This window comes from Vigna umbellata, chromosome 5, assembly GCF_029865625.1.
Source record: "Vigna umbellata cultivar VRB3 chromosome 5, Vumbellata_1.0, whole genome shotgun sequence".
NCBI lineage: Eukaryota > Viridiplantae > Streptophyta > Magnoliopsida > Fabales > Fabaceae > Vigna > Vigna umbellata.
In genome coordinates, this window is record NC_142169.1 from 22227215 (window position 1) to 22296863 (window position 69649).

The 69649-nt window shown below is 32.1% G+C and overlaps 3 protein-coding genes and 2 pseudogenes across 11 annotated transcripts; 3 read left to right on the plus strand and 2 right to left on the minus strand.

The window, feature by feature from the left end:
- Positions 1-15332: 15332 nt before the first annotated feature.
- LOC124835974 (Glycosyltransferase family 61 protein) lies at positions 15333-17879 on the plus strand. Its single transcript, XM_047311025.2, has 3 exons — positions 15333-15921; positions 16021-16098; positions 16411-17879. The coding sequence occupies exons 1-3, from the start codon at positions 15696-15698 to the stop codon at positions 17700-17702; spliced, it is 1596 nt and encodes a 531-aa protein (XP_047166981.1). The 5' UTR covers positions 15333-15695; the 3' UTR covers positions 17703-17879.
- Positions 17880-20194: 2315 nt separating this feature from the next.
- Positions 20195-27866, minus strand: LOC124835972 (P-loop nucleoside triphosphate hydrolases superfamily protein with CH (Calponin Homology) domain-containing protein). Its single transcript, XM_088092224.1, has 20 exons — positions 27747-27866; positions 27540-27639; positions 27200-27357; positions 26855-27007; positions 26408-26651; positions 25864-25970; positions 25520-25591; positions 25054-25134; positions 24720-24794; positions 24123-24204; positions 23656-23751; positions 23393-23566; positions 23194-23300; positions 22809-22984; positions 22516-22680; positions 22106-22356; positions 21760-21923; positions 20989-21566; positions 20605-20819; positions 20195-20511 (listed from the first exon to the last, which is right to left on the minus strand). The coding sequence occupies exons 2-20, from the start codon at positions 27604-27606 to the stop codon at positions 20432-20434; spliced, it is 3045 nt and encodes a 1014-aa protein (XP_087948350.1). The 5' UTR covers positions 27607-27639; positions 27747-27866; the 3' UTR covers positions 20195-20431.
- A 4548-nt stretch (positions 27867-32414) lies between these two features.
- LOC124835971 (short integuments 2, mitochondrial-like) lies at positions 32415-39817 on the plus strand (annotated as a pseudogene). The gene is made up of 8 exons (XR_015786584.1): positions 32415-32648; positions 33234-33325; positions 33398-33859; positions 33939-34158; positions 34257-34327; positions 36321-36417; positions 36999-37404; positions 39486-39817. The product of XR_015786584.1 is annotated as a short integuments 2, mitochondrial-like (transcript).
- Positions 39818-48439: 8622 nt separating this feature from the next.
- Positions 48440-52770, minus strand: LOC148197936 (uncharacterized; annotated as a pseudogene).
- Positions 52771-56571: 3801 nt separating this feature from the next.
- On the plus strand, positions 56572-66024 carry LOC124847592 (short integuments 2, mitochondrial-like). 8 transcript variants are annotated; one of them, XM_088091850.1, is made up of 8 exons: positions 56572-58397; positions 58652-58765; positions 60054-60323; positions 60404-60623; positions 60726-60796; positions 62837-62933; positions 64687-64904; positions 65311-66024. In XM_088091850.1, exons 3-8 carry the CDS (start codon positions 60096-60098, stop codon positions 65560-65562), a joined length of 1086 nt encoding a protein of 361 aa, XP_087947976.1. In that variant the 5' UTR covers positions 56572-58397; positions 58652-58765; positions 60054-60095; the 3' UTR covers positions 65563-66024. The 8 variants fall into 8 exon arrangements, with proteins under 8 accessions (XP_087947976.1, XP_087947977.1, XP_087947975.1 ...); XM_088091851.1 differs by having other exon boundaries at positions 56572-56888; XM_088091849.1 differs by having other exon boundaries at positions 56572-56793.
- Positions 66025-69649: the final 3625 nt, after the last annotated feature.

Sequence of the window (69649 nt, forward strand, 5' to 3'; positions counted from 1 at the left end):
CATCCGGATTTTTGGGGATGGAAGCAGCCAAGATTTTTGGCACCATTCAAACGCGTAGGAGAATAAAATGGGATAAGGGGTTCTGCTCTGGGAGGGTTTGCTGCTGTATTTTGGTGAAGAACGTGAAGTTTGAAGTTGTTGGAGAGGAAAGAAGCTTAGTTCTGCAAGTGTTGGATTCAAAGTTTTACAAAAGGAAGTCTACAAGAGGTAAGGGGAGCTAGATCCTTTTCTCTGGATTGTATGAACCATGTATGTGTGTACTGAGATCTATAATATAGTGTTGTTGATGAACCAATTTCGTACTTAGAATGACTTTATTATGCATGAATCTGTATGCCTGGTAGTACAATTATGTTGTTGAAGAAGATCTAGGTAGAAGGGGATGAAAAGTGGGATTTTTCTGGGTTTCTGGAAAAGCCTGCAAATCTGCATAATTCTGCAGATTTGCGCGTGCGTTCAAATTGTTGGAGTGAAAATGGGACGTTCGTCCCATTGTTAAGAGCGTTCGGTTTTGTGTTCAGCGTTAGCGTTCGTCCTTCAATCTGAGAATAGCGTTCGGTCTTCTTGAAATAGTTATATTAACGTTCGGTTTTTGGTTGTTAGCGTTCGTCCTTAGTTAGAAATATATCAAACGTTCGGTTTTGTGTTATTATGTGCGCTCGTTCTGACTGAATGAACGTTCGTCCAAACAGTATTTACATGTTCGGTTTGTCTATATACGTTTCGGTTATTTGATCGTTCGTCCAAACAGTGATTATTCGGTCTTATCATATTTGATCTGTGTAGCGTTCGTTTAATCAGTTTTCTCAGTAATCTGATAGTGTTCGTCCTGGTGAGCGTTGTCCAAACAGTGTTTATTGTGCGTTCGTTCAAACAGTGATTACCTAGCAATGATTTGTCCTGAGAGTGTTCAGTTTAATAACGTTCGGTCTCTCAGTATTCGTCCGTGGAGTGTTCGATCCCAGTGTTCGGTTATTAGCGTTCGGTCTTGTTCATTGCTTGATCTAAGGTAGTGAGCGTCCGTATGAGGAGCGATTGGTGTTTGTACGTTCGTTCAATAGCGTTCGGCCTGATTGTGTTGAATCTCATAGGGTACGTCCTCATTGTGTTCAGTGAAATAGCGTTCGGCCTTAGGGTGCTCGGTTCGTAGCGTTCGGCCTAATTCTCATAGCGTCCGTTCAGATTGTGCTCGTTAGCGTTCGGCCAAGTATTCAACTATAACGTTCGGTTTTCGCGTTCGACAAATGGCATTCGGCATTCAGTTATGAGCGTTCGACCTTACCTGAGGACGTCCGTCCAAATCGTGTTCGGTCTGGTGATTGGAAAGTGACGATAGCGCTCGTCCAGATAGCGTTCGTCCAGGAGCATGCGTCCAAAGCATTTTGGGACGTTCGGCCAAATAGTGTTCGGCTCGTAAATGGTGTTCGTTCTGTAACGTTCGTTCCTTAAAGTACCCAGTGAATAGTGGTCGTCCAAATAGTATTCTACAAACTATGTTGTCTAACTTTATTTTTCTTTTAAATTGAACTATGTGTACAAATGTTTGAAATGTATACTGTGATGGGATTTATGTGAAAGCATGTGAATGCATGAGAATGTATGAAATATGATAAATTAATGCGATGATATGATTGTAAACGTAAAGATGAGATGTGTGTATTACCTTGCATAGTGTTGGGGAGTGCCAGCTGAACTATGCGAGTGTAAAGAAGAGTCGGGTGTATTTACCTTGCATAGTGTTGGGGAGTGCCAGCTGAACTATGCGAGTGTAAAGATAAATCGTATGTGTTTACCTTGCATAGTGTTGGGGAGTGCCAGCTGAACTGTGCGAGCGTAAATATGAGTTGTGACTTACTCTACATAGTGTTGGGGAGTGCCAGCTGAACTATGTAGGTGTAAGGATAAATCGTATGTGTTTACCTTGCATAGTGTTGGGGAGTGCCAGCTGAACTATGCGAGTGTAAATATGAGTTGTGACTTACTCTACATAATGTTGGGGAGTGCCAGCTGAACTATGTAGGCGTAAGGATGAGTCGTAGGAGGTTATGAAATGTGGGTTATGAGTATGCTGTAATTGTTCCTGTATATGTACCTATGTATGATGTCATGAATTAAATGTGCTAGGAGATAACATGCTTTTTATATCTAGCTCACCCTTGCATTGTTTGTGTTGTGTGCTGTTTGGGTATGTTTCTCTGGCGATGATCATCCACTTGGATGGGAGCAGACGTTGTTGAAGAGATCACTTTGGAGCAAGAGCTAGACGATACTCAGGCTGCGGAGTAGTCTTCTTAGGAATTCCTATCTGAACACGTGTAGTGTTCGAATCTGTAAACTGTTTAAGTTTAAATTTCCGTTTCTTTTATTTTGGATGACTGTAATTTTACATTTAATTACACGTCATGATCCGACTGTTCTCTTTATTGGAATGTTGACGTCTTTATTATGTAATAATTGTTATTATATAATCGGGATGTTACAGACGGCGTGCTGGTTCTATGGCTTGGTGGGTTCTGTGGCTTGGTTCTGTGGCTGTGAAAATGGAGAATATCGGTGGTTTTGTGGTGGTATGTGGCTTGGTTCTCTGGTTGTGAAGATTGGTGGGACTTGAGAGTGAAAATGCCAAAGTTACCTTCTTTGACCCGGGAGAACCCGAACAGACAATAGCAAAAAAAAAGTAATCACCTTACTAACTCAGTTCAGAAGGAATCAAAAGTCCTTAAAAAAATTAAAAAAAAACTATTGTTTCGGTTACTGTGAACCGAGACCAAAAGCCCATCCCTTTATGCCTCGGTTCTGAACCAAGGCCAAAAGCCCACCCCTTTTTCCCTCGCCTGTATATGTCTCGGTTCAAGAACCACTGTCTATGGGCGAAAATAACCGCTGTTGTTTCCCCTGACTGCACTAGTGCATGAAACATTAAATAAACTTAATTAAATTTTATTAAAAGAACTAAATTCATGCATTTCTAAAGTTGGGTGGGATCAAAGTTTCTAACAATGACTAATTCCAATTTTTACTAAAAAGTTAAGAAATCAAAAATATATTTAATATTTTTTTTAAAATTGCATTGTACTAATATTGAAGACTAACACACATTAGAAACTTTTGGTCATGAAGTGACACCTAACTCTAGCTCTTTCAAGCTACTCTAACTTATATGAAAATCCTTATTACAAGACTCAAGTAACCTCTTCTTAAACCTATGTAAAAGTTAGTTGAAACTTTTCATGACTCATCATCATGTAATACTTTCATCTATTTGATTAGTGTTATTAACGAAAACTTTAAGTTCCATTGTGTTTAAAGTAAATGTTCACACAATTACTAATTCACATATATTACTCAATTATGATTCTTTAAACTTTTTATTTCATGTCAAAATTCATCGGATAACAAATAAATACACATTATTTAATTCAAGTAAATCATGAACACAAGAAAAAAAAATCATAAATAAGGATGGTCAATTGAGAAATATCCTTTGAGAGAAGATAAATTATCTTAATTTCTTCATTGTTCAAATGTCTAACCATGTCCACATTGTTTCACACTCAAGTGACCAACTCTTACAAGAGAAGAAATTGCTACATCCTCCATCTTTTTTCTCCTCCTCTTTCATGCACTACCAACCTGAACTCCAAAACTTTCACACCACCATAAAAATCCCCAATTTCGATCCACAAGAGAGTTGCAACTTTGGCCATAAGTAAATTTATTATGCTAAAATGAGAACTCTTTAAGGCTTGTTTAGTACGAGAATTGACCTTGCTCAATGGGAACAACTTTCTTTACATTTGCAGAACCTATTAGGTATTTACAAATCAATTAAATGGTGATAATGATGTAGGGGAGATGTGGGGGGTGAGGAGGAAGCAAATGGTTGGGTGATGTAGGGGAAGAGGAAGAAGATTGAGGGGTTAAGTAGCAAAGGAGGAGGAGGAAGGAGATGAAGGGGTGGTGTGGAGAAGAAGGGAAGGAGGTCAATGGATGAAAAAAAACTTATAAAATAAAAATGAAAAAGAAAAAATTCAAGATAATGACATGTGACACCCACCAAACAACATTAACGTCAATTTAACGGAAGGACCAACATTTCACGATTTTAAACAAAATTGAAAATCAATTTGAGTAAAAAAATAATATTGAGAAGCAAATTAATATTTTCTTTATGAATCAAAGTATTAATAAAACCTTATATAAATCCAATAAAATATGTAGTTGTATACCCTTGCCTACAAATCAATATTTTTAACAAATGATTATGATCAAATTTTGTTCTCAATCCATCCTAAAAGTTTAATTTAATAAAATCATCACAAATTTAAATCCACTAATATATATCATGGAGTTTTAAATAATTAAAGTTTCAATTTATCAATTGACAATACTTACTAAAGTTCACTAACATAAAAAATTATCCCATTTATATCACCTTCTAATATGTTTGTTCTAATATAAAAAATTCACTTTAAGAAAATTGAAGAATAGTTAGATGATTTATATTTTGTAAGAATAGAATTTTTTCACTACAAAAATAAAACTATATTAATGAAAAATTTTACTTCAGATATTAATTTTTCTTCAAGATTTTTTAAATTTAATGAAAAATAATAAATTTCAATATATAATTTATTTCTATAAAGGTTAAAAGCTATATTTATGATATCAAAATTTTATTATTGTAACTAATTCAAAAGTAAATAAACATAAACATAATTCCATAAATTGTAACATCCCAAAATATAGCATTAAAATATATATATATATATATATATTTCATTGCATATTTAATAAAACAAGAATAGTTAACAAGACAAAAAAATAAAGTTTATTTGCAAGATAACACACACACACACACATATATATATATATATATATATATATATATATATATATATATATATATATATATATATATATATATATATATATATATAAACCTTTTAAACATTCTACTCATGATACACATATCACACAAAACCAACCAAACACTTTATGCATGACAATACTTTAATTGGACTATCCGGACTAGTTTAAATATCGAGCTATGAAAGTTTATGCACTTGTTGTGGTAAAATAGTTGACCTACCTTAAGCCATCATACAAGGTTAGTCCGTTGTAGTCCGTTATTACTCGCCTTAGGCTAACGTGAGGTCCCTAGACTAAGACTTCCTATTATTCTCATGACATGTCTCACCCCTCTCTACTTAAGAATGGGTGACCATTAGAATGTTAGGATGAATTCCGAGACTGAGCTTCCTCTACTCATACTTACAATACTTGAAACCAACACCATGAAGTTCTTACTTGGAACTCATTACCATACCCTTTTTCATTGATTAAACAAGTAAACATACTACTTCATATATCACCTTAAAACTCATCATAAATTATCACACAATGCATCAAAGAACCAAATAGTGCATCAGCAAACACCAGACAAACCAAAAACTAAAAACCCAAAACTAGTGCAAGGGCGCTCACCCACCCCCCTAAAAGGGTGGTCAAGCGCTAGATCCTTGGAATAGGACGTTCAAGGGGGCCTGGAGGGCGCTCAAACGAATTATTCTCTCAAAAAGCAAGAAGGCGCTTGACCTTAGGTGTGATTTCAAAACTCTAATACCTCTAATTCTGACCTTAGATACCCTATATACAAGTTCAACTACCTTCTAAGGCCTCTTAAGCACTAAGAAAAACTCATAATTCACACCTCTAACTCAAAAGGGCTATCTTAAATCCAATTACTACCTTAAACAATACCAAACTCAATCATATACTTTGAAACACTAAATTTCTGCAACTAATAGCTTCAACAAGTCCTAATGGACTTAATAACAGTTTACCAATCATCACAATTAACCCAGATCACCTAATTCAAAATATTACTTATTAAACCCCCCTAAAACTAGCCAAAACCAAGTCCAATTCAACATGCCAACTACCAAAGAATCTAACATCAGTTTTCTATCATTTTTAAAGGTTTAAACTAGTTTTAAATTACCCGAAAACAAACTTAAAAGCGCTGTTTCAAATCATATTTACTTCCTCTAGGCTTTCACCTATCACATCCTCTAAACTACATTAGAGACACCCTTAAAATTTTACTATTTTGACTAGCATACTATTCTAAACATTATATCAGTTGATTATTACCATCAACAAGTTACTAAAGACATATTAAACCATCCAAAACCACTATTCTTCTCCTTAGACCAACATATCAATAATCCCCTTCCCTAACCTCCATTCTAGACCAAAAACCTATTCTTTTCTTACCATTGATACCACTCAATACCTATAATAATTTAATAACTTCAACAATACATTCCAACCACCATTTCACTAATAAAAAACAACTGTAACACATAGCCTGACAATTATACACAAATTTCATAAATGCATACCTTATTACATAACAATTTCAAGCAATTTAACACACTAAGAGAATTATATCAGTTTACTCATACAATTCAACACATCATTCTCATTCAATAAAAGATCTTGAAAATTTTATTAAGTGGACATCAAATAATCTAGTTTCCATTACCTCACAAAGTTGTCTATTAAGCTCTAGAATCACACACTCGTTGCGTTCGACTCAAGGAACTATAAATACACCTATGAAACATCGAAAAGAGATCAAGGAGAGTCTTTAGGACCTTTGATCAACAAGGAACTCAAAGAAAATATCAAAGTACACATGCGATGGAAATCTCCATGCATGGGCTCAAGTAAATAACGAAAAGCAAAAAGGAGCTAAAACTTACTTGCTTTATTACAGAAATTGATAGGATAGAAACATAGACCTCGTTGCCGTAGTCGACTAGGCACCTTCTGATCGTCAAAGAGATGACTCAGGAGTAGAGCTTCAAAATGGGTCACAACCCGCAGGCCAACCCGGCCTACCACGGGTTCGAGCCGGGTTGGGTTTGAAAAAGTTGTATTTTTTTTATGCGGGTCAGATTTCAACCCAGCTCATTTAATCCTGGCTCATGCGGGTTGAACCCGTGGTGGACCGGGTTGAACCTATGGTGGGCCGGGTTGACCCACCAACCCACTTACCTAATTTTATTTTATTAAAATTTAATTTTAATTTTATAAAAAAATATTTATTATTATTTTTTGCTTGAAAAAATTATTTAAATTCCTTATTTTCAAAATTAATTAAACACCATGTTGGGAATGAAATCTTGGAGTGAAATTTGTTTAGATTTGAATTATAGGAAGTTTGTAATTTTTTTTTATTTAAAAAAATTCAGTGAGCGAACCCGTTTACCCACCAACCCGTGGTGGGTTGTGCCGGGTTCGAATTTTTCTGACTCACTAATAAATGACTCGGGTTGGGTTGACTCACTAAGTGACTAACCCGTGGTGGGTCGGGCCGGATGACCCGTTTTAATAGCTCTACTCAGGAGTTAGAACTTTTAGAGAGATAGCAGAGAATTCAAGAGAATAATGTTTAAAGAGAATACAAGTGTTTAAGATAATGAGACGAGTTTAAAAAATTCTATTTATTTTATTAACTTATTTAAATTTTATAATACTCGATCTTATTATTTTAAAACACTTATTAATTTTATTATTCTATTTTATAGGTTATTATCTATTTAGAAGAAAGTTAAGTAAACCACTTAATCCAAAACATTAATCTAAATTAAAAAGATAAATAAGATAATTAAATAATATAGAAAATTAAAGTACTGATAATATAATAAATAAAATTATTTCTTTCTTTGTCAATGTCTAAGTTGTCCAAATTCTATAAGACTAATAATTTGCATATCTCTCTTTCAATGGATGAAGACATCTTCAAAATAAAACCTCGATTCTTAGAGAAAACGACAACTTAAATTAATATAACAATAAAAAAATTAAATTATAAAAATTCAATTAAGAAATATAAAATTTTAGATATCTAATAAATAAAAAGATTAATAAAAATTGAATTAAAATATCTAAATTTATGTAAAAATTATAACTTAATTAAATCGAATATTTTTTTTCTCTCTCTTTTATATGAAGATTTTTTATTTTATTCAATTTTTTATGTCTCCTAATCTCTTTCATCATACTACTTTAAAAAATGATAAAGTATATTTACACTCTGTACAATTTCAGAAACGTAAAGAATGAAAAAATAAATAAAAGAAAAAGAAAAGTAATTAAATATTTAAAAAAAAAAAACTTGTCTTCTATTGTAAGTTTGTTCCGCCCGTAGATGACTCAATTATTAACAGGTTACTTGCATACACTAATGGCCTAATCAATTGTTTTTGATAGAAGTTACTGTTTATTCTTCGTTGATGTGATGCCTTTGACTTCCGCCATCTTTTACATGTCTCTCTTCCACTGCTACATTTTATTTATAATGTATTTGTATTTTTTAGTTATATATATATATATATTCACTATTATACTTAAATTTATATTTCTTTAACAAATGCACATACACCCACAGATGTGCATCTATCCAGACATTTATTTAAATTCATACTATCAATTTATAAATATTAACAATTTATATTATAATATAAAGATTTATAAAATAAAAACACAAATACACGGCAGTTGGTGTGCTATAATATATTTAATAGAAGAGAATAGAATAAAATAGAAGTATAATTATATTGAATGTTATTGAAATTATATAATATTTATGTAAATTAATTAGAGTAAATAAAAGAATAAACTGATTTAGTTATCATTATTTTAAGAGAGAAGAAACTATAATAATATCTAAAGATAAAAGATGATATAATAATTTATGTGTTTATGCATGTTTTCAATAAATAATAAATATTTAGTAAGAAAATAATAATAAATCACATGATAAATTACATTGTATTCAATATCTTATTTAAACGAGACTAAAATGATGAATATGAATTACATATTCAATTAATAAATATTATAAAATAAAAAAATCAAATCAAATCAAAATAGAGACAATATTCACATAATGAAGTGTTAATAAATATGATAAAAAAATATTATAAAAATAAACATACAACCTATAATAAAAAATTAACATGTTTCTTTTGTAATTAAGTAGAAATAATATAATTTTAAATAGCATGCTTTAAAATTGTTACACTATTATAAAACTTATTAAACTTAAATTTCAAATGTTATTATTAATAAAAGATTAACTTTCTCTTTTCTCAATGAATAAAAATTTATGATTTATTCAATTCCTTGTACCTAAAATTTTGAATTAAAGAGATAACATGAATATATGTTTGATCTAATATAATAAATTCATTTAATAAATTATTTTAGTTTCCGTTTTATTTATTTTTGTTTGCATAAAGTACTGTCGTTATAACTCCACAAAATAATATAAATTATATTGATTTTTTTAATTTGTATATGTGAAATATATTTAATTATTGAAATAAAAACTACCTAAGTTTAACATTATAAACATAATATAAAAAATATATTTTAGTTTACCATTTTCTTTCGTTATTAATTGTATTTGAATTTTATTAAAAGAAATTCAAAATAGTAGTTACTCTTAATAACTATTATATTATAAAAGATAAAATAATTATATTATAAGGGGTAAAACAGAAATATAAGTTGTGAACACAAAAGAAAAAATCTTTATATATACTTATAGATTAAATTACATAAATAAACAAATAAGTAAATAATAGAACTAAAAAAGTAAGTAAGTGTTTTATATTAATTGCAATAGATTAATGAAAAGAAATACCACATTATAGAAATAAAAGTAAACAATAACTTTGTGTGATTATTGAAAATAATTTCAATTTTAAATTAATTTAGATATTATTAGAACTAATTATTGAAGCCTTGTCTATTTTAAAACTTGTAGTTTGGGTCATGATTTTGTGACAGAGATTTTAGATTTAAAATCTGATAATATCTGAATAGTAATTAACTTTCAAAGATGTTACGTGAAGAAACTTGGTATAAGAATACAAATTATACGATCATATAGATAATGAAGGTGGACAAGCTTTAAAATATAAATAACTATTTTTTTATTGCTTTTGATTTTTTTTTAATCGGTCATGCAGCAAATCAATCAATATCTTATCTTAAGATGGGAAGAATAATTATGATTGGGCTTATTAGTAAAAAATTAGCATTAGTATTCATCATAATTTTGACTAACCTTGAATTTTAGTTGATGTTGATTTGACGCTGAAGTAAAGTTGTTCCGCGCATTTCAAAGACAATTTCCAAACGCAAAGGAAGAAAGGAATTTGGAAATCTCATTGGACAAGAAGGTTCAAACTACAATACTTAAAAAAAAAATGTTTGTATTTTTTTTTCAGGAACTTTTCTAATTATTTAATAAAAGAATCAATTCCTACTATGAACAAAATTTATTTTGTTTCAGCTTTATTCGATGCGTGTTGGTTGAGGTATAATATAAAAATATTATAGAAAAAGTTAGTTCCAAACAGTTTTTCTATTGTAAAATAAATTTAAATACAAACTTCATTTGTAAGAATATGATTGGTTTTAAATTTAGTTAAGGTTAAAAGTAAAAGATGTTAATTAATATAATTAAAGTAACAAATAATATTTTAAATAAAGATAATTAGATCTTTTTAAGTGCGTGATTTAATTAAATACTATATTCATTATTATATATAGATAAAAAATTACTTTATTCGCAATATTTTAATTTACTTAACTTCTTGTAATTCATTATATAAATGATTATGAAATCATATATTTTTAATATATTATAAAGAAATTTATTTCTAAATACAAAATTTATGATTGCTTTTTCTATTTTTAGAATTATTAACTATAATATATTAAATATAATGTGTGTTGTAAATTATCACTTTTTTTTAATAGAAATATCAATCAAATGTCACACACTACACCAAGAAGATCTTCTATTTACAAAACACACAACAAAAACAAAAAAGAATGGAATTTAATTTAATCCTTAACTTCTTACTTCTTTAATTGTATAATGTGATCACAATAGAGTCTTGGTTATTTTTTATAGAGACTTAATGAGCAAATTGCTTTATTCATAAATATTTCGGTTGAAAAGGATAAAAAATCGGTTGTCCTTCCTCACTCTGACCTGCTCTGATTGGTTGTTGACCATGCTCCACGTAATAGTCCAAGCTCCTTCAAGTACTCTAGGCCGACTGAGAGTTGACCTACATAAAACATTCCTACGCTCAAGTCCGATATGTTTCACAAATTTTTTTTTATTGAGTTTCGAAAATCAAACTCATTGATTAATACAATATATTCATATTTGATATGACGATCGATTCATTAATGTCATATATTTATATTTGATATCGTAATCAATCTATTAATTTCGTATATTCATGTTTGATATAGTAATCAATTCATTAATTAATCATTAATGTTTGCTAACGTACCTGGAAATTTTCCATACTTGATACGGTCGATCGACTACCTTGACTGATCGGCGCCCCTTCACGGGGTAACTATCTGCGACCCTGATTGGTACACTTCATATAGCACAATAAACTATATTTTTTATCCATTTACATTTTATCTTTAAGAACTCATCATACTATTCTTTCCAAACAAAAATTATTTTATATGCCTCTTTCATCTTGCCTTCCAACTCTTATGTAGAATCACATTAGTCTTCAGGTACTCACGTTTTAACCATATTAATGTCTCTACTTTGAACTATCTTATCTCATGATCTTCAACTCTTATTTGTCTAACATCATAACATAAATCTAGTTTGAACTTCATTGATTTCTAAAACAAGAACTCGATTTTATATGTATTTTTTCAATTGATATACATGAAATATATTATTCAGTTTGACCAGATGAAGTGGTAAAACAATCTCATAACCAACCTATCTTCTTATGAATATGATATAGTATAATATAATAAAGTTAAGATCAAACTTTTAGGGTTTAGATTATATCAAAATATGATATGATATGATATAATAAATTTCTATATTATATCACTCACCCCATACTTATAGTAGAAAAAAACCTCCAAAATACATGGTTACTCATTACAAACTGTAAGAGTCTCGTAAACATTGACAAGTTATCATATAGTTTTATATTTGTCATATCTTCTTAAGTCTATTGCAATAATTTGGGTCACACCAAAACATTTTTAAGTATCTCAATTCTATTGTAAATTTGACTAATGGCAAGATCTTGTCTCAACTCTCCAACCTTGTGTTTGGATGATGAATTCAACAATTTCAAGAAATTGAAATACATATTACTTGAATTACTTGTAATTGAATTTTTTTTATTTCTTAAATAATTTATTTGGTTGGAGTAATTAAAATATTTTAGATTTAAATTTTCTTGTTTCACTAAAAAATTTTATTTTTATTTTAAGTCAAACTCAACTCTACCATCGAGCGTAAGTTGAATTAACTCGACTTGACCCTACCTTGACCAACTCGATTCAATCTTGTACTTTTTCCAACTCAGCTTGACCTTCAACCTTGGTTGATTCGGCTTGAGCTTCGCTCCTAGTTTGCTCAGCATGACCTTTGATCCCAGTCGACTTAGCTTAACCTTTGGTTTATGAAAAGTTTGCTTGGGCTTATGTCGAATTGGCTCGACCTTCAATTATGCCAAATTGGCATGAACCAACATGCCTTAACCTTATGGGTGACTTGGGTCGACTTTTGGCTCAGGTCCATATAGCTCAACCATCGATCCAGACCTAGTCGACTAGTCGACTGAACTTTGGCTTTGATCGAAGGTCGAATCAAGTCAATTCAGGCTTATAGTCGAGTCGAGTTGCTCAGGCTAGATGTCAAGATGATTTGGTCAAACCTGAAGTTCAATGTAAGTCAACTTGTTGAACTTGTGCACTTTTTTCATCCTAACCAATGAAAAATTTCACAACTTATGAAATTTCAATTTTTTTTTTGTGAATTTCAAATTCTATTATTTTAGTTATTTGAAATGTCTTCTTAAAAATACTTAAATTCAATTTTCTTATTATTTTTCCTTCTAAACAAGTTAATTTACTTAAAAAAAGTTCAAATTCTTCAAATAAATATATTACTCTCTTAAATGGTCTCATGTTGTTACATACATTATCTTTATTTTATATTTATCTTTTATCCTTAGTTAGTTTGTTATTATTTCTTATTTGTATTTTGGGCTTAACCCATATTTCTTTTATTATAAATAGAGAACCCTATGTGTATATTCAACACAAAAGAATTAATATCATACATAATTTTCACTATATTCTGGTTCCATTGTCACTACATCTGTTGTTGCCAATGGTGGCGCCATCTACTATTCGGCGCCAGCGCCGTCATCTACTGTTATTTTCTACCGCTGTCACTATCGGAGTTCAAGTTTTGACCGACAATCACATGATTTTGATTGTCTCGGTTAGGCAACCACCATGTCATTAACGATGCATTCATCGAAACTCTTCGCGCTTTCAGCGTCTTTTGAAATTATGAATTTGTTCCCTTTTTCGTCGTGCATGGTGGCATGTCTAGTAGCAATTCAGAGCGTCGAGGTCACTCGTTTTCCACTTTTAGGTTCATCATGCATTGTCGCACGTCCTGTATCCTCTCAGGCATGTATTTAGAGCATCGAGGTTACCCTTTTTCCTTTTTCAAGTGCCTTGATTGGATAATCTTAGATTTTTTTAAGATTTCTCTCTCCTATTCATCCATGGTTTCTCTTCTGACCTCTCTTTGATCATCGTTGCATTTGACCCATTCATATGTGTTTTTTTCCCATGGAAAAGATGATTTTTGTTAGTTTATTTATAGTTGTGGTGATTCTCCAACAATTACCTCTTTATCCATTAGTAACATTCCTCAATGGCGATTTACAAGAAGAGATATACATGGAGCAACCTCCCAGATTTGTTGCTCAAGGGGAGTCTTCTGAGTTGATATTTCGTCTTCTATGTTGTTTTTCAAATCATTAGCAATTTGGTGTCACTCGAGTGCAAAAACAGATATTTTCACATGGATTATATTAGTAACAAGTTTGGTACATACGATTTGTATGCACTAGTTTGAGGGGAGTGTTAGATATATTATCTTTATTTTATATTATCTTTTATCTTTTAGTCTGTTATTATTTCTTATTTGTATTTTGAGCTTAATCCATATTTTTTCTATTATAAATAAAAGATCCTATGTATATATTCAACACAAAAGAATTAATCTCATTCATAATTTTCACTATATTCAACCCATGCAAACACAACACAAAGGTTTAATATACATGTTCTTAAAAAATCTTCTAAAAATTAAATTATTCTCTTTAATTTTCCATTTGTCTAATGATAAGTTAAATTAAGTCTTAATTTGATCTTTATAATATCCTACAGTGTCTACAAAAAAACTAAAAGAGAATGTAGGATTTTTGTCATATATTATTCTAACAACTATTACTCCATACAATCTAAGTATCTCTTTGATAAACAAATGTGTTTATCTTTACATAGAAATCTTCAATTTTACTAATATGAGATAAATACTCTTTGTGAAATATCCCCGATGATTCATACAACATTAAGTTTTTATATTGTTCGTTACACATGGGTAACATAATTTATATAGATGATGTTATCTCGATTAGAATAGATATATCTAATTGTTATAAGATGTTACCTTGACTATGGTACTTTAACTTTAAGTTCTCTTAAGTTAAACATGATAATACGTTGATAAGTTTTAAGTGAGTTTGTTTTGTATTTTCTTGAATATAAGTTTAATTTGTTTCATTTTTGTCTTTCTTTTCAATAAATTATTTCATAAAAGATTATTATTGAACTATGAAACGCTAGCTTAATTGAAATGTTATTATTTAAAATGAAACCTACCATAACTTTAATTGAAAAAAATATAAAATCTTATATTATTAAATAATTAAAAACTATAATTAATAATAAATTTATTGACTTTTATTTAATTATTTTATCACATTAAATGATATAATTTCAGTAACGCATTTTATTTAATACTAACTTAATTTTAATTATTTTTTAGTAGTTATATATATGATGCATAAGTCTCGCGCATGTTAATTTCATGATCGTCCTCAATTAACTCTCTTGATTCCATTTAAAAAATTGTAGTTGAGACCTTGTTTTAGAGGATGAAATTATATCCACGGAACCAACCAGGCACCTTTATGAAACCATAGAAATTTGATTTAAACTTACGTTTATTAATTGACTGTGTAAATTTAACTATATCCGAGAAGAAGCCTCCTAGGTAACGGCGTGTTCTTATTCAGACGCGGCTGACGAAGTTGACTGTTGCCTGCCAGATTAGCTCCTACCACAGCCAGCCAAAACCAGCCTCTCACTTTCCTTACCAAATCAAACATTTCATCTTTCTTTCTTTCTTTCTAACTCGTTTTTCCACCCACAATCCTTCCTTTTCACGCCTCTCTTCTCTTTCCTTTTATTCCTTTCTTTCATTCCCTCCCTCTCTCTTCCTCATACCATCAAAACCAAACCACCTTTTTCTTCATCTTCATCTTCTCTCTCAACAAACAAACAGATACCATTTGCCTAACACACTGTTTTTCTTTTGCCTTCTTCATCTTCCCACTTTTTCTGTTCTTGTTTTGTGTTGTTGTGCACCCATTTCAACTTTTTAAGTTTTTCCCTCTCTCTCAACTTCTTCATACCACCAAACGACAGAATAAAGACTGTAGCTTTGCTTTGACAACATCATGGTACACTATCACCGCTCCCATCAACCCAGAAAGCCTAATGCAGACTCCACCAGAGATGAAGACTCTCACACCATCATCACCTTGGATTGCTCAACCTCTTCCTACTACATCAAGAGAACCAGGCCAAAGCTCTTGTCTTTTCTCCTTCTCATCACCTTCCTCTCTTGCTGCTACGTCTTCGCTCCTCTTTTCCTTCCCACCTCCTTTTCTTTCTCTCACTTGTGTAAGCAACCACCCAGCTTAATCTCTCAAGGTTTTCCCTTCTTTTTTTTGGCTCTGTTGTTGGTTTCTCTTTGTGCTGATCCTCTTTTCTTCTTTTCAGACTCTCCCGCGATTCCAAGTCATGGGAACTCGGATGGGGTTGATGTAAATGATTCTACTTGCTCTTCTGTTTCTGCTGGTGAGTAATATTCCTGTTCTCTGTCCTTCTAACTAGTCCTTCTTTTTGTTTGCTTGTGGTGTTTGTTTGTATTTTTACGTTGATGACCAAACATAATCATTGAAAAAGGGTAGTCCCCTGGATTTTACTTGGTTTAGTTTATGGCTAACTAAATTCACCTGACCAAGTAATGGAATTTGTGTGTTTTACTGAAAAAGTTCGTGTTCATGATTGATTTTTTTAATGATAAATTTTGGAAATTTATGCTTGTTTTGTTGTTTTCGTGTTATTTTCTCCGAATAATTTTTTTTTTGTTCTCTTTTGGTAACGCAGGAACTATTTGCTGTGATAGAAGTGGTTTTCGTTCTGATGTGTGTGTGATGAAAGGTGATGTAAGAACACACTCTGCTTCATCTTCGATATTACTCTACAATCGGAGGAGCAGTGATAATGTTTCTGTTGGAGAGGAACTCCAACACGAAAAGATCAAGCCATATACTCGAAAATGGGAGACAAGTGTTATGAAGACCATTGATGAATTGAACCTTATCTCAAAGAAGGTAAATGATGTTGGTGGTTGCGATGTCCAACACGATGTTCCAGCAGTGTTCTTCTCTAATGGGGGCTACACTGGCAATGTTTATCACGAATTCAATGATGGAATCATACCCTTGTACATTACTTCACAGCATTTCAAGAAGAAGGTCGTGTTTGTGATTCTTGAATATCATAGTTGGTGGATCATGAAGTACGGGGACATTCTTTCTCGGCTGTCTGATTTTCCACCAATTGATTTTAGAGGAGACAATAGAACTCATTGCTTTCCAGAAGCCATAGTTGGTCTCAGAATCCATGATGAGCTAACTGTGGATTCTGCATTGATGAAGGGTAACAAGAGCATCGTTGATTTTAGAAACCTTTTGGACCAAGCTTATTGGCCTAGGATCAGGGGTTTGATTCAAAAGGAGGAAAGAAAAGCACAAGAGCAATCAAGAGAACAACAAATCTCTTCATCTCAATCATCAGAAACCTCTGAACAACAGTATATTGAGCAACAAGTGCAAGAAAATCCAATGAAAAAGCCAAAGTTGGTTATTCTTTCTAGAAGTGGGTCAAGAGCCATAACCAATGAGAATTTGTTGGTGAAGATGGCGAAGGAAATTGGGTTTATGGTGAAAGTCTTAAAACCAGACAGCACAACAGAAATGGCCAAGATTTATAGGACTCTTAATGCAAGTGATGTCATGATTGGTGTTCATGGAGCAGCAATGACTCATTTTATGTTTTTGAGACCTGGCTCTGTGTTTATACAAGTTGTTCCTCTTGGAACTACATGGGCAGCAGAAACTTATTACGGAGAACCTGCAAGGAAGCTTGGCTTGAAATACATTGGTTATGAAATTCATCCTAAAGAGAGCACATTATATGAGAAATATGATAAAAATGATCCTATTCTAAGAGACCCTACAAGCATTAACAAGAAGGGGTGGGAATACACAAAAAAGATCTATCTTGACAGCCAAAATGTCATATTAGACCTCGGAAGATTCAGAAAAAGGTTGCATCGAGCTTATGAGAATACACTCTCCAAATCAAAACTCAATCTTCAGCACCAACCATTGTGAATTTCAATCAACCATATTCATTCTTTAATGTGTAAAGTGGTTTTGTTTTTTCTAAAAGATTGATCATACTTATCAAGGCAACCTGCAAAGTTCATAGTGCGACCTGTTGTATACAGCAAACATATAGAAATGTATACCGAGATGTGTAAGTAAAAGCTATAATTTGTGATTCCCTCACTTTTGTGTGAAAAAAGTTTATCTAAACATTGGTCACTTCACATTCAATCATCCAATGGTGGTTTTAAATGTTAATGTTGACTATACCAAAATTTCTAGGGTGAGAATCTTTTGGTGTTAATACTCTGGGCTATCTGGGTTTCAAGTATTTTTTTATCACATATAATCAAGTCTTAAGATGTACTTTTTTCTTGTGATTTATAAAATTCAAACATGTCATGTTCCAAAGTTAAAATCTTTTGGAGATAACATATAGAAAAAGAGCAAAGGGGAATCCAAGAAAGCTAATAACAGCAGTGCAAAGCTGCCACCTATTTGATATAGAGTTAACATCCAACCCTGCCACGTACGGATGGAACCTAAACTTGGACAAAAAATAGTGTTTTTTTTTTCTTAATTTCTAAGGCTAATTACCTGACACGTTGGTTCATGAAGAGAATATGTAATAATGTGTATCTAATGATACAAAGTTGAAGGTGACAATGCTTGAAGTGTTACAGAAGTGCATCACAGATATATGTTGTACCAGTAACAAGGAACTATGTTGTTCTTGAAATAGTTGTGTATGGTGGTAACGTTATACCCTACGTAGTTGCATTTGAGCACGTGATGATTCTTCTGTTGTTGCAGTCATTATTGGATCTCAGCATGGAAACTCCATTGTGGACATGTGACATGTTGAGTAGATTCAGTGGGGACCACTAACGGTAATAAACTATGCTGGGGCAGCTCAAAACATGCATTGTTTGTTGCTACACTATTGTTATAAAAAATACACATTTTGTACTATAATTTGTATTGAAATAACTAATATATGGATTTGCAGGTTTAACTATGTCTTTCAGTCAGGTGATTTGGAACAGATTTTAGTTGAATGATTTGTAATTTCACTGATTTTTCTCAGTATTTACTGAGGCAAAGTATGATGAAGGTTTTAATCACAATTGTAGGGTTTTTTACCAATTTTTTTTAATGTTTTTCCTGAGAGAAATTATTATAGACAAAAGCAGTGATACAAAAGTCCATTAATAGAGTCTAACTTGTTTTACTCATTTTATCTTGTTTTCAATATTCATTAATAGATATATGAAAAGTTATATAAAAAAGTTAAATCAAATTAAAAGAAAACTGTGGACTAACATACTATTTTCTTTCCCATCCATAGTACACAATTTAAATAGATTTAAGTTTATGGTCAACCTATTTTATAAATTAATAATCATATTTTAAAAATAAAAGTATTAAAAAATATTTTATTAGAATATATCAATGTGTTATAATTTATATATTAAATGATGATATATCTAAAATGAAAATGAGTTTTATTAATATTTTAAACTTTAAAAATATATATTTTTATTTAAAATTATTTGAATTATTATTTAACCTTTTACCTTTTTGAACGAAAATAATTCCTTGACTTAATATTAAAATCTGAACAAGAATGTGTCGGGATGAATGAGAGACAAATATATTATTGTAGTAAAAATAAATGATAAAATTTAACTCACTTCACGGTAAACTATTATGACTTGAAAGTCACATAATTTTTTTTATTAAAAATTATGTCATACTCGCTTACAAATTTGTTCATGTGACTTTGGAGTGAATATCCCCCATGCATCATTCTAAAAAATTATTCTTTTCAAATAAACATAGATGGTCATTTATATTAAATTGTTTGTTTTACAACTTTACTTATCCACTCAATTTGTTGAACTATAGTAAAATTGGAAGACATACATACATACATATATAATAAAAATATTCAATTTTTATATACACTTTTTCTAAAAAAAGTATTAAATGATTACAAGGATAATTATGAAATTATGAATGAATTGATGTAAATGGGAACTATTCTAATACCTTTTCCTATGAAATTATGGTGAGAGAATCCCATTGTAATTAATAACACAATTCTAATATTTTATGAAAGAAAAAAGGATATTTGGATATAATGCAATTTCATAAAGTACTTAATATAATGCAATTTCATAAAGGATTTTACTCCTGTGTTTCTCTGTCTCTAATCCTATCTTTTCCTATTTCATTGGGAAAAATTAGGTTGTTCATGGTCCATTTTTTTAGTTTTCTATCTTCTAGAGGGAAAATGACTCAACTTGTCATGTTATCACATGATAGTCCTCTCTACTCCAAGACTCCACCCATGTGGGCAACTGGAATTGGGCTCCAAACTACTTACAAAACTTTCCCACCATACTATGATGTCTTAAAATTATTACCATTTACGTTCATAAACAGTGTTCTGAGTCATTGATGTGTTCAAGACCACCATTTGTTGCTAGAGTAAAGAAGAACTCTTAAGACATGCACGAGCTTAAAAAAATTTCGATTTCATTTTTTGAGTTTCTTGATTTTTTGTAATTACAAGAAAGACCCTTTGGAAAAAGACTTAAATACTTGGAGACATTTTTTACAGTGATGTTAACTTGATCATGAAACCAAAACTCTCCCACCAAAGTGGAGCTTGTTCTAAACTATGTCAGAAAAGTTGGTATGCTTCAAGTCGAAGCAGCACTGTCACTGATCTACAGCCACCGTTTTGAAGTCTTGGTGTCTGAATGAGGATTTGGAGGAGGAGTTCTAGCATTTCTCTCCTTGTCGTCGTCTTCATATATGACACAAAACTATTGTCTTAGTATTATGAATAACAGCGTCATGGATCTCAATGTAAAATAGCAGTTCTATAGGTTTAACTTACATGCTGCTACTGGCTTTCCTCCAAGTGAAGATCTACGTGAGTTGTTTGGCAGTGGTGCTTGAATCCCTGTTAGAGATTGTCTTCTCTTCGTTTTCTCAACAGCTGAAATTGGTGATTTTACATTATTTGTATAGCCAGTGCCCCTGATGGGTGATTTTACATTATTTCTATGGCCAGTACCCTTGATGGGTGACTTCACTTCAACTTGTTGGCTCCTGCATATTTTCATAGATTAAGGTCACATATGGATAATCTTCATAAACACTTCCAGAAAAGAAAAATAAGAAACTAAAAGAATTAAACTTATCCATAAGTTAAGATCAATTTATATACACTTGACTTCTTATAGAAAACTTCTCATATAAGTTAACAGTTATAACACACCTCTTATCAGGGCCATTGATCAGTTTCCCAATTGTTCTCAAGGATCTTCTTATTTGGGATCCTTTGCCATTTGTGCTACCCATCACCTTAGAGGCATGTGCATCATTTCCATCCCGAACAGGTGGTTCAGGTGTTTGAGGCAGTTTAATAGGATGAACTTGCATGCCATCATTTAATTTTATCAATCTCGTTTGATAGGAAATGCTTGTAGGACTTCGAGGGGTTTTGGCATGCAACTCTGACTTGGAATTGCCACTGCTGAACTGGCCATTTAGTTTGGACACGGCCTCTACATCCTGCATTGGGCGATATTTCTGCATAGATACAGGCTCATACTGTAGACCATCTTTCTTGATAGATTTTGGACCTTCCAAACTTAATCTTCTGGAACGAGGTAACAAAAGTGGTGATTTAACTCCACTTTTATCCTCTCGACTCACAGATTTATCGGGGCAGTTCTCAATGCTAAGTCTCCGAGAGGGCAATGGAGTTTTCTCTGATGGAGTGTATGGCTCTCTATTCCTTTGGAACATTCTCTGAGCGTCCTTGGTTGCCAATGCAATCTTAAGGTTCTCAACCTATTCATGTAAAATAAAGGAAAACTCAACCACTTTGACTTCATTTGATTTTAGAACAGAGTGACTCTCAACACTTAAACTCTTTCATATTTCAATGATACTAGTGAGGGTCTAATTCTCAGGCTTAAGAAAAGTTAGGTCAAAGCATGCATAGAAGTTAGAAAAAAATTGTGCCACAAAGTTACATTCTAACCTGTTCTTTAAGTTGCATAACCTCACTGCTTTCTTTGTTCAAACGGGCTGCCCCCAGTTCCACAGTGGAAACCCTCTGAGCAAACTTTAAAGTACTCACTGTTTCACCAAAGGAATCTGCTTCCGGACTCACATGAGCAAACATCAATGTTTTTGCATGTCCACCTAATGCAAAATTTGCAACAGAAAATGCATTACTAACAAACATTCAGTCATGGTTATAAAAATAAAAGTAGAGTCTCCAAAGCTTTTCTGTGACATCATCTAACGCTACAATTGGAATTCTACAACAGAGAAAAAGCTGGAATTGGAAGAGAGAATGAAAATGATATGATATTAGCATGCACCTAAGGAATCTTGCAAAAGAAGAGTGAGTTTGCTGTTCCTGTAAGGTATGTGAGAATTCTTTTGAGCCAGGGCTGTGATCACATCTCCCAAACAGGAAAGAGATTTGTTAATAAATTGTGCTTCCTTTAGTCTATCCCCTGTAACTTCAGACTTGTCTACTCGTTCACTTCCAGCTAGGTCTACCAAGTGCAAGCAACTGCGAATGGAGTTCCCAGATGTATCTTTGCCATGAACATGCACAGTAAGTACACTGAGACACGTTGATCAGCCTTATCAGTGTCTCAAACAACCCCAGATAATATATATATATATATATATATGTGTGTGTGTGTGTGTGTGTGTGTGTGTGTGTGTGTGTGTGTGTGTGTGTGTATGTATTTATGTATATATAAGAAAAGCACAAATTCACCTGTGAGAACGACTACTCCTGTTGTTCATTGCAGTCGAACTGACAGAGCGATTAACCTCACCAAGTTTCATGAGGGTCATAACATCAGTTGTAGACTTCACAGGGCGCAATTTAGCATCTGGAAGGCTCAATCCGTCATCATTGCAGCTCCGGATTTCTAATTTAAGGTTTAGTTAAGGAGAAAAATTGTTTACAAATATTAAGATCAACAGACTATAATAAAACCTGCTCTAGCTTATTTCTTTAGAACAGTGCGAAAATGTATGGAATAATGAATGTGAAAAGGATATTTGTTGTCAGTTTTGTCTTCTGCAAGTAGATCTCTAACTTGTTCATTGTAAATCTCAACCATTTGAACATAAATGTCATAACTTATGATGTCATTCCTTTCATTAGACATTTGAAACAGATCTTTAAGAGCCAGATAATTGATTCCCATATCCTTAAATGTTCCACTTGATGGACCACTCTGCAGCAAAAAAGAAATATATTGAATCATCTAGGTTTTCAGTCTGCAAATATAATGAACAGTCGTTGCAGGTTCTTGCATTGACCAGTGACCAGGATAGTAATGCAATATTAGTTTATTTCCTATCTGAAATGCAATTTTCATATTGGTTTTCTTCTTTTAAAATCAATTAAAACTAACACATAGCAGAGTGATATTCAGTATCTTACCATGGTGTGAGTCTTCCCAGATCCAGTTTGACCATAAGCAAAAATACAAACATTGTATCCATCCATCACAGATCTAATCAATGGTTGAGTATCTTTGTAAACCTCATCTGAGTACAAATCGGTAAATTTCAACAAAGAGATGGTAAAAGAAAAAGGTAGTCACACTGGTTCAAAATACTATTGGTTTCCGGAACTCTACCTTGGCCAGCTGTTGGACCAAAAACACGATTAAACTGAAAAAGTTTCCTTCCATCTTTCAGTGTTTTTGATGGATCTAAAATGAATAGAGAACCATCTTCCCCGATGAAATCAACAATATTCCTTGATTCAGCCCGGAATGATGGCCTGATTCTGCAGTAAACTCGAATATTACCTGAGTTCAAAACTAGCTTATTGTCAAGAGTACACAAAAATAAAGTGACATTATACATTAAAAATAATCAAAACTAAGTGTATCTCAACCTTTCAAATCTTGGACCATATTGTATAGTTTCCTATTCTCTTCTACTACTCTGTGATATCCAATAGCTTTAGTTGACATCTCCTGTATTTGACTTCCTGAATTGATGAAGCAACATAGCACAGGACTCTTAACATAGTTTTCAGAAGCAAATATCATTTTGTATAGACAGGTACAGAATAGAAATTCACCTCTTAAAACACTGATACATTTCTTTAATCTGACCATCTCCTCATTAATTTTTATTTTCTAGAAAGTCATCCCACCAACCCCAAAAGCTAAGTAACAGAAAGATGAAGTTTAAAATCATTGGGATGTTTGTCTCATTAACTCAAGCAACATGCATCCCCTTTTATAGTGAGGAGATGTAGCCATTGAAAGTAAGCAAAGAAAAGCAATTAAGTCGTATTTTGCCAACTATGAGGTTTAAAAAAAAAAAAAAAACTGGAAAGTTAATGGTTATTCATACCAATGTCATAAAAAAATCCTTGAAACTGTGACTGCATCTCTTCAAACTCTTTCTTAATTTTCAACTTCAAAGCCTTGAGATCCTGAAAAAAGAAATTTAAACACCTCAACAAAAGCAGACCCAATCTGTGTTTCTAACAAAGATTTATCTCAGTACGATCCCTTTAGGTTCTACTTGGAACAGAATAGCAGACATAACCAGATTTCTATGACCTGGCACAAAAAGGACAATTGTCTTCATATTTCCTAAATCACTAGGGAACAAGTTTATTACATCAAATATCACTCTCGTTTATTGCATTTCTATTGTGTTGTGCTGAATGTGATGTTTTCCCTCTTCTTTACTCTAGAAAGTAAATTAAGATTTATCATAACCAGCATACGTGCAACAGAAAGCAATTGCAGTTTCAGTGAGACAAAAATGACAAATAAAGAGTAGCTAGACACAGTATTTTGCAATAACCTTCTCAGTTGTTTTATCTGTTTGTTAAACTGTAATTTAGCCCTCCTACACCGAGCATAGTTCTAAATCCTGATTTCTAATTAAAATAACTTCAATTCGTTGCTTAAAGTGAAAACAAGCTGTACAAATGCATACCACAAGTTCTTTTTCCTGCATGTTTAAAAGATGTTCCTGGTTGCACTTGCATTTTCCGGGACATGCTTGGCAACGCTGTACAAATTGCAACTTGGGCAAATTAGAATCCAAAATTGAGATAAATTATACCAGTGCATTAGAAAATTGATGATTTAAATGTTGTGGTAAACAATTTTTTTTTATGGGATAAAATTTGGTAAGCCACATTAACATGTCAAACTATGATAATCATTTTAATTCTTTCCTTTGAACATATTATTCACTGCTACTCTATGTTTTAACCATCATTTGTGACTATTCTAGTATGAAATATATTACAAAAAAGAAAAGGTACCTTAGAATTGTCAGGAGCAGATAAAGCAGCTGATTGTGTAGATGTGGAATGAAGTGATAACCCCTCTTCTTTAACAAAATCCTTCAGAAGCAATGACAATTACATTAGATCAAGAATAATAACGAAAGCTGAGGCAAAGAAAATATTGACAATAAACCATGACATCATCAATGTTCGTTTCAGAATCTTGCAAAGTTTAATATAATTGAATGCTATGCTAGAAAGACAAATATCCGTATGCAGTCGTCCTTTAACACGACTTAAGGTTGGCAGCCAATAGTGGTAAGTTCTATGAAACAGGATAAAGTCATTATGACCACAATATTGGCACTTTGGCTTAGAAACCAAGTATAATTGTTTGCAATTGTTTGCAATTGTTTATCTTAATCCCCCACAATTTCAGCAAGAAGGATGGGACAACAATACTCATCAAGAACCAGCATACATTGGATTTACTCAAACTAACCTCACGCAACCTTGTAGTTGGCTGTTCCCCATTACAACATGCCATTATCTGATTAAAAACCTTTATTGGATCCTGCAGTATTTGAAAGAAATTAGGTGGTAGATAGAACACTTCAGTATTTAAAATTTAAGAAAAATGCCAACAAGCGCACCAAATAAGAATTAAAAAATATAAAGTATAAAATGTTAAACGAAAAAGTAAAACCCTTAAAATTTTTATGTTTTAATGGATATACTTTCATTAGAAACTTTTCATTTTTCAGATTCCTCAAAAAGTGTTTTAGGCATTTGCTGACTGAATCCCACTTTCAACTAGACTTATTTGTTCATATGATTACTACTTACCTCTACCAGGTGTTCTTTACGGAGAGAAGCAATGATGTTTCCATCAATATTTTCTTTGGCATCTAACATACGGTCAACCAGTTGCTTGGCAAGTAATTCCACAATTTCTGTTGTGCATCAAATAACAGTAATAGCAAAAAAATTAAGCACATAGAAGAATACAAAGACAGTTTATCAAAGTCCAAAATGAAAAACCAATAACAATTGATTAGAGTTTTACATTGTGAAACTAAAGGATTTATAGTGAATTACCCAGGTAAAAAAAAACAGTCTTTTTTTCATTGAGTAAGCTTTGAAAAATTCCAATCACTCGATCATGTAATTAATTTCTTTCTCAAACAAATTTTATGATATCAACAATTGATTGTTGAGTGAAAATTTAGAAAGAGCATATTAAGAGTTATCATCATTCCAAACTGATTTTCCTCTTAAGTGATGACAACAGGCAAACTCTGGTAGCTTGCATTATCCTGTGAAGCTTGCCTCCAGCTCTCAGATGCAAATCAGATCATACAAATATATTAACAAGATTAAGGGATTAAACCTTCTCTATTCGAAAAATTACTGTCAGCCGGAGGCATCTTTTCCATTGTGGCAGTCAAATCCAATTGCCTACAAGCATCAGAGGGTAGTGCAGCTGCAGCTCTTGAATGCAGTCTCATAGGTAAAGGAGATTTTATGCATTTGTTGTATCCATTCTGATTGTTCATCTGCTTCAACTCCTGAAACGATTTAAGTGCCAAAATGCAATCGACCACTTTGGCTGCTGATCCCATCTCCAGTGTATCCTGAAAATAAATAACCAGCATACTTGTTCATACATCTATAATCAAACGCTATAACACTACGCAAATTTACTGATAAAAATACTTTTCCTTCTCTTTTTAGATTACACCAATTGCACATAGCTACATACATCAAAATAAGCACTGCGCGTGAATTATTTGGAAGTGCGAGTGGAAAATGTGAAAGCCATAAAGAGAAAACATACCCTTTCAAGATCAGAAGCTTCAAAAGCCGGAAGATTTAATTCCTCCATTGCAACAAGAAAGTTGCGTAAATTTACAAAATACTGATAGGCGGGCAATGGCTGAGAATCCCAGGTAAGTGATTGTGAAGGCATTTGATTATCCACAACCACAACCTTAAAAAAAACATCATCAAAAAGGGGTTTAAGCATTTTGTGGGGAGAAGAAAAAGAGAAAACAAAAATGAAAAACTCAAACTTCCCAATATGAACCTGCTTCCAATTGACCACTCAGTTAAATATACCATAGCTTTTTATTTGAATATACAATAAATAAACATAAATCGTATTAAGGATGTAATGTAGTACTTTAGGCACTGCTCCTGGATGAATCTTGTTAATGGCATTGCAAAGAATCAGACCATTTCTCAAGCAAGAAATGAGTTCTCTCTCTGTAGGTTGGCTCGGTAGACCAAGAGGACCCACTTGGCTTTCTAGCCATTGAGTTGCCTTATAGCGTCTGCAAGCTGCATAATTCATTGTAACATTCCTTCAGACAATTCAATAGCAAAGGAACATGGAAACGAAGTTTTTTTTTTTTAAATAGAAGGTTTTTCTTCATTAGTAATAATCATCATCACCAAGTAAACATCTTGGAACACAAACAAGAACAAAAGTGAACTCTTGGCTAAGGAAATCACAAACTGACCCGCCTCTTCAGCTTTTCTTGAAGCCATGTTGAAATCACGAGTCTTATCTATCGTAGCATCCCCCATGATTAATAAAAAAGAAACCCAAAAACCCGGTTCCTGCAAGGTTTTAAGAAATGAGAATGAAAACCGAAATGATCACACAAAAGAAGCACAACCCAAGATGGCCCTTTTAGTTTGTTCCTAAAACCAAAACAAATGCATACCCAAGTTGAAGAGAACCCCAAAAAATGATCTTTTTTATGCGGGTCTTTTGCAAAGGATTCAAAAAGAAAGAACCCAGAAAAGTGAGCAGAGTAGAAGAGTGGTTGTTTTCTGGAGTTAGAATGGGGTTTTTGCTTTGGTTCGGGGTTAGCTTTGAGTTCCGAGCCTCAGCTACGGAATCGTAACGTTAACTTAGATTTTGAATTCAAATTGGTCACGCTTTTGGGTCCACTTATCGATTATGTTCCGTTCGTTTAGCATACCGAGTCAACTCATCCAACGGTGCATACATTTTCTTATGGAATTACTCGAAATCAGGGCAAAATGTTTGCGCGTATATTATAAAAGGTAATAAAATCTTACATATACGTGTTTTCGGGTTAAATTAGATAAATAAATTAATAATTTTAATCTTTTTTCTGTATTATAAAGTTTTTAACTATTAATTTTAAAATATGGTAGTAATTTACTCACTTTTTACAAAGGTAACGAGTTAGTTTCATACCTTTTCACTTGAGATGTACCAATTGGAAACGTTAACCTTTTATTTTCTTCACTTTCTTAAATAACAATTTTAATACTTTCAAAGTGTATTCACAGATCATCCAAGAAAAAAAATTGTTTTTCTCATTTTAAATTACTGTTATTTTATCCTTACTGGAATGTTTTAATTGTCTATTAATTTTAATTTAATTAAGAAACATCTGATATTATAATTTTAAATGTTTTAAATTTGTTATTTATTTATTTTAGTAATATAAAATAACATTTTCTTTCTGTAACCAACAAACTAAAATATTAATATATTGATAGACAAATAGAGGGTCAAACTTGTTCAGTTAATTTATATGATAACTTGTAGGAGCATTTTTGGAACATTTATTGTATCAATCAAAATCAAGTTTGTTTTTACGATACTTTTATTATAATTAAATTAATTTATATGAAAAGTAATATTAGAAAGATTTAATTTATTACGTACATATGCAATCTTGACTTGCATGTGGGGATACCATGAGATTCATTTTAAAAAATGTGAAATCAACAACAGTTCACTTTTCTTCATATTTATTGTCTAAATTTATTTCAGATGTTTCTAGGACTATTTGTTTAACGATTGCTGCAGTGAATTTTAAAAAAAAATATATTTAATCATTTTCGTTTTTTTACATAGAAAACACATAAACGTACCATTTTTCATATTTTTAAATGTTTTAGAATATATTTGAATATTATGTCAACATGTTTAATGTTTCTAATCTAATTAGAAGTTAAATTCAATTTTATATTCTTGTTAATTTAAAATTATAATGTGTTTGTTTTTTAACTTCAATCGAGTTCAATTCAACGTGATTTTTTAAATAAAATCCAAACACATACTTAAAAGTGAAATATATAAAAAAAAAAGTTCAAATTTAGACCTTTTAAACAATATAATTATGCCTAGCAACTTACTTAGAGTTTATTTGTGATGAAAATACTTTGCTACAGTTAAACAACAACGTTAGTTAACAATTTTTTTTTATTTTTTATTTAAAATTATATTTTAAATAAGGAAAATTCATGAAGATTGTATTTTAAGCATTAATAATATACAATCAATGATAATACTTATATTAGCTGGGTTAAACAGTTATTTTATCAACCTTAATAATTGAGTAAGCTTTTGTACAAAATGTTTAAACATTATAATAGCTTACTAAAGGTCACAAATTCTCACCAATGTATTCGCTTTTATTTTATTTTATTTTAAATATTTTTTTTTCTTTTAAACGAATGGAAATTAAAAATTTTAAAAATATAATAATAAATTAAATATTTTTAAATAAATAAGTCAAGATACTATTTAAAAGTTTAAAAATTCAACTATAATCTAAATTATTCTTTTTCACTTGGATCAGTAGAAGTGATACGAATTTTAAAACTTTAAAATAAAGCTATTGGTTATCAAAACTTCAAAGAAAACCTTATTATTGTATGTTTTGCCATGTTATGGATTTTATTGAAACTAAACAAGACATCCAAATCACTAAAAAAAAAGTATTACTAATGATATAATTTTATCCGTGGATAGAAGTTTCTCAGTAAAATAGTAATTATTAATAAATTTTATTAATAAAAAAATTATTGGTAAAATAATGTTTATTAATTTATTTTATCAACGAATTTTAATATTTTAATTATTTTTTGAAATATGTATTGGTAAAATTAGTTAATAATTTAAAATTTTAATTTTGACAATAAAATAGGTCTAAAGTTCAAACTTTAACTTATTGTAAAATTTGTTGATAACTTGGTAATGCATTTTTTTAAAAATTTCATCAATAAATTTACTTGAATTTTTTGAAAATTCGTTGATAATTATTTTTTGAAAATTCATAAATAGTTGTATTTTTTAAGATTTGTTAATAATTTTTTCAATAAATTCATTAGTGAAACAGATGTCAATTTTCTTGTCCAATCAAAAGAAATATTTGTTATAAATTAAATAGAGATAAGGGAGAAGTATGACAAGAAAAAAAAAAGAGAGGAGAAGGAAGAAGATATGACAACAACGATGACAAAAGAGATCAACAACAATAGCAATGACAACAAAGGAGAAGGAAGAGGAGGAGGAGTCAAAGGTGACATGAAGATGACAACAACATACATGACAACAACGTGATACACAATAATAGTAACGACACTGACGAGGGAGGAGAAAGAGAATATCAAAATCATGATATTTACTGAAAAAATTTATCAACGAAAAAAATCTTTCATTACACACATATTATATATATATATATATATATATATATATATATATATATATATATATATATATATATATATATATATATATATATATATAAGTATTGGTGTTGCACATAAATACATATATCAAACTATATCAGTATTTAATTTTTAATTTAAATAATTTGAAATATATAATATTTTATTTTAATAGTGTAAAATTATTAAAGAAATTACCACATTCAATATAATGAACAATTAACTGAAAGAAATATATAAAATGTTACTATCCTTAATATTATTATAACACCAAATATATATAAACAATAATCTTATACAACTAAGGAGTAATATTACAATGAATCAAAAGTATAATATAGTCTTTCAAAAACTAATATAAACAAAAGAATGAACATCTTACTCTACGCTTCAACATCATCCCTATCCTGTATTGGATTTATCTAAATATCTTTATTTGCTCACATCATTAAGGTGATCATTGCAAACAAGAAGAAAAACATACAAGCAAATAAAGATCAAAGGGTAAGCTAATGTACCAAAATGAGTATTCATACACCATTTAAGTTTATAATAACACATAAAGATTTACATCAACCAATCTTAAAGCATACAATCATACATTTTATACTTGACCATCTGGATACATGTATTGATATCATACTCCAGCGAGTTATGCTCTTGTGGTGGTTTTTATTACTATGTAGAGTCATTGTCAATGGGTTTCAGCCTACCACACACAAGATTAATATCTTAATGTCTTAGACTAAAGTAAAGTCCATAAACTAGGACTTCTTGCTCCTCTCATTATATACCCCACCATTCTTCAGAAATACCTATCCAAATAAAGATTTTGGAAAACAAAAAGAATTCTCGAAACGATTGTTTGAGGTGGTATTTTCGAATATGGTTTTGGAACACTTGTTCCACATTTTGTTTTAAATACCCCAAACAACTTCTTCTCCATGGTTCTTCTCCAAATTTTCTTTCTCCTTCAATCCTTCACCACCTATCATATAATTACCATCCATCTTCTTCTTTGTACCTTTTCTCTCGATATGGTGAAGTGGTTAAGGGTGAGGAATATGAAGAATGGTGTGTAGTGGAGAGGAAAGGAAATATGATGGCTATAATGGAAGAGTCATCCTTGCTTTTGTTTTGTTCCTTTTTTTTTCTCCAACGTCGACGTTGGCACAGAGGATAAGGTGTAATAGTAGAAAAAAATGAAGAAGGGATGTGCATGTTAGTTCGTGACGCTAAAAAGGAAAGGAGAAAAAAATTTAGAATTTTTAATAAAGGGTTAAATATATTTTTAGTCTCTCAACTTGAATGTAAAATTGGAATTCGTCTCTATATCAAATATCTCAAGCTTTTATACACTTCAATTCTCAATCTTTAAAAATGAATTAATATAGTCCTTGTAATCCAACTACATTAACATTTTTTAACATTAAAAACACGTTTTAGAATCACATTTGAGTTGTTTGCATTATTTTAATAAATGTTAGTTTAAAATATCGTTTAATAAATCTAAATAAACTAATGTCCTTGAATTATATCTATTTATTTTTAAAATTTTAAAATAATAATGTATTAAAAAATAGATGAATTATAATTTTACATGTAACTTGAGTGACTAAATATATAGTTAACTTTAAAGATAAAATAAGAATATTGTAATATTTGGGGTGTTGGAAGAGGAAAAAAGGATCTGGGTGTTGGAAGAGGAAATAAAAGAGGGAAGGAAGAAGCAGTACATTTCATCCTCCACCTCCAAATCCTTCATCCTGCACCTACAAATTTCTAAAAAATGACTAAACTACCCCTAATTAAAAAGGTTTTAATATTTTTTAGTAAAAATAAAAGTATTTAAAGATTCACGTTGTTAGTGCACAGATATTATTTGCACCCTTAAACTCTACGGATCTCATTTCTGCTTCTCTTTGTTGGTCTTCATTTAGGGTTTAGGGATCTCATTTCTCCATTCTCCCTTCTCTCTCCCAGTACACACATACATACAGACCATTTGTGTTTCTCTCCCTCTGCCTTTCCTCTTCGTCAGTCTAATAGCATAGAGGCACACAGTCCCTCGCAGGTTCGTCTCCCTCATCCAACGTCCCTGCGAGCATTCAACAATCATTGCGAAATTGGTCCGTGTAGTTTTTTATACATAGCAAAAGCTGTCTGGTTAAATTTTGTGTTTTAATTTTTTTAAATATTCTGTTATAATTATTTTAAACTTTCTGTTTTAATTTTTTAATTTATAGTTATATTTGAATTAATTATTTATTCATATAAATATTTGAATTAATTTAATTTATTTTGAATGAAATAATTTTAACTATTTTAAATTCTCTGTTTTAATAATTTTAAATTTTTTGTTTTGATTATTTTAATTTTCTGTTATAATTATTTTAAATATTCTGTTATTATAATTTTAAATTTTCTGTTTTAATTTTTTTAAATATTCTGTTATTATAATTTTAAATTTTCTGTTTTAATTTTTTAAAATGTTTTGTTATAATTATTTAAAAAAATTGTTTTAATTTTTTAATTTATCCTTATTTCATTTTTATTTTAATAAAATTGTTATATTTGAGTTAATTATTTATTTATATGAAAGCAATACAAGGGTGTAGTGTAAGGGTATAGTCAATGCAGGTGTGTAGGTGAGTTAATTATTTATTTATATGAAAGCAATACAGGGGTGTAGTGTAAGGGTATAGTCAATGCAGGTGTGCAGGTGCAGGGTGCAGGGAGCAGGGAGCAGGGTGCAGGAATGGATGTTTGGTTATAGGAGGAAAATGCAGTCAATTGGGTACAAAAGGTTTTAAGAAACAAAATTTATTAAATAACCAAGTAATTTAATTAAGGGTATATTAAGAAATTTGAGGTGCAGATGAAATAATTGGAGGTGAAGCATGAAACCCTCTCATTCCCGTTTTCTGGATGGGACTTTGGTTCAGCCCAAACGAAAACAGTTGGCTCAACATCACTGCGCGATCGTAAACAGCTTCAATTCAACGTCTGAAATTCTCGCTCAGTTACTGCAACTGTAAAGTTGACCGAAAAAGTAGAGGAGAGAAGAATGTCAGGGTTAAAGGAATTGCTTAAGAAAGGGTTAGGTTTAGGAGACATGGCGTTCAACGCCGGCGGAGGAGCTATCAACTGGTTCCCTGGCCACATGGCCGCCGCCAGACGAGCCATCCGCCAACGTCTCAAACTCTCCAACCTCGTCATCGAAGTCCGAGATGCTTGACTTTCTCTCTCCTCCGCCAACCTCGATCTCCAACCACACCTCTCCGCAAAACGACGTGTCGTCGCACTCAAAAAAGATCTTGCCAACCCTAACATCATGCATGTAAAATCATCACCATCGTCAGTATCCTGGTCATTGTCGTTTACCGTTAAGTTATTCACGCGGCGTGTTGTTACTGTAGAAATGGGCGCATTATTTCGAAACTTGCAAGTAGGATTACATTGCAATAAACGCTCACAGTCAGAGTTCCGTGAGGAAGCTTCTGGAGTTAGTGGAGTTCAAGCTGAAAGAAGTAATTTGCCGGGAACCGACGCTACTTGTGATGGTGGTCGGTGTTCCCAACATTAGCAAGTCTGCTTTGATTAACTCCATTCATCAGACTGCAAAGTCTCGCTTTCCTGGTATTAATTTCGCTAATTCGCGAAACCATTGATTTGAATGAATTGGATGAGTTTTTTTTTTTTTGCTTGTTTGGAATTGAAGTGGTGTTCTTTGATAGCGCAGGAGAAGCTGAAGCGTGCTGCTGTGGGTCCATTACCTGGTGTTACTCAAGACATAGCAGGATTTAAGGTCTGGTTGACAAACATAAACATGAACATAAAATTAAACCAGATGTTCAAGTTATAATGGTGAAAAAATATACTATTATGTCCTATTTAGATAAATTTATTCAATAAGAAAATAAGATACAACGAACTTCTCGTGTAAGCTAAAATGAACATATGTAATTCACTTTTATATTGTCTGTCTCATTAAACTTTCTCAAAAGCTGAGACAAATAAGTAGATTGTGCCTTCGTTTTTTCTTTTCTTATTCCTTGCATATTAATACTTAAGGAGAATTTTATGTAATGAGGACCTTAAGGTTGTTGTTTTGATATAGGCTGCGCAGGTTCAACCACTTCAAATGAAATAAAAGATAGCAGATCTTTATTTCCCAAGTGACTAAGTATTAGTATTATGCGTACTTTGTATATCTCTAGTTGTTGCTTTAGGTTTAAAACTTAATTTCTGCAAATGATATAAATGATTATTGTTTTTCTTGTCTCTAGTTTCTAGTTCTGTTGCCTCCACGTGCAAACATATTATTTTATCTGCTGCAGACTACAATTCTTTTTTATTCCATTGTGATTCGTCGGAATCAAGGCATAGGTTTATGTTAGAGACAATGCTTCCCTCGTTCTGTTTCATGTATTAATGCTTTTCCTTGAGTGTGTGTTTTTGAATAGCATATTTGAAGGGTTTTACTTTGTGTTTTTTGGAAGCTCCTTGAGAAAAACAGATGATTATCTTCAAAAATAAATTGAAACAGACATCATTGAGTTACATGAATCAAATTTAGATTCATGTGTCTAATAACAATATTTTCATTCATTTTGTTAGAATTATTACATCTATGTATCATCATTAAGCCTAAGTAGGATGTAGTGTGCTAGATAATTTATTAGTTGTACCTATAGTCGTACCTAGTTTTGCACTGAAGTGTCTAGTATAGTCCCTTAATTTTCCATGTACTCTTGTATCAGTTTTTCATTATAAATAGAAGATTAGGAGAGGGATCTCTCAAGCCCTCCAAAATATATTTCTCTGTTTTGAATCTCAAGTCATTTGAATCATGGATTCTTGTTGTAGTGGTTGTTATTTTAGTACACATTCATATTTTGAAGTGAAGTACTGGTTTTGTTCTCACCTATAGCATCCGATGTTCCAACTATTATCTAATTGTGTACTTTTGCAATCTAGATCAATAGGGTAAACATTCCTAATTGTTGCAAGGGGCAACATGGTCCCTGTAAGACAAGTGAAGAGGGATCATGGAAGAAAATAGTATGAAAGGCAAGCAATACGTTATTGCCTAGGCTGAAGCTTTTGGAATAGTCAACAAAAACGTGCTGGGGAGAAAAGGGGATGATAAACAACTTTATGAAATATTGTTTTAATCTTTGGTTGATAAAATGAAAGAAAATGTGATATTTTCCATGTTTTTTGTGATCGAAGAAGTGGTAAGAGTCCCCAAATTAGATGCACTAATGATTTGAATCAGTTTCAGAACACAATTAATTATTTTCTTTCTCACACACAAAACATGAAAGCTTAACGAAGTAAATCTAGGAATTTCAAGAGTATATATGATTTGGACAATTTTTTTTTAGGAAAAGAAATTTATATTAGTGAGCCATACGATCAAAATATCGTACCTACAAAGTATACCCTTATGTACTGCATATATAGTGTGTATTGTACTACATACTGGTTAGTTACCCTTCCTTGAAAATATTGGAAACCTGCTAACTGTTTCAGAAATAGGTTTTATTTTTTGTTTTGTCAAGATATTTTTGAGAGATTATTATTCTCTTCCATTCCTAATTCCTGAAAGTTTTTAATGTTGGCTTGATTATTTATTATTTGGCATATAAACGAAGAAAGTATTTGCAAACGAAAAGGTAGAAGGAAATCAGTGCATATTCTATTTTTCTCTTGCATTTTGTTTTATTATCCGTCACTGATTCTATTTTTAGTTGGTGGTTCCATAATTAAACAATGACTTTGACCCAATGTTTCAGATAGCACATAAACCAAGTATATATGTCTTGGATTCCCCTGGGGTACTGGTTCCGAGTATCTCGGACATAAAGACAGGGTTAAAGCTGGCTCTGGCAGGTACTATGTCTTTTAAAATTTATCTTAAATATTTCTGTCATTCGTAAAATTTTACATTATTATCGGTGGTAAAATTTGACATATTATTTATATCGGAGCATGACTTTGTTGACTAAAACTATGTTCTGAAATTACATTTGTTTATCCCCAACATGTTTGATTCCTGTGGATTTATTCAAAGCCTTTTCTGGGAACTATGTTTGCTTACAGGAATATGAATAAAAGCTTTAATTTGATTTTTTTTTCTTCCTGCCAGTTTTCATTGTGTCTACAAGTTAGATTGCAAATTGTAAAAGCGGGAAATTACCTTGTGGAGTTATACTAGGACGGTTTTATTGTGAAGAAACTTGTAATTGCTGCTGTTATTTCTATACATAGAATACAAACAAGACTTCTTACTGATGTTTTGGTTAGCCAATTGTTTTAAAGTAAAATAAGGAGAGTGTTTAAATTTATAAACAGCAGTCTTCTTTTATATGATTCAGTGTCTATGTGGTCTCTTATATTCTTATGTTTTACTTGCAAACCACATTGCATGTTTATTATTTTATTGCATTTAATCAATTGAAGTGGATTGTAAGGACCTCATTTTCTTGGTGGTGGGGACACGGTGGTCACCCACCTTTCGCATTATTGGAGTGCAATAATGAGGGAAGGAGAGAAAAGGATAGGGGGGGGGGGGCATTTTACGGGGGAGGCTTTGCAAAAAGAAGACTCTCATTTTTGGCATGTGAGAGGGAGAGAGAGAGAGAGCAGCAGAGGGAGGGAAACCTTCTCCCGTTTCCAGCCGTCCAGAGGGCAACCATGGGAAGCTGTACCAACTCTGAAGGGCTGAGAGGAGGAGCTGGGTTGGGCATCTGGTGAGAGGGGAGTTCTTGCAGTCAGATCTGGAGAGAAAGGGGAGAGGTACTGAATTTGCTAGGAGATCTGGAGCTGTATGACTGGGAGGAGATGGATCACAAATTTTACAAAGGAAGTCTTCAAGAGGTAAGGGGAGCTTGATTTATTTCCTTGATTTTTGAGTTATTAAGTGTTTGATGCAAATCTGGGTAAAATCTGGGAAGAAGGGGATGAATTTGGGGTTTCTGGACTCTGGTGCAATTCTGCAGAATTTCTGCAGAATGCGCGTTCGTCCAATTTGGGTGAGTCAAAATTGCACGTTCGTCCCAACAGTGCTCGACCAGATAGTGGTCGACCAACTTCAGAACGTTCGTCCAATTCTGGTGAAATTGGACGTTCGTACAAATTACTGTGCGTTCTGTTTTGAACGAACGTCCGTGTTCGTCCGTCAAGTCTGTTTATATGAGACGCTAGTCCAAACAGTGAATTATGAGCGTTCGTCCTTAACTTAGTATCTTCGTGGAGTAATCTTGAACGTTCGGCCTTGGTCTCAAGACGAACGTCCGTAGGTTATAAAGAGCGTTCGGTCTGTGAGGATGTTTGATCTTATGCGCTCGTCCAAAGCGTCCAATGGTTTAGCGTTCGGCCTAAGTGATGGATCTTAGCGTTCGGCTCAGTAATTGAGCGCTCGGCCTTGTGATAATTATGAGCGTTCGGCTTTTGGGGTATAACGAGCGTTCGGTTTTTGAGTATAAGTGAGCTTTCGTCCTTGGTTAAGTGAGCGTTCGTCCTTTGTTAAGTGAACGTTCGTCCATAAGTGTTACATTGAGCGTTCGTTCATAAGTGTTACATTGAGCGTTCGTCCTTAAGTGTTAAATGAGCGTTCGTCCTTAAGTGTTATATGAGCGTTCGTTCTTAAGTGCTAAATGAGCGTTCGTCCTTAAATGTGATAGTAGCGTTCGTCCCTCATTGTGAGTGTAACGTTCGACCTTGGTTTAATTGTGTTAGTGAGCGTTCATCCTTAAGCTGGTATTCTTAGGTTTGAATCTGGAACGTTCGGTTTTGATGTATTAGTGTACGTTCGACCTTAGTGATTTATAGCGTTCGATCTGGATCAGGTGTTCTGAGGTTTAGATTATTAGCGTTCGGTCAATATGGAATTGTATTCAGCGTTCGACCTATAGAGTATGATTTTCTAGCGTTCACGTAAATAGTATCCAGTCAAATGATGTTCAGAAAAATACATTCGTTCTTGGTTTAGCGTTCGGTCTAAGTACTCAATTATAGCGTTCGACTGATTAGTGTTTGATCAAGTGAGACGTTCGGTAGTAGCGTTCGGCCGAATTGTGGGTACTCGGTTTAGCGTTCAACCTATTGAATCTCATAACGTCCTTCCAATTAGTATAGTAGTGTTCGACAGTTGTATTTGGTGAATGGTGTTCGTCCATATAGTGGTCTACAAATGGTAATGGGTTCTAAGTTCACATTGCTGTTGTTTGGGTTGAATTAATTGTGCACAATGTTTGATGTGATTTATGTGAAAAGTATGTGAATGCATGAGATATGATAAAATTACTGTGATGAATGTATTTTATGATGTTGACATGAAATTTTGCATCTGATCATGGAATGAGTATTATGGGGAGATTTTGTATTGGTGTAATGTGAGTTGAGGAATATGAGTATGGTATGAATCTCATGGAGAGATTCTGAAATGTTATGATATTAGTGTGTATGTTGATGTTGAGGGTCCCGTAGTTGGAGGTTATCCTGATACTCTAATAATTCATACAGTCTCAAGTAGAGAAGGATGAATTATGTGGTGAGAGGAGCAGGAGGTCCTGGTCTATGTGCCGGTTTTGGACATAGTGAGGGGACTAACCTTGTGAATGGTATGAAGTATTTTGGAAGTGTATTTGTAAGAAAAAGTAGAAGTCATCACAAGTGCATAACCTCCCGTGACCGCTCATCAACGTATCATCCGGATGAGTGTTTAGTGAGTATTGTGGTGTTTATTGGGATTGTGGTTCGAGTGTCTTATGAGATTTATGGTATGATGGTATATGAGTATGTCTGTCTTAAATTTTATATGATGCCTATATTGAAGCAATTTTGCATGTTTTATAAATGTTGTGTTGCATGTTAGCTCACCCTTACTTATTTGTGCATGTATCGGAAAAATCATATTTTTGCGATGATCGTATAACGTTTTTGTTATACGGGAGCAGATGGAGGATTGTCGCGTGATCCTGTGCAAATGAAGAAAGAGATGAAAGACCAAATTAGAGAGATTCAATGTTATAGTTTCAATTAAAATCTGATGCATAAAATTTTTGTATAGATTTATGTATGAGGTTACGGGGGTTACCGTAAATGTATTATTACCATATTTAAATTCTGAATTTTTAAAGGGCGAATTTTTGGGATGTTACATGGATGCCTTGGTGGGACAGTAGCAGAGGACAAATTAGTGACAAATTAGTGATTTGTTTTGTCTATTTACTGGGTTGAATTTAATTTTCAGTACAATCCTTTAATTTTACGGGCCTATAATTTTGAATCTTCTTGTCCCTTCAATGGTCAAGATCCTATCTCTTATTATCTCATTCCTTAGTTATTAGCAATTCTTATAATTGCAAAGCTGTCAGTATTCCATCAGGGCAATCATTTGCGTTAGTTTGAGAACATGCTCTGTCAAGGATGGGTATGCTTCTCTTGATTCACTATGGGTTATAAGGAGGATTCTTAGTATTCCTGTGATTAGGTCTCACATTAAGGCACGTAAGATAACCTTGCTAGTTTTAATTTGAATTTGACGTTAAATTTGATTAATTTGATTCCATTACTTTTTATAGTGATGATCTATTCCCATTTATGTGGAATTGATTTTGAAGTTGTGGTTGATGTTTTCAAGTAGATACTTTAGGCAGGATATTAAAGTCATTTGTTGATTGATGAACTCTTGTTGTATCCCATTTTTTATTGATTGTGTTTAAACTACCTTTGCATCAAACAATCAATTTCCTTGTTACATATTTGGTTAAAAAACTTAGAGAGAGAGTAAAAAAATCTTAGAGAAAAATGTTTTAGAGAGATGATTTGTTTTTAGATAATAAAATTTATTTATAAAAAAATTATTTATACATTAAACTTTTAAAATTAAAATTACTTAATCTCATTATTTAGAACACACTATCAAGACATGATTTTTTAAACTCTTACAAAATACAAAGACAAAAAAATTGAATATATAAAACTAGACTTACTTTCATGGAATATGCTTATATTGAAAAATACGAATAAATATTATATTTTTAAGATTCAAATCAATAAACGAATAGTAACCCCAAGATAGTTATTAATATGGAAATTGCAATTATTAAACACTATTTGTGTGTACGCATATCAAAATAAATAGGTGTAAATTGTCATAAAGTATACACGAATTTGATATATTACTATGTTATGATTTTTGAGTATTTTTATTGTATTTGTATTTTGATTAAATAATGCTTTTGAATAAATTAAATCAAATTTTAAATTTGAAAAATAAAATTAATACAAAGGGGAAAAAAAGGATCATCTTTGCATTCAAAGTTCACTTTGTTAGAAGTTATTTTTAGTGACCTTTGCTAAAAATAAAGAGTTGTTTATGTAAGTATTGCTTAAAAAAATACTTTTCCATATCTTAAGAAAACCATAAATCAGAAATGAATATATAAAGTAAATAGCCATTTTAGATACAAAAAAAAAAATTATTTTAGATATTTGACAATTTTAAACAACTCATCTTAATCTAAAACCCAAAATTTTCTTTTTATATATAGAATAAATACCATCGAGAAAGTTAATATAAGAAACAAGAAAATACACAGTAATTCAATAATAATAGTTATATATACCAGTGAAAACTAGTGTAAGTTTTCTTTTATTATAGTAATTTTTTTATTAAACTATAAAATGATTTTAATTATTTAAATAAAAATATTAATAAATTATAGAATAACTTTTATAAAACATAATTAAAAATAATAATTTTATAATTTTATTATAAGTAATTTTTTTTGTGTAAATGGTTTTTTTATTATGACTAACTATTTAAATTCATAAAGGTAGTTATTAAAAAATAAAAGTAAAAAATGTTTTTTTTTTGTTTTGAATAATTATTTAAATTTTAAAAAGTAGTTATTACAAGAGTAAAATTGAAAGAAAATTAGGTAAAAAAAATCCTGTATATATTATAGAATAATAATTTTTTAAATTTTATAATAAGTATATCTTACAACTCATATATATTATAAATCTTGATCTGCTGATAACACAAATTTTTAGATAAACATTAAATTCAAGTGTATTATATTTTAAGTAAAGAACAATATATAAAAGATAGTAGATCGACAACATGATGATGCACCTCCATTTTAGTGGGTATAAAGCAAAACTTTAGTTAACTTCTAGAATGAGATTTTGATTTTGTATGAAAAGCTCATATTATCGTCCTTGAATACACTACAATCTTAATTAAATGATGCTGAGTTAGATGTTTGGTTGCTTCAAACATCATTGTTATAGGTTAACGTTCTTCGTCTTTAGTTGTAATTGCGTAGTTGTGTACCTTTAACAATGAGATATACTGCTGTTGAATTTTAACTCACTAACTACTAAGAAACTAATCAATAAAGTAAATTTCTTTTTTTAAAGGTGTCTGTCAGTCATTACTCTGTGGTTTAAAAATAATTTAGAAACTTTCCTTCGGCTTAAAAAAAAAGGAAATAATTTATCTAATAAACATAATTTAAATAAAAATTTAGTGAAAGAATGTAAAAAAATATCAATACTTTCATTTCAATTTCATTAGAATATTAATTTTGTATCAGTATTAAAAATAAACTAATTTTATATATTTAATTTATAAAATAAACTAAAAATAAGAAATTTTTGTTGAATAATAAAATTTTTAAAAATGCATAATACAAATTTTAATCGTAAATTTAATAAAAAATTTATATTTGTTATAAAGGCGAGTTGTTTATTTATGCTTGTGTGTGAACTTAATCAATGGTGTAGGAGTTGGTCTTAACCCATTATTTAAAAAGTTCCTTATGTAATTTTATTATATTTAAAATAATATTTTAATTATGTTATTAAATAAAATATATAGTATATAATTTAATATTGTTATTGACTATTATCTATTTATTAATTTTATCAATTTTTTTTAAAAAAAAAGATAATATATGAGAATATTTGATTAATTTTAATAAAACATAATATATTGTGATAAAGTATGAAACATGACATAATAAACACGAAGTCTATCTAAAATATGAGAATATTTGATTAATTTTAATAAAATTCAAATTAAATTTTTTTACAATTACTAAATATTCATTTTATATATATATATATATATATATATATATATATATATTATAATAAAAAGAAATCATTGGTAAAATTTAATTATAAATTCAAGTCATATATTGAAAAAAGAAAAAAAATAAACAATATATAATAAAAAAATTCATTAACTTATTATTTATAATTTATTATTTTAAACTTTTAAATTAAGATGTCGTATTTAGTTTTGATTTAGATATAGATGATTTTTTTGCACAACAAAATTAAATTATTATCTTATATATTTTAAAAATATGTTTGAGGTTGTAGAAGTAGAGATGTAGGACTTAAAATAACCTTGAGAGCTGTTGTCCAAACTTGTAGGCCTCCGAGTCTCACATCCTTTAGTTTTCTCCACCTATTTCATCTCCTAGTATTATATAAGCAACCTAAGGTCTCCTTTGTACATACAACTTGAACACCTTCAAATTTGAATATAAGAAGTGTTTTGCATTCAATTGCATTACTTCTTTCAAATAGAATTTTGTCTCTTAGTCTAAATTTGGGTATTATCTTGTGAACAAGTGGCGATCCTCCTTAGCATTTATCTTGGATTCTTCCAAGTGACATGTTTTCAAATCATAAATTTCCTCTCCTTTCTCTCTTACATTTTTAGTTTTTTAATTCCATTTATTAATTATTTTTGTTTAGTTCTTGGCTTTATTTCTATATAAGCATGTTGTTCCATATCATGTGGTATCTAGAGCAAGTGGTTGCAACAACATGAATTGCATGTACTCTCCTTCATCTGTGAGGAGAGGCAGTGTGTTTGATTCCAGTTCTTAGTGTTGCAATTGGTGATGATGGCATTGGAGTAGAGGATAAAGAATCATCAAAGGACTCAACCAAAAGGCTTAATGCTCTCCTTCTAGTGGATGTAGTGGTAATAGCCTTGCCTTTCTTAGATGCAGGCATGTCATGTATTACTTTGCGCTTAGTTGCCATATGCAAAACAATCACCAAGTGTCCTCCTTTATATAGTTAACCTGAAAAAGAAAAAAAGAGCAATCTCGATATTCTAAATAACTAACGCTTGAGAGGAGCATAAATATAAAAATAATAACAAACAAACTAAAGACACATATGAATCTTTTTTCTTTCACCAGCAGTTTTTAATCAAAATTGAGGGCCTTCAAGGCCTAAAAAGCTCTATGCTCAAGCTCTACTCTGGCAAGTGGTAAGCTTCCCATATACTAGCTATAATTGAAGGGTGTAGTGGGTTTTAAATGAAAGTGCTTACATAAGGTATCAATTTCAAAGTTTTTAAAATTTTTAAACATATAGTAAGTTACCCATGAGTGGTGGCTCAACAAAAGCTATGTTTTGTGCTTAATTTCCACACACTATCATTTTTCTTTCAATTCCTCCATAATTTCTTAAACCTTTTTTATTGTCCTAAATGAATCCTACCTATGCATGAAGCATCAATGCAATGAAACCAATAAAGTGAGTATTTATTTAAGTTGGGTTGCCTCCCAATATCGCTTGTTTAGCATTTTTAGCTCGATGCATTATTTTTCATGAGTCATTCAACATTATTCTTGTGGTGAGACTTGCAAGATCAACACCTTGATATTCCTTTAATCTTTGTCCATTCATAAGCCAACTTCTTTTTGTTTTAGGATCTTTAATTTGAATTGTTACATATGACTTCACTTATTTGACAATGAATGGTTCATATCACTTGGACTTCAATTTCCTTCGAAATAACCTTAATCTGGAATTGAAAAGCAAGACCAATTAGTTTGGTTTAAATTTTTGTTTTAAGATATTCTTGTCATGGTAGGCCTTCATCTTTTTGAGGATCCTTTTAAGTTTTCTGTTTGAAACTTCAACTTGACTACTGATATGAGGGTGATAAGTTGTGGGCTACTTTATGTCTTACATTGTAGTGCTCCAACACATGCTTAAGCTATTCATTGCAAAAATGACTACCTTAGTCAGTAATAAGCATTCTAGGAGTACTAAATATGTAGAAAACATTTCTCTTAAGGAATTTTATAATTGTTCTTGCATTTGCCTTCAATACAACAAATGCCTCCCTTCATTTAGACACATAATCCACTTCAACAAGTATGTATTCGTATGAATGTGACATAGGCAATGGACCAACAAAGTCCATACCCCAATAATAAAAAATTTCCACTTCAATTATTCCTTGTAGAGGTAATTCATCATGCCTTTACAGTCCTTTGACACTTGTCATTATTTCTGTAGTGTTCATAAGCATCTTTAGACAATGTAGGCCAATAAAAACATTATTGTAATACTTTTGTAGTTGTTTTGTCTCTGTTGAAGTGGCCTTCATAAGGTGAATTGTGATAGTGCCATAGGATGCCTTTGATCTCTGTTCCAAATATACCTCTTCACAGTAAACCATCTACATCAATTTTAAACAAATGGGGATCATCCCCTATAAATTACTTACCTTCCCAAATCAATTTTTTCTTCTAATGGCACATGAATTTCTTAAAAATAAATCTAGCGGCCTTGTAGTTTTCTATATCAGCAACCCAAGGTTTTTCTTTCACCACGAACAGTCTTTCATAAGGGAATTCATCTTGAATTTCCAACTCCTTATGAGTTACTTCAACATTTTCCAATCTGGATAAATGATCAGTCACATGGTTCTCATTACCCTTCTTGTTCTTGATTACCAAGTCAAATTCTTCTAAGAGCAAGATCCATTTGATTAATCTTGATTTTAAATTTTGTTTCTTCATCAAATACTTGATAACTGCATGGTTTGTATAAATTATAATTTCAGAGCCAATTATATAAGGTCTGAACTTCTCCAATCCATAAACAATTTCTTGAAGTTCCTTTTCAGTTATGGTATAATTGACTTGGGTTTCATTGAAAACCTTACTTGCATAATGAATAACATGAAATTTTTTCTGCTTTCTTTGCCCCAGTACAACACTTACAACATGATCATTAGCATCACACATCATTTTAAAGTTGAAATTCCAAATTGGTTGGGTGATGACTAACGCTAAGCTTAGCTTGCATTTATGTTGCTCATAAGCTTCATGACAATCTTGATCAAATTTAAACTTAACATCCTTAACCAATCGATTTCTCAAGGGTTTGGCAATCCTTGTAAAGTGTTTTATGAACCTACGGTAAAATCCAGTATGGCCTTAGAAACTCCTTATTCCCTTAACATTGACTAGTGAAGGAAGTTTGGAAATAGCCTCTACCTTGGTTGGATTTACCTCAATCCCTTTTCCATAAATCTTGTGGTCTAAAACAATGTCTTCATTTACCATGAAATGACATTTTTTCGAATTGAGTACTAGGTTGGTCTCCATACATCTTTTGAATTCAGAAATACCTTTCCAAATAAAGATTTTGAAAAACAATAAAGAAGTTCTGAAACGATTGTTCGAGGTGGTATTTTCGAATATAGTTTTGGAACACTTGTTCCACATTTTGTTTTAAATACTCCAAACAACTTCTTCTACATAGTTCTTTTCCAAATTTTCTTTCTCCTTCGGTTCTTCACCACCTATCACATAATTACCATCCATCTTCTTCTTCACCACCTATCACATAATTACCATCCATCTTCTTCTTTTGAACCTTTTCTCTCGATATAGTCAAGTGGTTAAGGGTGAGGAATATGAAGAGTGGTGCGTAGTGGAGAGGAGAGGAAATATGATGATTATAATGGAAGAGTCATCCTTGCTTATATTCTATTCCTTTTTTTTTTCTCCAATATCGACGTTGGCACGGAGGATAGGGTGTCATAGTAGAGAAAAACGAAGAAGTGATGTGCATTTTAGTTCGTGACGCTGAAAAGGAAAGGAGAAAAAAAATTAGAATTTTTAATAAAGGATTAAATATAATTTTAGTCTCATGTAAAATTAGAATGTATAATTCCATGCAGCAATAGCTCAATGATGCACTTAAATCATCGCTGGCCCATCTGAATTTGGACCATTTCAGCACTTAGAGACTTCAGCCTCTGCCAGCGGATTGTAGCACATCACACTTGTTTTCTTTTCCGCACAACATCATTCGATTCTGACAGGCAAAGGCCCAAAAAAATCTTCATTCCATTCCCTCACAGCAGCCTCGCGGGCTTGTGGCAGCTACTACAGCCCAGCCATCATCACAAGGGTGTTGCTCCCTCCACCTCCACAGCCTTCTCCCTCCACCTCCCCATTTATCTTTAATTCCAATTATATCCTTAAAGTTAAAATTTTTTATTTTTATTATTTTATTATTTTAATATTTTAATATTTAAATATAAACTAATATAAATATACATTATTAAAATACATTAAAAAGATATTCAAAAATAATAAATCAAAATATTAAAATATCTAATAAAATAATAACAGAAACATAAAATTAAAACAAAGCTTAAACGGATGACATCCTTCAACGGATGTCAACATCCGTTTAAGGCGAAACGGATGTCGACATCCGTTTTGCCTTAAACGGATGTTGACATCCGTTGAAGGATGTCATCAGTTTAGGCTTCGTTTTCATTTTACGTTTTAGGGTTAAAGGATTATTGGAAAGATTATTGGAAGGATTATTGGAAGGGTTTAGGGTTTAGGGTTTAGGATTATTGGAAGGATTATGACTACGTACCTGGAGAGGAACCACGACAACCACATTACACCACAAACGCACTGCACCACGTACTGCACCGAAAGCAAGAGGAAGATTGCTTGATAATTCTTTTCACGATCACTGAGCTTTGCAGAAAAATATTTTACTCATACAAGGAACTACGTAGGTTATCAGTGAAATATGTTATAAATGAGTAAAATTAAAAAACAATAATTCTAAAAATAAAATTTTACTGAGGGGCAAAATAGTAAAGCGGAGGTGGAGGGAGAAGGCTGTGGTGGTGGAGGGAGCAACACCCTCATCACAATGGTGCAAATCTGCTCTCCAATCAGTGCTGGCCCATTAGTGACCTGGCCCAATATATTTTCTTCAGCATCAGCCCACTTTTATTAATTCCTGCAACAAAGAAAAAGAATGTGTTAAAAAATATAACCTATTCTAAAATATATTTTTACTTTGTTTTCTAAAATATTTTTCTAAAAAGAATCTAATTACTTAAAAACCTATTTTATTTGCCTAAAAAGAGAAAATTAACCAAATTTTTTTTAAAAGCTATTTTTACCATTTTACACTAAACTATTATATTTCTAAAAAATTAAAAGCTAAAAACCTTAAGAAAAGAGTTTTAACCTAGAAAAATATGCAAATACTGGAGAGTTAACACACCCCCACACTTAAGGAACTATCCTCCTGGGCAGGGGAAAAGAAAAAGAAGAAAACAAACACAATGAAAAAAAGACAAAACCAATTTACAAAACAGAAAACACCTGGACAAATCCTACTGTATCACTAAAAATCCTGAAAATTTAAAGCTAACAAAACATAATTAAGACAACCAAGCATATTAGGAATTGCTAAAATAAGGCAACTATGCAGCAAAATTTGAAAGAACCAACTTCTAGACTCAACTTGACCTCACAGGTAAGTGTCTGCACTCAACTCTCGTGTTTTCAGCATTGGTATTTTCAGCACTCAACACACCAGGCTAAGCAACATTACCATAGGCTTTTACACAATCTAATCTCCGCTGCTAAACATATGCACATTCAAGATCATCAGGACTTTGTTAAAGCTTGTAATGAGGCTAGGGTGGAGGGTAGGTTGAATGAAATGGAAAACAAGGCTAACAATGCGTAGTGAAGTGTGGAAGTGTTGGGGAAAAAATTTGAATCTGTAGTGTAGGGGTTATTCCAGACCAAACCACTTCCTTTTTCTTCTCTTTTCTTATTTCTCAACTCTCTTGTGCCAAATTTTTCTTTTCTTTTTCTGCCACCAACCAACCAGACTTGAACTTTCCACTTTTTTTTTTTTCAATCCAGACTTTCTTTTTATGTTTTTCTGCTTCCTTTTTACCTTTTTGACCAAACATCCCCATGCCCTACAATTTCTAAGACTTCCCTCTTCTAAAACAACTTCCCACATCTCCCTAATTGGGTATCTTTTTGGTTTTTCAGATTCAAATGGGCTTATAAGCTGCTAAAACACAAAGAACAGGCTAAAAGGCTCAAAATCAAGGTACAATGGGAAAAGAAATGGGGGGATAGGCTATTTGGATAGGAGGCTTAAAAACAAGAAGGCCTGAATCACATCAAAAATGTCTCACTGTTCAACTATATCAAAGAGAAAATGCACAAGTTCTAGAATGTCACTAACCTAGGTGTAAACACACTACAAAGAATTAAAGCTCAAGACTCACTGGGTAATAATATCTGCTAAGTTGATTCCAGAGTTGGTTTCTCAAAACTCTAAGCACTTCTACCTTACTTTAACTTATCCTAATTAAGCTAGTTTTCCTTAACTATGCATGCAACTCAAACTTTCAAAGAAATTCAGCAAAACAACAAAATTAACCTAGGCTATTCAGTTTGCAATAAGGATTTAAAAACTAAACGAAACAGAACCTAAAAACAAGGGAAGCTACTCCTAAAAACAAAGCAATTATGTAAAAAAAAATGGAACAAAGCAAGGCTATCTACCCTACCTACAACATATTTACAGTCAATCAAAGCATCTACAACTAAAACAGATCTAAAACTAAAACATACCTACTCCAAAAAAAAAAAATTATCACACTTTTATACTAGAAACAAAGACATAACAACTATATACAGGGTAAAAACAAAAAAATTAAACCTATATTATACTATACCCTCTCACCCCAACACTTAAGAGGCACATTGCCCTCAATGTGAGTGAGGAAGGTTTTCTAACAACAACAGACAACAACAGATATGTACAAGACATAATTATGCTAAACAGAATTGAAAAAGAATTAAAATTGAGCAAGAAAACGTATATAACAAAAGCAAGAAAACTAAACCCAAAAGAACACAACATATACAAGACAGAGCTAGAAAAAGAAAACTAAAACTATAAAGCTACAAGAAAAAAAAATATTTATTCAAATGACATATTTTCTACTCTACTATTTACTATGTTATCTATAACTACTCTACCTACTAGAAAATATCTAAAACTATGCAAAAGAAAAGAAAGGAAAGAGCTTATCAGTTTTGTCCTTATGCATTCAACCACTCCTTGCATTAACTCCCTGGCTGCACCAATCTGCTTCTGTAGAGAACTTGGTTGGAGCAGCACTGCCCTCTCATCCAAAGCAAGATGTTGCTTCTCTCTTCTCCAAGCAAACTGCTGCAGCAGCAGCTCTCCTTCCACTGACAGCTCTTGAGTGTATGGCACTGGGATAAAAACCTCTGGCTTACTTCAAACAGTAGCAATGCAATCTTCTTCATCAACCATGGATTCATTATTGACTTCAGCACCTGCATTATCATTTAATTCTGCAACCTGGCCATCAAACTCACAGTTAAGTCTGTTATAAGGTTGGAATCTGGTTGTATCACATCATCAATTTCAATACAAATAGAGCAAGAATCAGCTTCGCAACTACATTTAAAGTTTTCAGAGCACTGTGAAAAATGAAAGTTTAATTCTAAATCTAAAACATCTTCAGTTTTCACAGTTTCTATATCAAAATCAACACTAACATGTGAATCTGCAGCAGAATCAAGACTCAATTCAAAGATACTATCATGCAAAAGTTCATTCACATCAAAGCAATCATCTATATTCATGGTTGAGTAAAAAATAACAGCATTCATATTCACAGGTTCAATGGCTAAAACTGAATCAAGAAATTTGGGATGATCAATCAAAACTACATCAGTTTCAGCCAAAGACTTTATAGAATTAATGTGCAGCAAATCACAGGTATTTAAATGTATAGGCAAATCAGGTAAAGTATTTGGAATCTCAAGTTCAAAATAAACCTCTTTTTGCTCATTGAAAATTATGTTACCAATCTCCAAGTCATCAGCTGCATCATCAAGTCTATCATAGAAATCAAAATCAGTGCAAGGATGGTGAACATCAGGTATGTCAATGTGCTCTATAAAACATAATGAATTTAAAACATGAGTGTGTACAGACATATCAATAACAAAATCCAAAGCAGGCTTTACAGGTTCAATCTTTAACATATCAAAAACATCAAAACCAGTTTGAATTTCAGGCAAATTAATAGGAATGATCAGTTCAGAGAAAACCTTTACTGGTTGCAACTCAGAACCTGTGCTCTCAGCAGATTCACTAGCTTCATCATGAAACCCACTCAACTTGGCTATCAAAGTCCTGGCTTCAAAAACTGTCTTATCCATAATAGACCCTCCAGCAGCAGCAGCATCATCTCTCCTTCATGCTCAGTCCATCACAGAAGTACAGGATGAGAAGGTGCTCACTGATTTGATGATCTGGACATGAGGCACACAGCTGGTTGAATTTGTCCCAGTACTCCCTCAGTGTCTCTCCTTGCAGTTGTATAATGGAGCTAATTTCTCTTTGCTTGGAGACTGTTGTTGAGGCTGGGAAGAACTTTTCCAGAAAGCTTCTCTGCATCTCAGCCCAGGCAGCAAATGGTGATGAATATGTCTTGTAATACAACCAGTCCTTGGCTGCATCTTGAAGGGAGAAGGGGAATGCCTTCAACTTGACCCACTCTTCAGGAACTTCTGCTGGTTTAAAAGTTGAGCAGACCACTTGGAACTCCTTCAAATGCAGGTGTGGATCTTCTCCAGCCACTCCATGGTACTAAGGCAGCCTTTTTATAAGCTTGTACGGCCAATCCTGAGAGTTTCTCATCTCCTGGTACCGAACCTGTTCTTGACTACACTTCAAAAGGAGATTATACCAGGCACACAGACAAACAAGGAAAAGAACCTAAAAATAACAGCTTCCAGAAATAAAATCAAAAATCAAACACACAGAAATAAGAACCACTACTCACAAATGCTACAACTTCAGAAACAGAAACCAAAGCACACTAAAAAGAAATATGCAAAAAGAAACAAACCTAAACAAGACCACCTAAACACCCTAAGACTTAACTCGCCGAGTCACCGACAACGGCGCCATTTGTTTAACTAAATTTGGTCGCACAGAACAAACTAAGTAAAGCTGAATTTTACTTAGCTCGAAGGAATACTTCTGCCTCAATTGAATGTCTCGAGCAAAGACCGCTAAAGGCAGCAGCAAACTCAGCACCAAAACACTGCGTTTCAATTATGCTCAGTCCATGCAGCAATAGCTCAATGATGCAATTAAATCATCGCTGGCCCATCTGAATTTGGCTCAATTATGTTTTTTGGAAGCTCCTTAAGAACAACAAATGATTATCTTCAAAAGTAAATTGAAACAAACATCATTGAGTCACATGAATCAAATTTAGATTCATGTGTCTAATAACAATGTTTTCATTCATTTTGTTAGAATAATTACATCTATGTATCATCATTAAGCCTAAGTAGATGTAGTGTGCTAGATAATTTATTAGTTGTACCTATAGTCGTGCCTTTGGTAGATAAAAGGAAAGAAAGTGATATTTTCCATGTTTTTCGTGATCGAAGTAGTGGTAAGAGTCCCAAGATTAGATGCACTAATGATTTGAATCAGTTTCAAAACACAATTACTTATTTTCTCTCCCACGCGCAAAACATGAGAGCTTAATGAAGCTTGCCATTTTATTAGGAAATTCTTTAAAAAATACAAGTGTAAATAAATGTAAGAATTTCATGAGTATATATCATTTGGACCTTTTTGTTTGAGGAAAAGAAATTTATATTAGTGAGTTATACCGATCAAAATATCATACCTACAAAGTATATCCTTATGTGCTACATATGTAGTTGTGTATTACAGTACTACATACAGTTACCCTTTCTTGAATATATTGAAAATCTGCTAACTGTTTCAGAAATAGGTTTTAATTTTGGTTTTGTCAAGATATTTTTCAGAGATTATTATTCTTTTCCATTCCTAATTCCTAAAAGTTTTTACTGCTGGCTTGATTATTTATGATTTGGCATATAAACGAAGAAAGTATTTGCAAACGAAAAGATAGAAGGAAATCAGTGCATATTCTATTTTTCTCCTGCATTTTGTTTTATAATTTGTCTGTAAATTGATTCTATTTTTAGTTGGTGGTTCCATAATTAAACAATGACTTTGACCTGATGCTTCAGATAGCACATAAACCAAGTATATATGTCCTGGATTCCCCTGGGGTACTGGTTTCGAGTATCTCGGACATAGAGACAGGGTTAAAGCTTGCTCTTGTAGGTACTACGTCTTTTAAAATTTATCTAAAATATTTGTCATTCGTAAAATTTGACATTGTTATCGTGGTAAAATTTGACATATTATTATCGAAGCATGACTATATTGACTAAAACTATGTTCTGAAATTACATTCGTTTATCCCCAACATGTTTGATTCCTGTGGATTTATTCAAAGTCTTTCCTAGGAGCTATGTTTGTTTACTACAATATGAATAAAAGATTTAATTTGATTTTTTCTTCCTGCCAGTTTTCATTATGTCTAAAAGCTGGACAAATTAGTAATTTTAATGCATTTAATCAATTGAAGTAGATGCCTTGGTGGGACAGTAGCAGAGGACAAATTAGTGATTTGTTTTGTCTATTTACTAGTTTGAATTTTATTTTTAGTAGAATCCTTTAATTTATTACGGGCCGTAATTTTGAATCTTCTTGTCCCTTCAATGGTCAAGACCATATCTCTTATTATCGCATTCCTTAGTTATTAGCAATTCTTAGAATTGGAAAACTGTCAGTATTTCATTAGGGCATTCATTTGCGTTAATCTGAGAACATGCTCTCTCAAGGATGAGTATGCTTCTCTCGATTCACTATGGGTTATAAGGAGGATTCTTAGTATTCCTGTTATTAGGTCTCACATTAAGATTAAGGCACGTAAGATAACCTAGCTAGTTTTAATTTGAATTTGACGTTAAATTTGATTCCATTACTTTTTAAAGTGATGATCTATTCCCAATTATGTGGATTTGATTTTGAAGTTGATGTTTTCAAGTAGATACTTTTGGTAGTATATAAAAGTCATTTGTTGATTGTTGACTAAACAGTTATGCCTCACGCAGGTTCCATTTCACTAATCTAAGTTAACTAAACAGCCCAAACACCCCCAATACCCCAGACATACAAATTCACTATGCTAGTTCCCTCTTCCCAAACTAAATAAAATCAAATTAAGCTACTTATCCTTTGCCTAAGAGTTCTACTCTCTCCGACCTTCTCATACCCCAATTGGTCAACGGAGTGGGAACAGAGGTCCACCGTAGCGGACTCACCTTCATCACCAACACGTATGACTAGTCACAACGTACTGGACCAGGCCAGGGCTGCTTTATCATCAGTGACGTGCCAGCTCTGGTTTTTAGGTTCCCTCTATCCTACCAGAGAAGGTATACTAACACTCTAAGTTTGGCTTTCTTAAGGTATTATGATTACTGTACTGTTTTCTAGACCTCCCTTCCCTTAAACCAGTACCTCACTTCCACTCACAGACTTAAATACTACATAGCCCAAGTCCCCTTCACCAAATCGACAACATAACTGGAATTCCCAGTAACACAAAATGTACCTCAGTATATCCAAAACCAATACTCGCCCATTAAATTTATATCACCAAATACAGGAAGTCAATTTTAAACCATTCCAAAACATACCATAATACTTAAGAGCACCACATATCCATATCAACACCCAATCCAAATCAAAACAAGTCCAAATATACATACTGTCATCTTCCCCAAATATGACCTTAACATTCGAAATCACGATACATCAGAATTTAGTATTTTCAGAATCTCATATCACCACTAATATATATATATATATATATATATATATATATATATATATATATATATATATATATGCACCAAAAATTACTACAGTTACACCTCTCATGCGAAAGACAACAATAGATTCATTCATTCACAAAAATAGTTTAACATACCATAGTATAAACTCCAATCAAACCATAAAAATTCAAACAAACTATATTTATATAATTAAAGCTCCCCCTGGAAAGCTTAACAGTACCACTCCTAAGAACCTAGGAACGCTCTAGCAGTACCTCCTCACAGAGGCGAGTTTGACAGCACCTATAAGCCACCAAAAATTGGTGCAGAACACATTTCTTAGAATTGGAAGGGACAGAGTAAAGGAAAAGCTACCAGTAACAGGAAACCAGTTGCATGGCTTAGGTTCAAAGAAAAGGAAAAAAAAACACTTACTGGTCGGAATGGAAAAACGTTCGGTTCAAACTAAAGCCCTTGGTGCAGCAAACGCAAAAACACCTTCAAATCAAAATTTGATTGGTTCAGTGAAGAGAAAATCTAGAGAGAAGGCAGAGAGAATTTTAGGGCAAGGGTTCAGAGAGAGAAAGAAAGCTGGCAAAATGAAGGAATTCTGATTTTTAGAAAACCCCTTCCTAAGGTCATGGGTCCTTAGCTTATGGGCTGACTACCTCAACATAAGGTCCAATAGCCTTATTATTTTCGGCTCTTACAAATTTAGTATTTTTTTAATTAGAACCAAATTTATTTGTATAATTGTTATGTAAATATTTATATTAAAATCGTGACTAACAAAAAAAATGTTAATAATATATAATAATGTATGTTAAAAGTTTATTTTTTAAAAAAATATCAGTATAAAATTTATATAAATAATAAAATTTGTTTTAATTTGAAGAAATATTTATCAAAATGAAAATTTAGAAAAAAAAATAGAATATTCAAAATGAGTGTTCGAGAGGTATTTTCGAATATGGTTTTGGAACACTTTTTCACATTTTGTTTTAAATACCCCAAACAACTTCTTCTTCATGTTCTTTTCCAAATTTTCTTTATTCTTCAATCCTTCACCACTCATCAAACAATTACCATTCATATTCTTCTTGTACCTCTTCTCTTGATATGGTTAGGTGGTTAAAGGTGAGGATTATGAAAAATGGTGTGTAATGGGAAAGGATAAGAAATATGATGACTATAATGGAAGAGTCATCCTTGCTTTTATTCTTTTACTTTTTTTTCTTTAAAATTGACGTTGGCACATGGAGTGTAATAATAGAGAAAAACGATGAAGGGATGTGCATGTTAGTTTGTAATGCTGAAAAGGAAAGGATGAAAAAATTTAGAATTTTTAATATATTTTTAATAAAGGACTAAATATGTTTTTAGTCGCTGAACTTGAATGAAAAATTAGAATTCATCTCTATATCAAATGTCTTGAGCTTTTATACACTTTGGTTCTCGAACTTTATAAATGAATTAATATAGTCTTTGTAATCCAACTACATTAACACTTTTTAACATTAAAAACGTGTTTTAGGATCATGTTTGAGTCGTTTATACTATTTTAACCAATGTAGTTCAAATGTGAGTTTGAAACATCGTTTAATAAATCCAAGAAAAATATCGTTATTAAATTAAAAAAGATTATATTCATTTATTTTTAAATTTTAAAGACTATAATATATCAAAATTTAAAATATAGATAAATTTTAATTTTGCCTCTAACTTCACTTACTAAAAATACAATTAAAGAATAAAATGAGAATATTGTAATATTTGAGAAATACAATTAAAGGATAAAATGAGAATATTGTAATATTTGGGATGTCGAAGAAAAAAAGAAGATGAAGAAAGAAGTAATACATATTCATTCCCATTTTCCAGATGAAACTTTGGGTTTAGTACAACATTACTGCACGATTCTAATCTCTAAAATTCTCGCTTAACTGAAAGAGCATATATCATACTTAAAGGAATTGTTAAGAAAGGATTAGGAGGACTCGACACAATTTACTTTAAAAAATTTAAACTAGTTTTACTAAAACCTGTGGAACATTTCAGTTTAAATAAACTCAATTTATTTTATTTGTACTACAGTTACGAGTTAACTACAAGTGTGGTTTAGGTTTAGGTTTTTTTATTCCAGTTATATTCCTTTCTCATTGTGTCAAAGGCTCATTTCTTTTGACGACTCGCCGCCTTTGAAGTCTTGTTGCCATCGAAGCCGCCGTCGAAGGTTCACCGCCGTCGAAGGCTCGCTGCTGTCGTAGGTTTTGCCGCACTCGTCGCCAAACTATCGAAGGTTTTGTCGCACTCTGCCGTCGCCGAACTTTCGAAGGCTCTACCACCGTCAAATAGTGTAAGAACACTTCTTCTTTATCTAGAAGGTTGTAAGAACACTCCTTCTTTAGCTCCAAAGAGAATCAAAGGCATATATCATTCTCCAACCCAAAGGTACGAATGTTTTCCCGGATAAATAAAAGTGGAAAGCTATGCAATTCATCTGATGATCCAGTGGTGGTAACAGTTAATTTTCTTTTACATTTTGTGGGAGGATTAATTGTTTAAAAAAATATGATTTTATTTGCTTTTTTTGAATAATGGTAGATTCTGAATGGTGTATTTGGTTGAGATGCATTACATACCTTTCTACAGTTAACTAGAGAATATTACTAAAAGATATAGTTCCTCATATATTTCGCGAATCTGGATTTGTGAATGATGAGTTGGGTTTCAGACATAGTAGTATTCCACGTTTTATCTAAATTTTGGAGATATTTTGTGTGTGATTAATAACTGCTTCATCAATTGGTAAAGGAAGAGCAGAGTGGTATGCTACAGTTCAGTGGTAATAAAGAAAGGAGGAGAAAGATGGAATGGAATGGGAGTGAGTAGAAGTGATATTAAATAGCCAAAGGGAGAGCAAAATTTTTTGTTTTTTTTGGTAAAGGGAGAGTAGCATTGGCAGCATATTTTGGCCAATGGAGAGCAGTATACACAACATTTTTTATTTATAGAAGAGAGGCAGTCATGACTCCACAGTTTTTAGGCATTGATTTGTATGGGGTTACTGATGGTTTTTAGGCAATGGAGTGAGCTAGGCTAAGTAATTGGGCTTTGAAGGAAAAAAATGGGCTTAAATTCTGGGATTATATTGTGACTGCCAAGCTTTTAAATTGGTATAAAACAAGTTCAAATAAATCTTATAGGATAAAAGTTTCTTAACTTAACTGTTGCATTGACTTTGTTTAAAAACAATAAAGTTACATTAGTACTTCAATGCTTTTCTCTCTGTTTTTCTTATATTTGCAGAGATTTTCATTTATGAAGTAATATTTAGACTGAAAATAGTGGAAGCACAAGATTTGAATGTGCATTTGGTTTGGGTTTTGTTGAAAGTTGAATTGAATAATGAAGGTAGAAGAGTTTGTTTAGAGTTATCTCATATATAATAGAGCAAATTATAATTAGTGTAGCTCTCTGCAGAATTAAATGAAGTCAAAGGGGAGTAATGAGATGAAACAATGATAATATGAAAAGTTCTGGTTTTGTTCTTTCTTCAATCAAAAAATAAAGGATGGGAGGTTGTCACGTTTTCATATGTTTTACTAGTCTTAATAATGATTTATAATATGCTTCTTTTATATTTTCTTCGAACCAATTTCAGTTTGCAGTTCAATTAGTGGAATGAACGAAAGAGGGGTTCTTTCCTTTTTACTATATTATTATTATAATTAGAATTACTACATAATTTAAAACAGCTTTTTGTTCCCCTGAATTTTCCTTCTTTGACTTGAACGTGATATAAAAATACTTCCATCAATTTATTCTTATTATTAGCTGAAGCCATTATTGACGAGAACAGGGCCTAAATTTATGAAACCTCCTTAGTCAACATGCAAATATGGGAGACTGCAACATAAATTACAAACTGTGCAACATTTCAACTAGGGCTGGGCAAAAGTAATTGTACTGTACTGAATTATAGTTAACTGTACTGAATTATACTTAAAATTCCCTGCTGCAACACTTTTGACCAAAATTGGAAAGTATTCTTCTTCACACAGTTCTTAATAGTCCTTAGATACTTCCAATTAACTTATTTATTCTTCCTTCCTAGCACTGAAAAGCTTTATAGAAATATTTTATAGAAAAAAGAAGTCTCAAGATCAATATGGGAAATTTTAATTATATCTAACAACTCTCTTAATTTCCAGGTGACTTTTGATGATGATAAATCAAAAACAGTGGATTTCAATATTATCCACCATCTAATCCTGATTTCCAAGTTATTGAAGAAGAAAATCCTCCACTGTTATTGAAGAGCCACGGTAATTCTGGGTCCTGAATAAGAAATTATCACTTTCTATTTGATATTCTTATTTGTTTGTTTGATCAATTAGATGCTGAAAAGGTGGTCTTCCCTTTGCATTCAACCTTTTTATGTAGCTTAATTTCCAGTGATCTACTTGATAATTTATAATGGACTGCCTTTAAACATTATAAGTGTATGCTAATATTGCTTGGGTTGTGAGACCATTGTAATGACAGTGACAATACTTTTGTGAAAGTTGTCGTGTGCATGCAACAGAAACTCCTATAAACATGGAGGTGTTATATACTTGTTTTTCTTCACTGGTTTATTTATATGTTTGTTTTAATTAACACATGTAATTGTTAACCAATGTTGTTAACCGGTCTCCTATTAATTTGGATGATTGAAGATCAAGAAAGAAGCACTGATGTAAGTTCTCTAATTAATATCTTGTCCTTGATTCTCCTGCGTAGTTTTAATTATTTTTTCATTGTGTGGTTCACATCCATTATTGTCAGAGGAGTAAGCTATGATAAAAGTTATCTTGATGGGAAAATGTATGCTTCATATTCTTTTATAAACATTTCTAAGGGTAAAGAACAGTCTAACAGTGGTCATAGTTTGATCAACAAAATTGAGGTTGCAGCTATCTCTGAGATTATTAGAAATCTTAAAAAAGGTTACTTTATTAGAAATCTTAAAAAAGGTTACTTTCTCTCTTACTGCTTCTCTTCTGTCATTGATATGTCATTCGAAAAGATTATTGTCAAAGTAAAATCTCTATAATCATAAGAATACAAGAAAAGAAAATTTTACGTGATTAATTCATTTTTCTATTTATAAGAGTTTTTGAAGACTTTTGATTGGTCCTGCCTTTTTCTGCTGATCCTTTGCGTGTAGTGATGGTTCATGTTCTGATACGGGGTGTATTTTTATCTGAGTTTCGGTTTTTACATGCTGTTATTACTTGTTTAGAATCCATCTCATCGGGATGTTGTTGAACCCTTGCCTTCGTATGGCCGAGGCCTTGAAGTTCCCAGGGGAAGATATCATAGCTTGATACATGTTACATGATGTAATTGCCTGTAATTGAGAACTGTTTTCATCTTGCTATATATCCTTTAGGCTCTAGGCTTTAGCTTTAATTCTGATCTGTTTTCACAATGCAGAAGCATGTATATTTACTGAACTTTGAACTGCACAATAAATAGTTTACTGAACTGTATTGCAGTGTAACTGAACTAACATATAGTTCAGTTTATTTGAACTATTTTATAGTTAACTCTATTTGGTTTATAGTACAGTGCAGATAGTGCAGTTTGCCCACCCCTTTAAGTTTAGGAGACATGGCGTTCAACGTCGGCGGAGGAGCTATCAACTGGTTCCCTGGCCACATGGCCGCCGCCAGACGCGCCATCCGTCAACGTCTCAAACTCTCCGACCTAGTCATCGAAGTCCGAGATGCTCGACTTCCTCTCTCCTCTGCCAACGTCGATCTCCAGCCCCACCTCTCCACTAAACGACGCGTCGTGGCACTCAATAAAAAAGACCTTGCCAACCCTAACATCATGCATGTAAAATCATCACCATCATCAGTATCCTTGTCATTGTTGTTTACCTGTTAAGTTATTCACGCGGCGTGTTGTTGCTACAGAAATGGACGCATTATTTCGAAACGTGCAAGCAGGATTGCATTGCAATAAACGCTCACAGTCAGAGTTCTGTGAGGAAGCTTCTAGAGCTGGTGGAGTTCAAGCTGAAAGAAGTCATTTGCCGGGAACCGACACTACTTGTGATGGTGGTCGGTGTTCCCAATGTTGGCAAGTCTGCTTTGATTAACTCCATTCATCAGATTGCAAAGTCTCGCTTTACAGGTAATAGTTTCGCGAATTCGCGAAACCATTGACTTGAATGATTTTTTTTTTATTTTATTTTATTTTATTTTGTTTTGGAATTGAAGTGGTGTTCTTTGATAGCGCAAGAGAAGATGAAGCGTGCTGCTGTGGGTCCGTTACCTGGTGTTACTCAAGACATAGCAGGATTTAAGGTCTGGTTGACAAACATGAACATAAAATTAAACCAGATGTTCAAGTTATAATGGTGAAAAAATATACTAATTATGTCCTGCTTAGATAAATTTATTCAATAAGAAAATAAGATACAACAAACTTCTCGTGTAAGCTAAAATGAACATATGTAATTAACTTTTATATTGCCTTTCTCATTAAACTTTCTCAAAAACTGAGACAAATAAGTAGATTGTGCCTTGGTTTTTTCTTTTCTTATTCCTTACATATTAATACTTAGGGAGAATTTTATGTAATGAGGACCTTAAGGTTGTTGTTTTGATATAGGCTGCCTAGGTTCAGCCACTTTAAATGAAATTAAAGATAGCTGATCTATATTTCTCAAGTGACTAAGTATTAATATTATGCGTACTCTGTATTTCTCTAGTTGGTGGTTTAGGTTTAAAAGTTAATTTCTGCAAATGATATAAATGATTACTGTTTTTCTTGTCTCTAGTTTCTAGTTCTGTTGCCTCCACGTGCAAACACATTATTTTATGTGCTGCAGAACTACAATTCTTGTTTATTCCATTGTGATTCATTGGAATTAGGGCATAAGTTTATGCTAGAGACAAGGCTTCCTTTGTTCTGTTTAATGTATCGATGCTCTTCCTTGAGTGTGTGTTTTTGAATAGCATATTTTAGGGGTTTTACTTTTTGTGTTTTTTGGAAGCTCCTTGGGAAAAGCAGCTGATTATCTTCAAAATAAATTGAAACAGCATCATTGAGTTACATGAATCAAATTTAGATTCATGTGTCTAATAAAAATGTTTTCATTCATTTTGTTAGAATTATTACATCTATGTATCATCATTAAGCCTAAGTATGATGTAGTGTGGTAGATAATTTATTAGTTGTACCTATAGTCAGTACCTAGTTTTGCACTGTAGTGTCTAGTATAGTCTCTTAATTTTTCATGTACTCGTGTATCAGTTTTTCATTATAAATAGAAGATTAGGAGAGGGATCTCTCAAGCCCTCCAAAATATATTTCTCTGTTTTTAATCTTAAGTCATTTGAATCATGGGTTCTTGTTGTACTGGTTGGTATTTTAGTACACATTCATATTTTGGAGTGAAGTACTGGTTTTGTTCTCACCTATAGCGTCTGATGTTCCAACTATTATCTAATTGTGTACTTTTGCAATCTAGATCAATAGGGTAAACATTCCTAATTGTTGCAAGGGGCAACATGCTCCCTGTTAGATAAGTGAACAGGGATCATGGAAGAAAATAGCATGAAAGGCAAGCAATACGTTATTGCCTTAGCTGAAGCTTTTGGAATAGTCAAAAAAACGTGCTGGGGAGAAAAGGGGATGGATGATAAACAACTTTATGAAATATTGTTTTAACCTTTGGTTGATAAAATGAAAGAAAATGTGACATTTTCCATGTTTTTCGTGATGGAAGTAGTAAGAGTCCCAAGATTAAATGCACTAATGATTTGAATCAGTTTTAAAACACAATTAATTATTTTCTCTCTCACACACAAAACATGAAAGCTTAACGAAGCTTGCCATTTTAGTAGGAAATTCTTTAAAAAATACAAGTGTAAATAAATGTAAGAATTTCATGAGTATATATGATTTAGACCTTTTTGTTTGAGGAAAAGAAATTTATATTAGTGAGCCATACGATCAAAATATCGTACCTACAAAGTATACCCTTATGTACTGCATATATAGTTGTGTATTGTACTACATACTGGTTAGTTACCCTTCCTTGAAAATATTGGAAACCTGCTAACTGTTTCAGAAATAGGTTTTATTTTTTGTTTTGTCAAGATATTTTTGAGAGATTATTATTCTCTTCCATTCCTAATTCCTGAAAGTTTTTAATGTTGGCTTGATTATTTATGATTTGGCATATAAACGAAGAAAGTATTTGCAAACGAAAAGGTAGAAGGAAATCAATGCATATTCTATTTTTTTCCTGCATTTTGTTTTATAATCCGTCTGTCAATTGATTCTATTTTTAGTTGGTGGTTCCATAATTAAACAATGACTTTGACCTGATGTTTCAGATAGCACATAAACCAAGTATATATGTCCTGGATTCCCCTGGGGTATTGGTTCCGAGTATCTCGGACATAGAGACAGGGTTAAAGCTGGCTCTGGCAGGTACTACGTCTTTTAAAATTTATCGTAAATATTTCTGTCATTCGTAAAATTTGACATTGTTATCGTGGTAATATTTGACATATTATTATCGGAGCATGACTATGTTGACTAAAACTATGTTCTGAAATTACATTTATTTATCCCCAACATGTTTGATTCCTGTGTATTTATTCAAAGCCTTTTCTGGGAGCTATGTTTGTTTACTGGAATATGAATAAAAGATTTAATTTGATTTTTTTCTTCCTGCCAGTTTTCATTGTGTCTACAAGCTAGATTGCAAACCTATAATTGCTGCTGTTATTTCTATACATAGAATACAAACAAGACTTCTTACTGATGTCTTGGCTAGCCAATTGTTTTAAAGTAAAATAAGGAGAGTGTTTAAATTTATAAACAACAGTCTTCTTTTATATGATATGATTCAGTGTCTGCGTTGTCTCTTATATTCTTATGTTTTACTTGCAAACCACATTGCTTGTTTATTATTTTATTTCATTTAATCAATTGAAGTGGATGCCTTGGTGGGACAGTAGGAGAGGACAAATTAGTGAATTGTTTTGTCTATTTACTAGGTTGAATTTAATTTTCAGTAGAATCCTTTAACTTTATTACGGGCCTGTAATTTTGAATCTTCTTGTCCCTTCAATGGTCGAGAATCCTATCTCTTATTATCTCATTCCTTAGTTATTAGCAATTCTTGAAATTGGAAAGCTGTCAGTGTTCCATTAGGCCAATCATTTGCGTTAGTTTGAGAACGTGCTCTGTGAAGGATTGGTATGCTTCTCCTGATTCACTATGGGTTACAAGGAGGATTCTTACTATTCTTGTGATTAGGTCTCACATTAATGAACGTAAGATAACCTTGCTAGGTTTTAATTTGAATTTGGCGTTAAATTTGATTAATTTGATTCCATTACTTTTTACAGTGATGATCTATTCCCATTTATGTGGAATTGATTTTGAAGTTGTGGTTGATGTTTTCAAGTAGATACTTTAGGCGGGATATAAAAGTCAGTTGATTGCTCAACTTTTGTTGTAGTCCCATTTTTTTTATTGATTGTGTTTAAACTACCTTTGCATCAAACAATCAATTTCCTTGTTATGTATTTTCTGTTTTCTTTAGTGGACAAAGTAATAGAAGGTGATTTTTGTCTTATTTCACAGCTGGTGGTTTATATACTCTAAATATGGAATAATGAACATTTATTTTATACTCTAATAACTTTTGAGGATCTAATCAATTTTATCGTGATAGCATAAGCAAAAGGGCTGGTTTTAGTCTGTGAATAGGCATTATGGGGCACCCAAGGGCAATGAAAATGTGGAGGTGGCATTTTTCAGTGGGTGGAAAACTTTGTTAGAAAAAACAAAATTATGTAGTTTGAAATCGCTACGAGTAATTTAAAGACTTTCGTGATTGTTTCCTTTTCCGTACTAATGTTCATGGGTAACTGAATTAAGTATCTTTTCAATGTGGCATATTTTTGTCATTTTTAAGCTAACTATCTTTGTTTTCAAGCCGTCATTGTAGATAGAAGTTCTTATTTTTTGCCCTACATCTTACACATTCTTTAGTTATTTTCCCAGACCAGTTTTGACAATTGAATATCTCATTTTCTTACGAGTTCCACTTAGTATGGGAAAAAATGGGACTAGGTAGTGCATCTACAGCGGTTGGGTTTCTGAATATGTATCCTTTGTAGCACGTGTCCTGATATATTATGTCATGCAAACATGGTTGATGAATTGACAGGGTCAGTCAAAGATTCAATAGTGGGTGAGGAGCGTATTGCGCAGTACTTATTGGCAGTTTTGGATACTCGGGGGACTCCATTTCACTGGAAGCACCTAAATAATAGGAGACTGGATGGGATTGAATACGAAGCGGAGGTGAATCATGAATATAGTCTGAAAAATCTTAAGCCAAAGAGAAGAAATCCGCCAAATAGATCTGATTTGGTGTATGTTGAGGTAACAAGCAGCAGTTTTCTGTAGATTTTCTTCTGTGTAATGGAATATCACGCTTTTAACTACCAATGCTGGAAATTTTCACACCTTGGCTGACGAAGTCCCAATTATATTACACTTCCCAGTTGTTTTAATCCCATTATATTACAAATCTTTTTGCCTTGGATTTTTTGACGATGTTTTGTTAAAACCTAGACGATACATGAATTTGTCTGCAAGCACACTTTTTTTGGGAAGGACTTACTGTCTCCTATATTTAGTTCTACTTTGTCTTGCATCTGAAGTTACCAAGGTGTTTCTGAACTACGTTTCTTGCATTTGATGTTGCAATCTGTGATGATGGAAATTACCCACGTTTCCCATATTTTTTTTTGTTTCTTGAAATTAATTTATTCTCATTCTACAATAGGATCTTGTAATGGGAGTTCAGCATGCGCTCTATTCAACTCTAACAGAATTCAATGGGAATGTGGAAGACGAGAATGACCTGGAGTGCCTTATTGACCTGCAATTTAGTGCACTCCAAAAGGCAATGAAGATACCTCACAAGGCTTCAGAAGCACGGTTAATGGTATCCAAGAAGTTACTTGCTCTATTCAGGACAGGTAAGCTTGGTCCTTTCATTCTTGATGATGTCCCAAAGGTCAAGCCTGCAACATAATGTCAATTGAATCTTTCTACCCACCTCTCTTTTTCTGTGTATTAGATCTCCTACCTTTACTCCTTCCCCATTTCTGCTATATGTATTATCTTTCATTCTAAGTTTTGCTGTAACTTGTAAGTAAGGATTAATTTAATTTAGGAAGATATTGAGATTATTTTCAGTAAATGCGGGTAATTTGCCAGCATTTCAGTTCTTAATATTTTCGTTCCCCCAAAAAGGTTTCACTAGTGGCATGTTTGGCTCCTAAGACATCTACCCCATGACCATGGAGTTCAAAGCATGTACAATTTGAAGGATACCTACGTTGAATTTCTTAATTACTCAAAAATTTTCGGTGGGTGGATTAATTGTCATTGATGGATAACTGTAATTGTTGGGCCATCTTCTCAAAAGAGAAGAAGATATTAGTAAATTTGATTATTTGGTTAAAGAAGTAATAAATTAGCTAACTTTTATTTATGTGGAATAATACTTTTATTTTGGATGCTTGCCCTTTTTGTGAAATTATAGTTTAGAAAAATAAAGGATTAAGTTCAACCTAGAGTTTTTGAGCTTACAAAATCAGTATTAATTATTGCATAGAAATAAATAATGTTATTGAGCTTATTTTTTGTGGAAATAATCTTTCCAAATGCATATTTTAGAACAATGTAGTTCAGTATATTATTTATATATAACTATAAAGACTTAATTAGTCACATGGTAAATGGGCCTGTTTTTAGTTTTCGTTTTTAAAAAGGTTTCAATTAGGTTATTTTTTTGAAAATATACTAATGCTATTAAGGTATGTCATTTGTTAATACGTGGTTTTTGTAATTTTTTAAAATTATTTGAAAACTTTTTAAATCTTTTTTGTAAAAATTGTATCGTTACACGTCATGTTTCTAATGTGGCACTTGATATTGTCATGATCAGAGTAATGTCACTTGATATTGTCATGATCACGTGTCAGAATTATTGTTTTTATTTTGATTTTAATATATATATATATATAAATTAGTTTAATTATAATTTTTTTGAAATGAAATAATGTTGTTTTTTCAAAATTAAAACAAAATTTATTATTTATATAAATATTGTATAAATATTTTTATTAAAAATGATTTTATAAAATATTATATTAGTGTTCCTCTTTAAATTAAGATAAAATTTATTATTTGTATAAATGTTATGGTGATATTTTTATTAAAAATGATTTTTTAATATATTATATTATTATATATTATTAATTTGTTTTGGAAATTGGACCAGATCATTTAGTTTGATAGTTTTTAAAATCGTACAAAATTTAAAATAATGTTAATGAGAAATCTGGTATAGCTAGACTAATATAGGTAGTCAGTCTGGTATAACTAGACTGAAAAGTAAGGGCGACAAAATCATTATGTTATATCAGCTCAGCTAATGACCCAAAAACAACAAAATGTCCAGGTGTAGAAAAAATAACTATGGGTATGATTTAATTTTCTATAATACTAACTTCTAGGTATACTAGTATTAGTATAACATATTATTATTGGACATCATGTTCCTATGCAACATATGATTTCAAGCTACAAGTAAAAACCGTCAGTGGCATCTTCCTTGACCTCGTACTCCACTTCGTCCTCTTCCTACTATTTTTGTGTTATAAAAATAAATTTAAAATTAAATATACTATAAATATTGTAATTAAATTCTATTATCTTTTCGATCTTTGAGCATGCGCTCAAGGGAATTTGGAATCATGAAAAATTCTCTTAAATTGTTTAAGGATTTCATTTAGAAGAAAATTCAAATTGATTCAGGTCGATAGAAGGAAATCGACTACATTCCTCAGTGTCATTTGTTCTTTGTTAAAGAAGTTGTTAATTTTTTTTTTCAGACTTTTAAAAAATTACTTGAGGAAATCGGTCCCTTGACCAAAGACATGCACAGTGAGACCATAATAGTAAATTGCAACGAGATAATAATGAATTGCAAGAACAGATCTTGAAATTACAGAAAGAGGACAAACTTTTGAAAAGAGAAGTAGAAAATTTGAAAAAACGGTCTGAAGTTCACGATCTTCTTAGCAAAATGCTTATAGAGGTTAGAAATATATATATATATATATATATATATATATATATATCATAATATGATATATATAAATTATATAATTTGTTATAATACAATAACTTATCTTATTGTTGGTTGTGTTGTGGATTTTCCACATTCTATGATTCTATGTTAAATATGAGGATAGTGTAAGTAGAAAAATTGTGAATTAATAAGACTACTCATGGTGTTCTTATAAAAGAGTATAGTTGTTATTGTTTATGTTGTAGTGTATAGATCTCCTATTTGATAAAGGATTAATTATATTTGAAAGCTTAAATCATGGAGGACTATAAATACATATTATACACTCATGTTTGTTTATGATTTTTACACTAGTGTAGAAAGGACATTTAACGTCTGTTATTTTGTCCTTTTGACGTCAGCTCTAGAACCGATGTCTTTGTGGGTGACGTTAATCAAACGTCGAACTCAAACAGGTCCGACGTCTTTATAGACGTCGGTTACTGCATGACCCGACATCTAAAGGGCTCCATAGATGTCAGTTACTACATGACCCCGACGTCTAAAGGGCTCCATGGATGCCGGACACATTGCATTAACCGACGTCTACTGCAACTCGTGTCTTTGAGTAGCATAGTAGCACCTTCTTCCCTTTGCTAGTTTCGTCATAGAAAAGGTTGCGTCTTTTAGATCTTTTATGGCATTTCAACCGAAAATCGAATCTGGGTCCTTGTCTAGTTCCATTAAAACCGCTAATGAAAACGAACGATGACAATAGAACTAGGCAAGGAACGAAGTTCGGTTTTTGGTTGAAACGCTATAAGACATCCAAAAGACGCAAGTTTTTCTTACGAGGAAACTAGTAAAGGGAGAATGCAGTACAACGCTACCCAAAGACACTAGAAAAACTGCACCAAAACACAACAAAAACTCACTTTAATCGGTTCAAATGAAAGATAATCAACCAAAGACTAATATAATCGGAATACAAGTACGTTTAAACAGTTCAAAAGAGACAAAAACGCACCTGGAAAAGCAATGCCGCAGAGAGAAAAGACGAGAAGGAAGACGATCAAGTGCTCGTAACAGCGGATTTGATGTCTCATTTAACAGCAAACTAGACGTCGGCTCCCCAGGTGAACCGACGTCTATTATGGACTAGACATCGGGACCCTCACTAATATGACGTCCAAAACAACTTTTCATCAGGCCATTTAGACGTCGGATGGCATGATCCGACATCTGTATGGTGGAAAAAAATAACTTTTCATCTACCTGTCAAACATATACATATTCGTTAGGAGGGACACCGATGTCTATATATAATCGAATATAGACGTCGAGGTGACGAGATCGGACGTCTCTAAGACGGAAAAAAATGAATTTTCACCTACTTGTCAAGCATTAAGAGGTCTGTTAGGAGGGGCCCCGACGTCTATTCCCTCCTAACAGACGTTTATATGCCCATTTATTTACAAAAATGCCATCGTTCAATAATTTACGTTGGTTATTTTGTGGTTCGACGTCTACGAGGTGACGTACGTTAAAGCCCAATTCTGCACTAGTATAATCAAATATGTAATGCTTTAATTAGTAAGGTAATCATAATTGGGGTGTAATATAATGCTTTTGAAAGTCACAATTGAATCGTGACAACTAGGTTGTTTAAATACAACCAATTTTTGATCTAGTGGTAAGTTTTCGATTTAATCAATTTAAATACATATTCATTCTTTAATCCTATAAGGGAACTTAAACTTCAAAGCAAACAATACTTCAGATGCAATAGGAGTTGAGGGTTAAGAGAGTTTTTGTCTTAACAAAAACGGTTAGATTGCTAGCTTTTAAGTGAAAAAAAATTGTGTCCTGATCGTCAACTATATCTTTCGGCCTAGTGATAAACGCTCAAATGAACCAATTTAAATACAGATTTCTTTCCTAGTTCTCCGAGATGGTTTTTAAGAATAAAATTATAATAGAGCTTTAATCTTCAAAACCATCAATACTCCAAATCTAATAATTGATTTTGGGAGTTAAAAAT

Coding starts and splice junctions, on each gene's coding strand:
- LOC124835974 (XM_047311025.2), top strand. CDS start 15,696: ATGGTACACTATCACCGCTCCCATCAACCCAGAAAGCCTAATGCAGAC. Junction 15,922..16,020: donor CTTTTCTTTCTCTCACTTGT/GTAAGCAACCAC, acceptor TCTTCTTTTCAG/ACTCTCCCGCGATTCCAAGT. Junction 16,099..16,410: donor TTGCTCTTCTGTTTCTGCTG/GTGAGTAATATT, acceptor TTGGTAACGCAG/GAACTATTTGCTGTGATAGA.
- LOC124835972 (XM_088092224.1), bottom strand. CDS start 27,606: ATGGGGGATGCTACGATAGATAAGACTCGTGATTTCAACATGGCTTCA. Junction 27,008..27,199: donor ATCCAGGAGCAGTGCCTAAA/GTACTACATTAC, acceptor GTTTTTTTTAAG/GTTGTGGTTGTGGATAATCA. Junction 20,820..20,988: donor ATCAATGGCCCTGATAAGAG/GTGTGTTATAAC, acceptor GAAAATATGCAG/GAGCCAACAAGTTGAAGTGA.
- LOC124847592 (XM_088091845.1), top strand. CDS start 60,096: ATGGCGTTCAACGTCGGCGGAGGAGCTATCAACTGGTTCCCTGGCCAC. Junction 60,324..60,403: donor CCAACCCTAACATCATGCAT/GTAAAATCATCA, acceptor TTGTTGCTACAG/AAATGGACGCATTATTTCGA. Junction 60,624..60,725: donor TGCAAAGTCTCGCTTTACAG/GTAATAGTTTCG, acceptor GTTCTTTGATAG/CGCAAGAGAAGATGAAGCGT.